Genomic DNA, 72,089 nt, shown 5'->3' with positions numbered 1-72,089 from the left:
CAGGGCACAGATCCAGGTTGGTAGATTTTTGTTTGTTTGCTTTTCTCAACACTAAATATTTCACTCCACTCACTACTTGCTTGCATGTTTTCTGAGAAGTCAGATATGATATGTAACATTGATCCTCTATAAATAAGATGTTTTTCCAACCCTCTGGATTTTTTCAGGATTTTTTCTTTATCTTGGATTGACTGTAGTTTGGAAAAAGATAAGCCTAGGTACAGTTTTTGTTGTGTTTTTTTTTTTTTTTTTTTTCACCTTTGTCTTGCTTAATGTTCTCTGAGCTTCTCTGAAAATCTGTGGTTTGGTATAAGACATTATCTGGGGAAAATTCTCACTCATAATTGTTTCAATTATTTCTTTTTTCTTTTTCTTCTCCTTCTGGTATTCCCATTATACATATGTTATCACTTTTGTAATTGTCCTGCATTCCTTGGATATTTTATTCTGTTTTTTTTTTTTTTCAGTCTTTGTTCTATTTGCCTTTCAGTTTTAGAAGTCTCCACTGAGACTTTCTCAAGCTTAGAGATTCTTTCTTCAGCTTACCCTACTAAGCCCAACACAAGAATCTTCATTTCTGTTATGGTGTTTTTGAGTGATACCTTTTTGGTACTTTACTAGGATTCCATCTCTCTGCTTACATTCCCCATCTGTCTTGAATGCAGTCTACTTTATCCATTAGAACACTTAGCATATTAATCATAGTTGTTTTAAATTCTCAGCCTGATAATGTCAACATCTCCCACCATGTCAGGATCTGATGTTTGAGGGTTTTTTGTCTTATTTTTTTTTTGTTTTTTGTTTCTTTGTTTTTGCCTTTTGGTATACCTTGTAATCTTTTCCTGATAGCCAGACATGATTTACTGTGTAAAAGGAGCTGTTGGAAGCAGGCCTTTAGTAATGTGGTGTGAGGTGAGGGAAAGCATTCCACACAACTATGATTAAGTCTCAGTTTTTAGTGATCCTTTACCCCTGCACTTGAACTTCCCAAGTGTTTCTCAGTTTTGTTTTGTTTTGTTTTCTTTCCACCTCCTTACATGGGAGAGTATGCCTAGGGCTGACTGAAGGTGGGTATTTCCCTCCCCAAAGGTGAGGTAGGTTCTGATAATATCCAAGCAAGTTAGGCTCTGCTTAATTAGTTCTCCTGAGGGCAGGCCTTGTTAAGAAGAATAGAGTAGTCTGGCTTGTTTCAAAAAGGTTTCTTTGGGTGCCTGGGTGGCTCAGTTGGTTAAGCGACTGCCTTCGGCTCAGGTCATGATCCTGGAGTCCCTGGATCGAGTCCCATATCAGGCTCCCTGCTCGACAGGGAGTCTTCTTCTCCCTTGACCCTCCCCCCTCTCATGTGCTCTCAGTCTCTCTCTCTCAAATAAATAAATAAAATCTTAAAAAAAAAAGGTTCCTTTACCCCTTCTCTTGCTGAGAACACAAGCGTTTTTTTCTCTGATATCTACTGTGGGATTGGGTTCAGCTCTTGGAGATAAATCTCACAAAACTGTGGGGGCTGCCAGATGACAGGGTCCCCCTAGCATTTTTAACACAGTTGTTCACACTGAGCCTTCAATTTGTCAATTACAGCTTAGGTTTTCCTGGCTTGGCAGTAGCTTCTGGGGTGGCTTCCACTCCTCTGCTTCTGCTCTGGTAAGCTGTGAAATTTCTTTTATTTTTTATGCTTGCTTCTGAACTGATTATTTTTGGGGTTCCATTATATCTCCTTTCTTCGGCTATGATAATTCTATAACTCTGGTACTGATATTTTAGTGGTGATTTTAGGATTTATAGCACGCTACTTTAACTTACTGAAGTCTATCTTCGTGTGACATGAGATGATTTATGTATATTATAAGAATTCATAATAGCATACTTCTATTTCTCTAATATATTTTTCTGTTTTGTTCTATTGTCATATATTTCACTTTTGCATGTGTTATAAACAGCAATGTACATTATTATCTTGTTTAAGCATTGTTATATGAGTTATAAAACTAAAATTTTAATAAGAAGAAAAATGTCAAGTGTTTATTAATACAATTATCATTTTTGGTGCTCTAATTCCATTGGTTTGATGCATTTTTACATCTGATACATCTGATATCATTATTGCTTCTACCTGAAGAACTTTTAACTTTCATGTAGTATGCAGATGATAGATTATTTTAGCTTTTTTATGTTTAAAATGTCTATATTTTACCTGAATTTTTGAAAGAAATTTTTACTAGGTACAGAAATCTAGTTTTTTTTTTTCTCCTAGAATTCTAAATATGCTCTCCCAACTATCCTCTTGTTTATATATTTTCTTGTTTATATATTTTTCTAAAATGAAAACTCTCATTCTTATTTCTGTTCCTTTCTATTAAATATATCTTTTTTTCTCTACTTTTAAGATTTTCTGTTGACTACTAGTTTTGATCCATTTGATTATAATTATTTTCTCCATATTGTTTGTGCTTGGAATTCAAAGAGCTTGTTGAATCAATGAAATTATAGCTTTAATTAATGTGGACATTTTAGCCATTTTTTTCTTCAAATGTATTGTTTTTTCCTGCTCTCTTTTCTCTCTCTTCTCCTTGAATGTCTCCATTAACGTGTATTATTTCACTTGAATTTGTCCAATTATGTTTCTGTACCCTTATCCTCCTTTCTCTAGATTCCCTTTTCTCCATAGTTCATTTCTGACCATTACTCTTATTATGTCTTCAAATTAACAAGTCTTTTCTGCAGAGTCCAATCTGTCACATCTGCCATTAATTCTACCTAGAGTAGCTTTAAAAAAAAAAAAAATCCTAGCCATTACAGTTTTCATCTGTAGATCTTTGACACAGAATTCAATTTCTATTATAGTTATAAAGATCTATGCTGAACTTTCCTAACGCCTTTCAAAGATCCCAGAGGAAATGTAAGACAAAAGACTAGTTTCCTTGGATGTACAACAAATCAATAGTTAACTCCTTAGCAATCAGTATTTAGTTCTTATTGTATTGACTAATTATTTGATCAACGTATATTTATATATGTATACACACACACGTGTGTATGTATGTCTATACTACTATTATATATATATTGTGTGTATATAATTTATTTCAAGTACTAATGTGATCCTTATACATTTAGATACTAATAGAGAATGTTTTTGGTTTGTAATAAAAGTGTATAAAATATAATTTTCTTTGCTTTATGAATGATATGTCAAATTCAAGCCAAAAAGCAAGACTCTATTTACTTGAAATAATATACAATCATTGGTGTACATTTTCCATAAGGCACAAAATGTGTCAAATCTATTATAAAATATGTATATGTGTACATTTTTTGTCAGTACATGTTTGCCTTCCACCTTGAGGGTCCAATGCTGTTATCAGGGGAAGATTTTATATTTATTTATTTTTGGATTCTAATATTTCTAATAATTTCCACATTGATTCCATGTTGATTTTTAAAGTCCTGCTTTTGGGTATTTCTAGGACCCTATCTCTGCACATACTTGTTTTCCAATTTAGAGCTTATTCAATCTTGTTGAATCAATCTCTCTTTTTAACTCTCCTTTGGAAAAACAGGTTTCTGTTGCATTGTTAATAATAATCAGAGAAGTTTTATTTCTAGTGACATGCTTCACAGAACTGTACCTGCTGCACAGTGCCATATTTTTCAGAGAAGGAAAAATAATGAAATATATTAAGGCAAATATTGACTCTCAAGTTTGGCTCTGCTGGCATAAAATTTTTTGATTAATGTACCTAACAAGTTTGCAAACCCTACATGGATAGGAAGTGGAATAGGTGTGAAATCTTCCTACTATTATAATACACAACAGCAATTGTAGCATATTTGTGTAAGACTTTAAATTTCATTAAGATTGAATATTAATGCTTATGACGATTAACAAGGAATAAATTTTCAATGTGTAATTAAACTAGTGCATATTGCAAAAATATGAACATACATATGGCTACAGAATTCAATGAATATTTCAATGCTTAAACATTAGTTTCAGAAAAAAACAGCTGTGCCAGATATCATCAATTGAGTAGGTAATTTGTAATTAATTATAGACATATATAGTCAATGTTACTCATGCAAAGAACAAGCATTTCTTAGGTAATAAAGGAGGCAAATGTTAATTATCTGTAACCATTAAAGACTATTCTTGTTGCCATATTGTGAATTAGTTTGATATGATAATCTGCTCTACATTTTATATATGAATCGCTTTACAAAACTGGTAGTTTTGATTTGAAAACAAAAAGCACACTAACATGGGGGGGGAAATGAATTTCTTTTGATTCACTTGTTAATATTTGAGCAACATTCCATGATAAAAACTTTGCCAAAGGCATTTTGTTCATTTTACTAAGATGCTGAGCTTTTTGGTGAGAAAGAGGTAAAGATAATATCCAGGCGAGGTTACCTGGGTGGCTTAGTCAGTTAAGTGTCTGACTCTTGATTTTGGCTCAGCTTAAGATTCTCTCTCTCCCTCTCCTTCTGTCCCTCCATTGCCTGTGTGCATGCTTGCAATCTCAAAAAAAACAACAAAAAAAGATAATATCCAAGTCAATTATTTATTTTCTGTAGTTACAAACCATGTTTTAAGTAATGTGTGTATGTCTTATTTATCCTCGTTTGAAAAACTTTCTTTTTCCATGGCCTGTGCATTTAAAGATTTTATTTATTTATTGACAGATAGAGATATAGTGAGAGAGGGAACACAAGCAGGGGGAGTGGGAGAGGGAGATGCAGGCTTCCCGCGGAGCTGGGAGCCCGATGCGGGGCTCCATCCCGATCATGACCTGAGCCGAAGGCAGACGCTTAACGACTGAGCCACCCAGGCGCCCCTGGCCTGTGCATTATGATTATCTAATACAATCCTTGGTATATATCAAGGTTATACTCAAATCATTGATTTACTCTCCTTTTACCTTGCTAACTTATTGTAAATGCCTGGCTATATTGTCACATAAGACTATATCTAAGGAAATGAAAAGCTAATGGTTTTTCTGGTTCTATTATTTCAGATTTAAGATTATGTGTTTGATGCTGATTTAGTGCATCTGCACTTGTGAATTTATTAATTTAATCATGCCACGGATTTAAATAAATTATTGTATATTTGTGGCTCTGAATTAGAAAACATAAATGTTTAAATTCTTCAAGTATCTCTGGATAAAACAAATATTTCCATTTATATATTTAAAGTTGACATTGTTGGGCGCCTGGGTGGCTCAGTTGGTTAAGCGACTGCCTTCAGCTCAGGTCTTGATCCTGGAGTCCCGGGTCAAGTCCCGCATCGGGCTCCCTGCTCGGCGGGGAGTCTGCTTCTCCCTCTGACCCTCTTCCCTCTCGTGCTCTCTATCTCTCATTCTCTCTCTCTCAAATAAATAAATTAAATCTTTAAAAAAAAATAAAAAAAATAAAAAAATAAAGTTGACATTGTTATTTAAATACATTATTTGTTTTGAATGCATTGTATTTTCATAAACAACAAAAATAAAAAATGTGTCTATTGGGGTGCCTGGGTGCCTCAGTCAGTTAAGTAGATGCTTTGGCTCAGGTCATGATCCCAGGGTCCTGGAATCAAGCCCCACATCTGCTCCCTGCTCAGTGGGGAGCCTGCTTCTCAGTCTCCCTCTGCTGCTTTCCCTGCTTGTGCTTTCTCTCATTCATTCTCCCACTCTCTGTCAAATAAATATATAAAATCCTTTTTAAAAATGTGTCTGGTACCAATTGTTGGGAACTGTGTGTTGTGCTTAGTATTGTTTTAACTTTTGTTTATAACTGCATTTGAATTTTGGTTTTAGAAAGGACTCTGTATATTCAAAGTTTGATTTGACTTCATTTTTCTTTGGATTGTATGCATTATCTGACTGAAAGTATATGTTAATTATAATTAAAATTCTTATATATATGTGGCATAATTGCCACTTGCCACTTAGTACAGTCTGAAAAACAAATACTTCAAATAATATTTTTTTCAGTTTTTATATAGTTTTAAAATAAAATAATATCAAAATTTGTGCAGAAAATTATATAGGGATCAGATAGTATATCTTAGGTGCTACTTGGCTGATTACTACTTCCACATCTACACTTGAAAATCCATATATGATCTGGTATCTCCCAATTCCACTATTCAAATTAAATAGACCAGTAGATATACCTTGCAAGAAATAGCTAAAGAAGTTCTTTAGAGAGAAAAAAATGATATAGATCAGAAATATTGATCCACATAAAGAAAGGAAGAGCATCAGGGAAGGAATAGTGACTTTTACTTTTCTTAAATTAATTGATTTAAATCTATTTTTTCAAAATTATAACAATGTATTTATCCTATGTGCTATATATATATATATTTATGTATATCTAATGATATGCTTATGTATAAGTAAAATTCATGACAGCAAGGACACAGGGACAAGAGGGAAGAATTAGACTATTTTGTTATTACAAAGCAGTTGCATTACCTGTGAAGTAGAATAGTGTTATTTTAAATTGGACTTAGATTAATTTTAAAAGTATATTGTAAACTTGAAGGGAACCTCTAAAAAGTCAAAAAGGAGTACAGCTGCTATGCTAAAGAAGGAGATAAAATGGAATCATATAAAACGTTCAGTTGGAACCACAAAAGACAGGGGTGCCTGGGTGGCTCAGTCGGTTAAGTGTCTGAATCTTGATTTCAGCTCAAGTCATGATCTCGGGATCTTGAGATCAAGCCCCACATCAGGCTCTATGCTGAGTGTGGAGAATGAATTCTCTCTCTCTCTCCTCCCCCTTTCCTGTGCTCCTGCTCACTCTGTCTCAAACCACAAAAGACAAAAAAAGTAGAAGACAAAAATTAGAAGAAAGAAAACAATAGTAGCTGTATTAATTTTTGACAAAGGGCAGAGTATGTATAATTATTTGGAAATCTTCTGAGAGAAGAATTGTCTCTTTTTTTAAATACTTATCATTTATATTATTATAGACTTATGGATATTTATTTTATGCTTTGATTTATAACTCAAAACAAGTTTATTTTGTTGCTCATATTGAACTTTGGGAGTTCTTTTAGTTGGCTCTTGTGTTCCTTTGATGTATCCCTATAACATTTTTTGTTTGCTTGTTTATTTTTGAGCAATTTCTTACTCTGGTACTGAAAGTTGTTCCAGACTCACCTTGTATATTTCCTGTTTCACTTTAGAATCAGTCATGTGTCCGTGGAGTCCTGCTTCCTTTCATTAGAAAATGATACTACAAATAATGAGCTTAAGTTTACTCATTGTTACTGGTGTATTTTTGTTCCAGGTCCTCTCTGATGACAGAGAAAGGAAATATATGTGTATATATTAACATTATTATATACAGAGATCTATAAATATTTCTATATGTAACTATCTGTATCTATATTAAACTAGATCTGAGTTCATACGTCTCCAACTTTAATTCATTACTGTATACATCATTCTAGCCTCCTTTCCTTGCTTATCTGTGAACTTCCACTCAAACTGTAAGAAACTTGGCTCCAACTCTACACCATCAATTCACTTAATTGTTCACTTCTAATATACATGCATAGCAGCATCAGCATTTTTAACCCATACCATTTGATGCAACTTTATTGCTTATATACAATTTCACTTGTCTTTAGTTTTAAATTCCACTTATTTGTAGTTACTTAGGTCAGCAACTTCTCTCCCTATCTACTTCATTGAGATTGTTTTATATATTTACAGTATTTTGCAATCCATCCTGGAATTCCTTTAACCTTCCAAATGATTTTTTAAAATCTGTATACATTAAAATTCACTCTTTGTACTGTAAAGGGTTTTGAAAAAGGCAGTGTTAAGTATCCACATTTATAGTATCATATAGAATAGTTTTACCACCATTAAAATAAATCCCATGTTCATGTATTCAATCCCCTCTTCTTCCCTGCCCTAAACCTCTGCTTATCACTGATCTTTCTACCACCTTTGTACTTTGCCTTTTCCAGAATGTCATGTGATTGGAATCATAGACTATGTAGCCTTTTCAGACAGGCTTCTTTAATCCATTCAAATTAATTGATAAACATGCATTTAAGATTTATCTGTGCCTTTTTTTGTGGCTTGATAGCTCTTTTTTATTAAATTATGGTTAAATCCAATATAAACCCATTTTGACCATTTGTATGTATATAATTGAGAGGCATTAAATACATTTACAATGTTGCATAACCATGACATCTGTTTGGTTCCTTCCTTCAATTATCATGTCTTTGCAATATTTCAAAATCTCCATGAGACCTAACCTGACACCTTACCATCAATTCTTGCACACCAAAAACCTCTTTTAAAACACTACTTTTTCTTTTGTATTTACCATTCTAAACATTCTAACACATGACACAATTTACATGTTTTTCTTTTTGTTTATTTTGGTTGTCCCCTGCTAAATGAGAGCTCCATGAAGGCAAGGGCTGTGTTTTGCTTGCTGATATATGCAAGATCTTAGAGCACCCTGTACATAGTAGACACTCAATGTATATGTGTATTTTAGTAAATAATTGAAAGAAAAATACAGGGATTTATCTCTATGTCAATTGGTAGGGCATAGACAAAGAAATCTATTTTAGGTATGTTTTGGCTGGGAGCTGTCATCAAAGCTGGGGACAATTAGATATCACTATTGTTTTGTCTTTTTTTTCCAAAATAAGGAAAACTGTGTTCATTCCATTCTATTTTTGTTTTTTATGTTCAGTTAGCCACTGTATAGTACATCATTCATTTTGGATGTAGTGTTCAGTGATTCATTAGTTGCATATAACACCCAGTGCTCATCACAACACGTGCCCTCCTTAGTACCCTTCACCCCTGTTACCCCATCCCCCAACACCCTCCCCTCTGAAACCCTCAGTTTCTTTCCTGGGGTCCATAGTCTCCCATGGTTCATCTCCCTCTCTGATTTCTCCCCCTTCAGATTTCCCTCCCTACCCCATGGTCCTCCGTGCTATTGTTAATGTTCCACATATGAGTGAAGCCATATGATAATTGTCTTTCTCTGCCTGACTTATTTCACTTAGCATAATCCCCTCTGGTTCCATCCATGTCAATGCAAATGGTGGCTAAATAATACTTCTGATGGCTGAATAATATTCCATTGTATATCTGTACCACATCTTCTTTATCCATTCATCTGTTGAAGGGTATTTTGGTTCCTTCCACAGTTTGGCTATAGTGGACATGGCTGCTATGAACATTGGGGTGCATGTGCCCCTTCTTTTCACTACATTCATATCTTTGGGGAAAATACCTAGTAGTGCAATTGCTGGGTCATAGGGTAGCTCTTTTTTTAACATCTTGAGGAATCTCCATACTGTTTTCCAGAGTGGCTGTACCAGCTTGCATTCCCACCAACAGTGTAGGAGGGTTCCCACTTCTCCACATCCTCACCAACATTTGTTGTTTCCTGTTTTGTTAATTTTTGTCTTTATAACTGGTGTGAGGCGGTATTTCATTGTGGTCTTGATTTGTATTTCCCTGATGGCCAGTGATGTTGAGCATTTTTTCATGTGTCTGTTAGCCATTTGTATGTCTTCTTTGGAGAAGTGTCTGTTCATGACTTCTGCCCATTTTTTGACTGGAAAATTTGTTTTTTGAGTGTTGAGTTTGAGAAGTTCTTTATAGATATAGGATATTAGCCCTTTATCTGTAGTGTCATTTGTAAATATCTTCTCCCATTCTGTTGGTTGCCTCTTAGTTGTGTTGACTGTTTCCTTTGCTGTGCAGAAGCTTTTTATCTTGGGGAAGTCCCAAAAGTTCATTTTTGCTTTTGTTTCCCTTGCCTTGGAGACCTCTCCCTTGGAGACGTGTCTTGAAAGAAGTTGTTGTGGCCATTGTCGAAGAGGTTTCTGCCTATGTTCTCCTCTAGGATTTTTTGATGGATTCCTGTCTCACATTGAGGTCTTTCATCCATTTTGAGTTTATCTTTGTGTATGGTATAATTGAATGGTCAAGTTTCATTCTTCTATATATAACTGTCCAATTTTCCCAGCACTACTTAATTCTTCCCCAGGGTGAATTTTTGCAGCCAGTGGCCTTAAAGCCATGGGGAAAGATGACTGAACACCAGATGATTGGATGCTATCTCTCATGATTCTATAAAGCACCCCATGACCCAATTTTATAAATCTCCCTCAGCATTGTAAATCTCAGAGCTTTTGCAGTTTCTTTGAGAAGGGATCCTCTAACTTGTGTCCTGGGGCACCTGAGTGGCTTAGTTGGTTAATCATCTGAATCTTGGTTTCAGCTCAAGTCATGATCTTATGGACTGGGAGATCGAGCCCCGAGTTGGGTTCTGCACTCAGCATGGAGTCTGCTTGGGATTCTCTCTCTCCATCTGCCCCTCTCCCTGCTCACATGTGGGCATTTGCTCTCTAAAATAAGTAAATAAATCTTTAAAAAATATATTATGTCCTAGATTTGTTTGGGATTGGGTGTTCTTATGTTTAATTATATTATTGTAAGTCAGTTTCTACTATTTTTCTCTATTTCCAAGAAAGCTCTCAAATATTTTGTCTACTTATAGCACACTTGTCATTTCCCTACTTTCTTATGCATTTATTTGGTTTCCTGTTTTAGTATCTATTTTTAGTTAATTCTGGTTGCAGAGTAGATAAACTCATGTAATCATGCATGCCACATGAACTGGAAGACCCTGGATGTTTAATTTTATTATAAGTGGAATACAAATACATAAGCTCACAAGGCATAGCATATAGCCCCCCAAAATGATATGATTCACAGATCTTTTTAGTCTATGTAAATGATATAATAATAAGAAAGTGAATAAACATTAATAAATTTGTAATAAGTGCTAATAAATTTGTAGAAATTCAAAGCATTAATAAGTTTGTTGAAGCAATGTGTGTGTGTATGCCAATTAATGAAATTCTCATTATGAGATGATCCTCATGTATTTTGATATTAAAATGATTTTTTTATATAAAACATAGGTGGAGAAACAATAGAACATAATTTTTATGGAGAGAAATTTTGGACCTACATTTATTAAAATAAAAAATTGAAATAATTTGATTTCTGGGGAAAATGGCAAAATAGGAGTGTCCTAAGATCACCTTGTTCCATCAATACAACTTCATAACAGCCACCCTGGTGTAAGTAACCCAGAAAACAACCCGAAGCCTAGCAGAAAAACTCTCTGTAACTAAATATATAGAAGAAGCTACATTGAAGAAGGTAGGAAGGGTGGAAATGTGGTGACTAAAGAGTGAGGGAGTGGCTCAGAGAGGAAAGAGAAACAGATTCTCCTACCAGGGAGTCCACATGGAGGACAAATCCCTATAACATTTGGCTTTGAAAACCAGAGGCCCGAATTTTGCAAGTTCTTACAATGAGTGGGGCTTAAAACATGGAACTTTAAAAATCAGTAGGCTTGGCTCTGGGAGAGCCTGCAGGGTGATAGGAAGTGGAGTCCCTGCCTTTAGAGAGAAGGCACAACAAATAGCCCCAGGGTTATACAGCACACCAGCAGCAGTTTGAAAAACACCTGGGATTTACAGGAGAGAGTTTTTTTTTTTTTTTTTTTTTTTTTACTAATCTCAGAGCCTGTGCTAGAGCAGCAGGGAATGTTGGAAAACTTCCCCAAGAATAAAGGAGTTGGCAGGTGCCATTTCCCTCCTGCATCCCCCAGCATAAACACACAGACATCTCTGGGAACCAGCAAGGCAATGACACTTCCCACATAAGTTGTTAACAGTGTACTCTGCCCAGGCATCCTACAGACACACTTTCTCCAGCCAGGTCTCAGTGTCAGGTACCCCCTTCCCCTACACACACCGCAGACTCACGCAAACCTTGCTAACACTGTGTTCCCCTGAACTTCTGAGCTACTGAACCTCTGGTGATTCAACGTAAGCCCAAGGTGACTCCAGACTGGTCCACTAACAACACAGGGATCAAACCCTGCCCATAATAGGCAAAGAGAGCCATTTCAGACTAATAGACTAAAGTCAAAAGTGGCTCTGTCACAACAGTAGGGCACATGAAACACATATAAGAGATACCCCTGAAGTGCCAGGTTCTGGTGAATAAGGGACCTTATGTTACAGAGCACTACAGGGCCTCTTTTTCTTAAGGCCACTACTTTCAGGAGCAGATGTAGCTGACTTTCCTAACACATAAAAACAGACACAGAGCGTGAGACAAATGAGAAGACAGAGAAATATGTCCCAAATAAAAGAACAGGACGAAATAATAGCAAGAGACCTAAACAAAACAGAGATAAGTAATGTGCCTGAAAGGGATTTTTTAAAAAGATTTATTTATTTCATTTAGTGAGTGGGAGAGAGAGAGAGTGAGTGCACGAGCGGGGTCGGGGGGAAGGAGAGGGAGAGAGAATCCTCAAGCAGACTCCCCACTGAGCACAAAGCCCAAAGCAGGGCTCTATCCCAGGCCTTTGTGATCATGACATGAGCCACAATCCAGAGTTGGCTGCTTAAACACCTGAACCACCCAGGTGCCCCCCCGATAAGGGAATTTAAAGTAGTGCTCTTAAAGATACTCAATGGACCTGGGAAAAGAGTGGAGGACCTCGGCAAGACCCTTAACAAAGAAGTAGAAACCATAAAAAAAGAACCAATCGAAGATGAAGAACTCAATAAATGGAATTAAAAATACCCTAGATGGAATAAATAGACTAAAAGAAGCCAAAGAACAGAGCAGTGACCTGGAGGATAGTGTAATGCAAAGTAATCAAGCTGAACAGGAGAGAGAAAAATTAATAATAAAAAAATGAGAATAGAATTAGGGAACACAATGACACCATCAAGCACAATAACATCCACATTATAGGGATCCAGAAGAAGAGAAAGAAAAGGGGGAAGAAAATTTATTTGAAGAAATAATAGCTGAAAAATTCCAGAATCTGGAGAAGAAAACAGAAATCTAGATCCAGATGCACAGAGAGTTCCCAACAAAATCAATTCAAGGAGGGTCACACCAAGCACATAGTAATTAAAATGACAGAAAGTTGTGATAAAGAGAGCACTTTAAAAGCAGCAAGAGAAAAGAAAAAAATGTTACATACAAGGAAAACCCCATAAGGCCATCAGGTGATTTTTCAGTACAAACTTTGCTGGCCACTGGAAATGGCATGATATATTGTCAGGGCTGAAAGAAAACAAAACAAACAAACAAACAAAAAAAACCTGCAGCCAAGAATACCCTATCCAGAAAGAATATCATTCAGAATAGAAGGAAAGATGAGTTTCCCAGACAAACAAAAGTTCAAGGAATTCATCACCTCTAAGCTGGGCCTATAAGAAATGTTAAACGGGACTCTTTCAGTGGAAAGGAAACCCATAAGCAGGAGTAAGAAAAGTAGGAAACGCAAAAGTAGTAAAATAGGTATATTTATAAAGACTAGTCAAAAGTTTCACCAAATAAAAGGATGCAAAGCATGACACCATTTACCTAAAACATGGAGGTGGGGGAGAGGAGTAAAGAATGAGTTCAACTCTGAAAAACAAACTGAGGGTTTTAGAGGGGAGGAGGGTAGGGGGATGGGTTAGCCTGGTGATGGGTATTGAGGAGGGCACATTCTGCGTGGAGCACTGGGTGTTATGAACAAACAATGAACCATGGAACACTACATCAAAAACTAATGATGTAACATGTGATTAACATAACAATAAAAACATTAAAAAAAGAATGAGTTCAAATTTAAGCAATTATCAGCTTATTATAAACTGTTATATACAGAATATGTTATATACAAACCTAATGGTAACCACAAATCAAAAACCAGTAACAGATATGCAAAAAATAAAGGGAAAAGAATCCAAGTATATCAGTAAAGAAAGCCAACAAACTGAGAATTTGATTTCAGACTGATTACCAGCAATGAAATTGAATCAGTAATCAAAAAACTCCCAAAAACAAAAGTCTAGGACCAGACAGCCTCACAGGTGAATTCTACCGAACATTTATTTTTTTTTTTAAAGATTTTATTTATTTAATTGACAGAGAGAGAGACAGAGAGAGAGGGAACACAAGCAGGGGGAGTGGGAGAGGGAGAAGCAGGCTTCCTGCCGACCAGGGAGCCCGATGCGGGGCTCGATCCCAGGACTCCAGGATCATGACCTGAGCCGAAGGCAGTCGCTTAACCAACTGAGCCACCCAGGCACCCCTCTACCGAACATTTAAAGAAGAGTTAATACTTATTCTTCTCAAACTGGTCCAAAAATTAGAAAAGGAAGGAAAGATTTCAAACTCATTCTATAAGGCCATCATTACTCTGATACCAAAAGTAGATAAAGACAATACTGATATATAATAAATAAATAAATAAATAAATAAATAAATAACAAATGAATAAAACAAACTGCAGGCCAAAATCTCTGATGAACTATGATGAACATAGTTGCAAAATTCCACAACAAAATATTAGCAAACCAAATCCAAAAATACATTAAAAAAAAATAACTCACCACAATCAAGGTGGCATTTAATCCTGGGATGCAAGGGTGGTTCAATATTCAAAACTCCATCAACATGATACATCACATCAATAAGAGAAGCGTAAAAACATATGATCATTTCAATAGATGCAAAAGAAGCGTTTTTGAAGAAAAGAGGACACTGGTCAAAAAGGTAAAATAAGTGTCAGATTCTGCATGATTATAAAAAAATTTGTGCTATACTATTTGGTTAACTGAAATCTTTCTTTAAAACAGTACCTCATTGGATTATATATATATATATAATTTTTGATTTTTTTTTCTTTTTGATTTTTCTGATTTATAAGTGGCTCAAAAATGCAGAAAAATATTATTGGAAATTTATAATTAGAAAATCTTGGCCAATAGTCAGGAAATTAGTCTGTGTAAGAAAGAACTATTTCATATCTCACTGACACAGCTCTGTGATTATCTGTAGAGATACCAGAAGCCAGCCACTGACTCTTGGTCGAGATAAGGATATGATAGGCTACTAGTGATTTACAATGTGCTACTTAAATTTTGAAACCTCTCTCGAGATACTTTGAGGCCAGACTATCTATTTATTTTTGAAATATGCAGATGGATTGCAAGTCCAAACCAGTATTATCCAGTGTCTGAATTGTTAGAGTTTCCCATACAAAAATTTTCCTGCTTCTGTTGTTGCTTTCCTTTATTCTTTGTTAAGCACAGCAACATATGTGCCATAATATAACATTGCTCTGCTCAAAACCCTCCAGTGATTTCCCATCCCACTCAGGAAAACCAGATTTTTGCAAGGGTCTGCAAAGACCCTATATTACCTGCCTCTGATTCCCTCTCTTACTTCAACTCTCCCTGTTCTCTTGATTGGACAGGTGCTTCTGGTTACACTGGCTTGCTCACAGTTCCTGGAACAAGCCAGTGTGCCCCATTTCAAGGTCTTTAAACTTGCTATTTCCTTAGTCTGGAATGTTCTTCCTCCAAACAAAAGCAAGGCTCACCCCCTCACTTCCCTCCCATCTTTATTCACCATTTGCAAGTTGGGCCTTCTGGTCACTGGATCTAAAATAACAATTGCATCACCTCTGACAACACATATTTATCCCTCTTGTATTATTAAACATAACATTACTACTATCTAGTTTATATTTATTTATTTAACTTATTTATTTTGTCTTCTTCAGGTAGGCAAGGACTTTTGTCTCTTTTGTTTACTATTGTATCTGGGATGAAAACAGTACCTTGCTCATTGTAGGAGTGCAAGATAGAGTCAATTTATAGGGCTGCAATTGATGTCTCTGGGTCTCCTGGATATCTGGCTATAATTTGTGGTTCAGATAAGAATGATGAGCTTTATCATGTGCTGTTTAAGTCCAAAACACCCTGAGAAGAATTGGTTCACTAATAGTTTTTCTTCTTGTTGTTTGTTTGTTTTGGTTTGGTTTTGTTTTGTTTACTAATAGTTTTAAACTAGCTTTGGTTTCACCACATGACCAAAGGAACATGAATATTTCCACCTGGAACTTCTTCTTGAGACTTCCTAGAGCCCAAATGTATAGATCTTGATGGTCAAGGTCAGAATAAGAACGCTGGTGATTTATGACTGGCTGATTTATGAGACTCCTTAACATTTACCAGCACCTTCTTTCTCTATTTCTTATATTTTGCCTTTAAAAAAAAAAAAACACCTTCCATGAGTATACTTTTTAGATCTGGTATTTTTAAATGTCCAATCTCCTGAAATTTTGTGGAGATGCTCAATACATACTTCTTGAATGACGAAATGAGTGAATAATAAAAGTTCACCCAGTTCTACTTCACGCATATTAAGACTTTGAAATATTCCACAGCAGAACCTTCAAAAATATGGGTCACCAGGATTATGTAACCATTCTCTTCATGTGTGTCCAAAAATCCTCTGAATAATATTGCTTAGAGTAAATCTAAAATCACTGTTAAATCAGGATAAAAGCAAGAGTACCATAGAGATTTAAACTTCGTTTTTTTGATTTATTTTTAATTTAAATTTAAATTTTTTAATTTAATTTAAATTTAATTAACTGATAATTGAATTTGTGTTATTGGTAGAGGTCATTGATTCATCAGTCTTATATAATACCCAGTGCTTATTACATTATGTGCCCTCCCTAATGTCTATCACCCAGTTACCGCATTCCCCACATCCCTCCCCTCAAGCAACCCTCAGCTTGTTTCCTATGAATAAGAGTCTCTTATGGTTTGTTTCCCTCTCTGATTTCATCTTGTTTTATTTTTTCCTCTCTTCCCCTATGATCCTCTGTTTTGTTTCTTAAATTCCACATATCAGTGAGATCATATAATTGTCTTTTTCTGATTTACTTATTTTGTTTAGCATAATACCCCCTACTTCCATCCATGTTGTTAGCAAATGGTAAGATTTCATTTTTTTGATGGCTGAGTAGTATTCCATTGTGTGTGTGTGTGTGTGTGTGTGTGTGTGTGTGTGTGTGTGTGTATACACACATAGTATCTTCTTTATCCATTTATCTATCGATGTACATCTGGGCTCTTTCCGTAGTTTGGCTATTGTGGACATTGATGCTATAAACATTGGGGTACAGGTGCCCCTTCAGATCATTACATTTGTATCCTTGGGTTAAATACCCCATATTGCAACTGCTGGGTCATAGGGTAGCTCTATTTTCAACTTTTTGAAGAACCTCCATACTTTTTTCCAGAGTGGCTGCCCCAGCTTGCATTCCTACCAACAGTGTAAGAGGGTTCGCCCTTCTCTGCATCCTCACCAACATCTGTCATTTCCTGACTTGTTCATTTTAGTCATTCTGACTGGTGTAAAGTGGTATCTCATTGTGGTTTTGATTTGTATCCTTGATGCTAAGGATTTTGAGCATTTTTTCATGTATCTGTGGCCATTTGTATGTCTTCTTTGGAGAAATGTCTGTTCATGTGTCTGTCCATTATTTGATTGGATTATTTATTCTTTGGGTGTTGAGTTTGATAAGTTCTTTATAGATTTTGGATACTAGCCCTTTATCTGATATGTCATTTGCAAATATCCTCTCCCATTCTATTGATTGTCTTTTGGTCTTGTTGACTGTTTCCTCTGTGGTGTAAAAGCTTTTTATCTTGATGAAGTCCCAGTAGTTCTTTTTTCAATTTGTTTCCCTTGCCTTTGTAGATGTGTCTAGCAAGAAATTGCTGTGGCTGAGGTCACAGAGGTTGCTGCCTATGTTCTCCTCTAGGACTTGGATGGATTCCCATCTCACATTTAGGTCTTTCATCCACTTTGAGTCTATTTATGTGTGTGGTGTAAGGAAATGGTTCAGTTTCATTCTTCTGTATGTGGCTGTCCAATTTACCAACACCATTTTTTGAAGAGACTGTCCTTTTTCCATTGGATATCCTTTCTTGCTTTGTTGAAGATTAGTTAACCATAGAGATAAGGGGCCATTTATGGGTTCTCTATTCTGTTTCATTGATCTATATGTATGTTTTTGTGCCAGTACCACACTGTCTTGATTACAGCTTTTTAATAGAGCTTGAAGTCCAGAATTGTGATGCCACGAGTTTTGGTTTTCTTTTCAACATTCCTTTGGCTATTCAGGGTCTTTTCTGGTTCCATACAAATTTTAAGATTATTTTTTCCAGCTCTGTGAAAAAAAGTTGATGGTATTTTAATACTGATTGCATTGGATGTGTAGATTGCTCTAGATAGCATAGACATTTTAACAATATTTTCTTCCAATCCATGAATGGAATGTTTTTTTTTTTTTTTATTTCTTTGTGTCTTCCTCACTTTCTTTCATGAGTGTTCTGTAGTTTTCTGAGTACAGATCCTTTGCCTCTTTGGTTAGGTTTATTCCTAGGTATCTTATGGTTTTGGGTGCAATCGTAAATGGGATCGACTCCTTAATTTCTCCTTCTTCCAGCTCATTGTTAGTGTATAGAAATGAAACTGATTTCTGTGCACTGATTTTATATCCTGCCACTGCTGAATTCCCAGCCTTAGCAATCAGACAACAAAAAGAAATAAAAGTCATCCAAATCGGCAACGAAGTCAAACTCTCACTCTTAGCAGATGATATGATACTCTATGTGGAAAACCCAAAAGGCTCCACCCTAAAATTACTAGAACTCATACAGGAATTCCATTGTGTGTGTGTGTGTGTGTATATATATATATATATATATATATATATATATATATATTAGAATATTATTTAGCCATAAACAGAATGAAATCTTGACATTTACAACGACATGGATAGAGCTTAGAAAGTACCATGCTAAGTGAAATAAGTCAGTCACAGTGAGATAAATATCCTATGATTTCCTTCCTATGTGGAATTTAAGAAACAAAATGAGCAGAGGGGTAAAAAGAGAGAGAGAGATAGGCAAACCCAGAAATAGACTCTTAACTATAGAGAACAAACTGATGGTTACCAGAGGGGAGGTGGGTGGGGGGGGGGGAATGGGTTGGATAGGTGATGGAGATTAAGGAGTGCACTTGCTGTGATGAACACCTGGTGTTGTATGTAAGTGTTGAATCCTGTGTTGTGCACCTGAAGCTAATATTACACTGTATGTTAACTAACTGGAATTTAAATAAAAGAACTTTTTAAAAATCTCTAAAAGTCTCATTTCATGCTGATTCTAAAGTGTCTGGTCATGAATATATTGAGTGTATGTTCTATATTTGTAAATATTTTTTTGTGTTTTTCTCTTTATTTTTTAGCTGAATGCATGCACTTTTTATTAATTCGTCTGTTTTTTAAAGATTTTATTTATTTATTTGACAGAGAGAGAGAGAAAGTGAGAGCACAAGCAGGGGGAGCAGCAGAGGGAAAGGGAGAAGCAGGCTTCCCACTGAGCAGGGAGCCTGATGTGGGGCTAGGTCCCAAGACCATGGGATCATGACCTGAGGTGAAGGCAGATCTTGACCGACTCAGCCACCCAGGCACCCTTTAATTTATCTATTTTTAAAATATTTTATTTATTTATTTATTTGAGAGAGAGAATGAGATAGAGAGAGCATGAGAGGGGGAAGGGTCAGAGGGAGAAGCAGATTCCCTTTTCAGCAGGGAGCTTGATGCGGTACTCAATCCCGGGACTCCAGGATCATGACCTGAGCCGAAGGTAGTTGCTTAGCCAACTGAGCCACCCAGGCGCCCTGATTTATCTATTTTTATATCATTGTATATCAAGAAGTCTTTTTCCCACTTTCTGTACATTCCCAGGCTTAACTCAAAGGGAGGATATTTTAACCATCAGTATCCACGGGGAGATTTCTTTGTGTGTTTGTGTGTATTGGTGGGAAGATAAGGAATTATATATATATATATATATATATATATATATATATATATATATATGGAATCAGCTTATAAAATACATTAACAAACACCTACATTTTTACAAACTGATGGACGTTAGGTTTTGTTAATGTATTTTATAAGCTGATTCCTTACTTAATGTCTGTGTACATTCCATTGTACATTTTTGATGCCTAATGATATGACTGCATATCAAAGACCTGAGAAAGGACCAAGAAAAGATTACCTGTCTCCATATAACAATGTCATGTTGATAGAGAAATATGTATACATAAGCCTGTTTATTACTGAAAAGGAAGAAATGCAATAACATGTTCCATGTCCCATAACATGATCCTGCTCAGTAATAAAGTATTAGGAGGAAACCCGAGCAGAGTTAAACAAGAGTTCGGCCCTACAAAATAGGGGGAAAGGAGGGTTATCAACATGTTAAGGTATTAATGGGTAGTTTTGTATAATATATAGGTATCCTGTAATTATTTGCATAGGGATCTTATAATGAAATAGAACAGTGTATGACCTTATAAGAGTACTTCAATTTTTTCACCTTTTCTCCAATATCAACTTGAACTTTTAAAACAGGGTAACATTAAATGAATATATTATTGCCTGATATGATTTCATTTTGTTCTTTCTTCAGTGCTTCTGTAAAACCAGTGTATCCCTTTGGGCCTTTTCAAAGGTAGCATACTCCTTTAATGAGGATATCGACAAGAATATAAACAATGTCTACCTCCTTCATGTTATTGTTAAACAGATTTTTGTTACCCGTTAGTAAGGCAGGAAACCAAGCTACTGTATTGCACCTAGAATTTTTTTTTAAATAAGGACATAGAACATAACAGAATAGAATAGAACATAACCCAGTAAAACAAAGTATGATAGAACAGTGAAATAGACGATAAAACACCATAGGGTTTACTCCACATCTTTGTAAGAACTGCACATATTACAACAAGTTCTGCAGGAAATTGAGAAGTATGGAGTGTAGAGACAACAGGGGATGATGTAACAAATTTGTCCCCTGGCATTTCATATTATCGGGTTTATGATGGTTAATATGTGAGGTCAGCCTAGACCCTCCAGCTCTGGCCTATCCACCAGATAAAGGTGGCTGCTCGTGGCAACCTATGTGATTCCGGCAGAACAGTCTCCCAGACAATGCACAAAAATTTGTAAAATAAAATAAAATATTGGGAAGATTTTACTTATAGTACTAAATATGCTTTATAGAGAAAAAAATTACACATATATTTGCAATTCCATTGAAACTTTTTATTCTGTTTTCAAGCAGACTAAGGATGAAAGTTCTACTTTACCTAAAGTGGCCATGGTAAATAGTATTAATAACAATATACTCTTTCTAATTATCAATGGAAATTTTTCTTATAGCATAATCTGATTTGATTATGTATAATTATTATAATCAACCTTTGTTATTGAAAAACCAGACCGTAAAAATCTTTTTCTGTAGGAAGCAATTTTATCCTAAACATTAACTCAGATTTTTTAAAAATAAGATCAGTATTTCTTTTCTTTTTTTTTTAAAGATTTTATTTATTTGAGAGGATTGAGAGAGAGAGAGAGAGCACAAGTGGGGAGTGGGGCAGAGGGATGTGGGGCTGGATCCCAGGACCTTGAGATCATGACCTGAGCCTAAGGCAGTCGCTTAACTGACTGAGCCACCCAGGAACCCCTAGATCATTATTTCTTCAGTATTCCAATATTTTCTGCTGGAAATAATAATTAATATTTTTAGATGGAAAAGTGAAATAAGAGTAAACTTAAACTTGTATTATTCTATCATCAGTATTTTATTTTCACAACACTGTAGAATATCTAGTAACTAGGGCAATTACTTTCAAATCTTACTTTCTATGGCAATAATGTGTGTTTTTTTTGTTTTTTTTTTTTTACTTTTTGAGTTCTTTGGTGTACTCAATGTGTTGGAAAATATCACTTTTCTCCACATAATTTTAAATTTAGCTTGCTAAGTATTCTGAAAATACCAGATGGAAACATGACAGAAGAACTCTGGCACCAGCTGGAAGGAGCTTATATTGGCCAAATTTGGGACAATTTGAACATCAAAAAGAATAATGATATTAATGGATTATAACACACAGAATAAAAATTAAAACATGAATTTTGTAAAAAATAATAATTATATATTTTCCTCTAAACATACTGAATAAGTTTTAATTCAGAATAATTGATGTCTAAATTTAGAATAGCAGGTAGTGCATCAGATGAATGAGTTCCTATCAGTAATACACTCTATATGTGACTATTTACTTAACATATATATAATCTGTCACCTAACTGAAAATTTTACTAGTTTATAAAGTTAAAACAATGCATATCTTCTGGAATAATAAAAAACAATATACAAAACCACACACACAAATTATTCATTGCCTACTCTAAATACATAATGGTTGCTTGTATGCAACTGATAAAAATTCACATACAAACAGGTAAGTTGGTAAGCATATATCAATAAACATATAATAGTTGCTGAAAGAAAATTTTCGATGAATAGTATTTTATTCTAAGCAACAAGAACTGGTGATTAGTGGTTAAAGACAGATTGCTGGGTTCAGTTTTGGTGTTTCTATACACAAATGTATGAGCTTCGTGATTCATCTATAAAATAGGGATGATTATTGTAGCTAAATCAAAGCGATCTGTGAAGAATACACCCTTCCAAACTTATGGCAGGGCCTACTATGTGATAAATCCTCGGTAATCACTCAAGAGTCAAACGAACCTAATAATAAATCATCTTTGTATGTACCAGACACCATGATAAATCTTTACACAATTCAATATATTTAATCTTTATCCTCACCTCTATTTACTATCAAAGGGACTCTTTCCATTTTAAGTGTAAGAGAAGTAATATATTCTTCCTAAATTTTACTTAATGACTACCTGGGTCACCTGGGGCCCAAGCTCATATGTGTATAATGGCAAACTTTGAATCCTAAAGACTATAAAATTTTTCTAAGTGTGTGGGTTTGGGTACAGTTTTGAATATGACAACTTTGGGTTGCTCATGGGATAGCCAAGTATTGACAGGGTCATCCTAACTGTAAATTGTGAAACAAATTGCCTTACATTTTTTTCTAGAAGTTCTCCAAAGACTATATCCCATTTCCTAAAATTATCAGATAATTTCTTCACCTTATTTACATATAAGATTACTTGGCATTTGGCCATCTGGGGCCAGGGTTACTGAATATGGGACTTTTGTTGTTTGTGGGTTTTGTTGGGTTGTTTCTTTAGCACAATAAACACAAGAGTATATGTGTGTTGCCAGCTGCAAGCCTGAAAAATTGATGTGATAACTAAAACTGTAAAATATAGCTTTTAATTTGTTCTTATGGTCTGTTGAGCAAGATATTCATTCACAACAAATGCCCATCTGTCCTTACCTAAAGTTTCTTTAGCTACCTACAGTTATTGCACAAGATTCAGCAAGACATAAATCATTGTTTTACTCTATAGGGATTTAAATGCATATACTTAAACAGAATCTTTATTCATACTTAAAGCTAAATAATTACGGAGAGGAATTCTTTACAGTGATGACCTATGTAGGTGATATGAACAGAAATTACTAATTTCCTCATTCCAAAGAAACATGTTATATAGATGGTTAATAAGCTAAGGCATTAATTTGATTTCTAGGTCTTATATTAAAATGCATTTACTTTAAAATACACAGAATTATGTAATTTATAAATTTTGAAACTAAAGAAAGAATTTATAGAAAATAATTAGAAATTGCTTTATTCTATGCTACCCTTTCAATTATAGCATTGATGTACTAGATTAGATTATCACTCTCTTTTGCTTTACTTCTTTGTAATAGTAAACCCCTTCATTGGAGGTGTAATTTTTTTCACTGACTCCAACTGTGGACAGAGTATCATTCTTTGTTCCATTGATGCCAGGCGTGTCAGTATGATTTGATTTTGACCAATGGAATGCTAATGTATATGGTGAGTTTAACATGATATGTTTGCACTTCTGCACTCTGTTGATCCATGGTGAGCATAGGATAACTCAGATAGCCACTGGTGATGCTCCTTCAACCCAGATCCCAAAATGAGACATGCAGAGTTGATCTGAACTATCTAGCCCATCAAGATAAGTCATACCACAACTGAACTTCAGGCCTGTGTGTGAAATAAAGTTTTTCTAGAAAAACTTTGAAATCTAACAGTAGGTTATTTTTTCCCAGCAAAAGTTATTTATACAGATAATGTAACATGTGTTGCTTCTTAATTGTAAAATCTCACTTTCTCTATTATTTGGCTTATATATTCATCATGTTTTCAATGTTTTGCTCTTCTTTCTCTCTTTCATTGGCTAATTAGCTAACAACTTTCTCTGGACTACTACTTGGGAAAGATCTAACATTATTAGAGAATTTTGAAGATGAATATGTTTTTGGCAGCAATGAGTGTTAGTTGAGAGTAAACACAGGAAATAATGAGATAATAACTCATTTTAATATTTAACATAATATTAATAGTAATAACCTTTATTTTAGATGAGATTGCTTCCATAGTATCTAAAATACATTTCTGGGGTGCCTGGGTGGCATAGTCTATTGAGCATCCTACTATTGGTTTTGGCTCGGGTCATGATCTCAGGGTTGTGAGATCAAGCCCTGTATTGGGCTCCACACTCAGCATGGAGTCTTTTTAAGTCTTTTTAAGACTCTGCCTCTCCCACCCCGTGGATGCACTCTCTCTCTAAAATAAATGAATAAATCTTTAAAAATAAATAAATAACTAAAATAAAATACATTTCTGGTACCCTCTCATTAGAAATGGGTTACAATTCTTTCAATAATAACACATCAACCTTTCATCTGTTTCTGGAGGCATATGTTTGAATGAGGAATTCACCAATATATGAGATGCTATTTTAAGTTTTAATGAATACAGTTTTGTGCAACTTAGCTATCTCACAAGAGCAATAAATATTTAATCCAGTTGAAATAGGAAAGAACAAAAAGATCCATGTATTCCTTGGGGAAATATGAAATATAAATTGATATGAAGATAAACCTATTTCTATAGGTTAAAATTCTTCTTGTAAATGTACTTGGATTTATTTATCAGTTGTTTACAGTTTTGCTTAGAGAATCACTTAAATCAGCTGTAGTTCCAAGGAAAACAGTAATTATTTGATTGAAATGAATGAGATCCTGTGAGACTCTGAATACTTTCTAAATTTCTTTCCATGTCTATATTTGTGAGAAGTAGCATAACTTCAACAGAAGAGTAACTCTGCATAAATGGGTATGGTTTCAATGAATGACTAAAACTGGTCATCAGACATGCAGGGGCTCTTTTTCAAGGTCCATTGCTGCCTGCAGAATTAACTCACTTGGAATTTCAGGTTCTTATGTTGAAGCTTACTAGAGAAAAATACTTATACTATTGATAATTAACAAATATATATATATACACTCATATTATTACCATTAATTATTATTTCCTTATATATTACTAAAAGCAAACATTTTGGAGTTCAGCTTCAAAGGAGTGATGGTAGTGATCACTCTCATTATCTAAATTAGGAACAATACCAGCCGTAGCAGTACTACCGTATCTTGCACTTAAACTCTTTGGGGATTTTCTTCAGTTTCGGGGGGAAAGTTAAAGCTTTTAAAATACCCTTTACAGTCAATTGTTTATATGATTTTGGTCAATTAATGCATTTATTTTACACATTAAATTTCTCCCACATTAATCCATTTTCTCACATCTGGTAACTATCTCCAGAGAGAAACAGTGATACATTTTCTCATGGAGAATTCTGATTTGTCACACCTAAACTTCTCTCCTTTGTAAACAATGCCTTTAGCATGTGTCACAGCCCAACTTCTATTTACCCTATTAGTTAGGTTCTTTTCACTATTTTCTCCATTTTGTTTTAAAATCTGACAACTAGGGTGCCTGGGTGGCTCAGCTGGTTAAGCGTCTGCCTTCGACTCAGGTCATGATCCCAGGGTCCTGGGATCGAGTCCCGCATCGGGCTCCCTGCTCCTTGGGAACCTGCTTCTCCCTCTGCTTCTCTCTCTCTCTCTCTCTCCTCCTCTGTCTCTCATGAATAAATAAATAAAATCTTTAAAAAAATAAAATAAAAAAATAAAATAAAATCTGACAACTAGAATTAGATGCTACTCATAGGCACACCATTTCCAGAGAGTGTAGGTCTTTTCAAATAAGAAGTCAGTAAAAATGAAGACGGAGAAGAAGTCAGAGGATTGTTTTCAACTTTGAACATTCTTGTCTTAATGAGACTGAGGGTTATTTGAGTGGATTGAGTCATTCGCACATACTTATACCTGGAACACAAAGATGGTATTATTACAGAGTTGATAGGACTAATAGAAGAAATTTCCTTTTGAATTTTTAAGGGATATTTAAGAAACAAAACAAATGAGCAAAGGGAAAAAAAGAGAGAGGGAGAGAAAGAAATCATGAAACAGACTCTTAATTACAGAGAACAAACTGATGCTTACCAGAGTGGAGGGGGTGGGCAGATGTCTGAAGTAGGTGATAGGGATTAAGGAATGCAATTCTGATGAGCACTGGGTGATATATGGAATTCTTGAATCACTGTATTGTATACCTGAAATTAGTACAACACTGTAGGTTAACTATACTAGAATTAAAATAAAAACTTAAAAAAAAATTGAAGCCAGTAGAAAAAAACCCCAAATTTTAAGGATTAATTTTTAAAATGAAATGGCCTGAGACCCTAATTATTAAAAATGACTGTTAAATATTTTTAAAAGCATACTAATAATTAATTTATAAAGTAGAGATAATAATGAAACCAACTTTTCTATTCATAGCCCTAGTTTAATAAACAAGCAGGCTATTATCCTTAAGTTTGGAGCATTTTTTATATACACATTTATCAATTAACCAAAATGATCTATATTTCTTCAGGTGATTAAGTGCTGTAAAGAAATGATATTACTCCTAAATAATGTAATTCTCTTTGTGGCTTTTTGGGATGGATATTAGTAATATTTGATTCTTTAAAACATTACCATTGAAGCTTTTCCAAATCTCTACTTCTTCATTCACTCTGCTATTATGAATTCAGTTAAATCTGTTTCATGGTTCAATTTATTTGTTATGCAAATTTGAAGGATTTTAAATTGGAGGATTAATATAGTTTACTTAGAATATTATTAATATACAATTGGCCCTTGAATTACATGGGTTTGAACTATTCTGGTCTACTTATATGTGGATTTTTTCCAATACATACAGTATGGTATGGTAAGCATATCTTTTCTTCCTTATAATTTTCTTAATAACATTTTCTTTCTTCTAGCCTACTTTATTATAAGAGTACAGTATATAGTACATATAACGTAAAATATGTGTTAATTGACTATGCTATTAGGAAAGCTTTGGTCAACAGTAGGCTATTCATAGTTAAGATTTGGGGGATTCAATGTATTTTTTGGGTAAATACTGAGCAGTGCAATTACTGGATTGTAGGGTAGTTCTTTTTTTAACTTTTTGAGGAACTCCCATACTGTTTTACCAGAGTAGCTATACCAGTTGGCAATCCCACCAACAGTGCAAGGGATTCTTTTTTCTCCACATCCTCACTAACACTTGTTTTTTGTGCTTTTGATTTTAGCTGTTCTGATAGGTGTGAGGTGATATCTCATTGTAGTTTTGATTTGCATTTCCCTGATGATGAACGATGTTAACATCTTTTCATGTGCTTGTTGGCCATTTATCTTCTTTGGAGAAAGGTCTGTTTATGTCTTCTGCCCATTTTTTTTTTTAATTGGGTTATTTGGTTTTTGTGTGTTGAGTTATGTAAGTTCTTTTTCAAAGGGATGCACACACCCCTATGTTTATCACAGCATTATTTACAATAGCCAAATTATGGAAGTAGCCCAAGTGTCTATTGCTAGATGAATGGATAAAGAAGATGTGGTACACACACACACACACACACACACACATACACTGGAATATTTTTTAGCCCTAAAAAGCAATGAAATCTTGTCATTTGCAATGACATGGATGGAGCTACAGAGTATTATGCTAAGCAAAATAAATCAGAGAAAGACAAATACCATATGATTTCACTCACATGTGGAATTTTAGAAACAAAACAAATGAGTAGAGGAAAAAGAGAGAGAGAGAGAAACTGAGAAACTGACTCTTAACTGTTGAAAACAAACATGGTAACCAGAGAGGCAGTAGGTGGGGGGGATGGGTAAAATTGATGATGAGCACTGAGTGATGTATGGAATTCTTTAATCAGTATATTGTATACCTGAAACTAATACAATACTGTAGGTTAGGTATACTGGAATTTAAAATAAAAAAATAAAATAAATAAAAAGTAAAATTTTGGGGGAATCAAAAGTTCTATGAAGATTTTCAACGGTAAGGGGGTAAGGCCTGTAACCCCTGCATTTTCAATGGTCAATTGTTATTGCTATTTGTAATGTAAAACTAACATTAATCTACAAACTGATTTTATTCATCCTGAGTTTTTGTCTGTTGATGTCAAATGTACTGTAAACTTTCAAATGTAATTTTAAAAATAAAATTAACAATATCAGAGATAGGATGCAGCATGTCATTAATTTTGTCTGCATAACAGTTTGGTTCAGAATAAGTTTAGACCAAATGTAAAACCTACAGAATACAAGATTTTATATATATATATATATATATATATATATATATATAAATGTCATGCTACCAAATATTTGATATGACATGAAATTTTACATATAATATTGCCCCATTAATGTATTTTAAAAAGTTATTGACTTTGCACCATGTGGGACGTGCTGTTTTAGATTTTGAAAATATTATAATTAACTGTTTTATTTTTATTTTATTTTTATTTATTTTTTTTATTTGACAGAGAGAGTGAGTGAGAGAGGGAACACAAGCAGGGGGAGTGGGAGAGGGAGAGGGAGAAGCAGGCCTCCCCGTGGAGCAGGAAGCCTGATGCGGGGCTTGATCCCAGGACCCTGGGATCATGACCCGAGCCGAAGGCAGCCGCTTAACGACTGAGCCACCCAGGCGCCCCATATAATTAACTGTTTTAAATGATCCTTAGATTTATATTCTTTCTAACCAAAATATTATTAAAATGTATTCGTAATTAACATTGACTAAAACATTATCAAAATAAATTTGGAAATCATCAAAGTATTCTCTAATATTTTTAACATAAATCAAGGTTATTGGATAAAGTTACTAGTATCAGATATATCTCATTATTTCTAAAAAAATTAATTTTACTTTCACACAAAACTAGACTAACTGTAGAAATGTAAATATATTCATTTCCAATCTCCTCTCTGAATTCTTTGAAATATTTCCCACCTCTTTAGCTCATGCATCACTGACATTGTATGGTGTAATTTGGCTTATAGTTGGAGAGAGAGCACTAGCTGTTGCAATATATAGGGATAAAATTCTACTTCCTATTGAAGTAAAGTTATTAATTTAAGAATATTATTGAATAATATTTCTTTCTGTGCTATAATGCAAGACTACTCTGGAGACTATTATTTAGTGACCTTTTTCCATCTTTTTAAATCTCAATAGATTTCTCATATATTTTATTTTGCCCATGGGAGTTTTGTGAAATTAGTACTGTCATCCTTTTTGAATTTTTGTTTCTTCATCTATAAATGACTAATCACCATCCTGATTGTTAATTTATTTGATCAAATTATAAATAAAACCAGGACTGTAGTGAAGTCATTATGGGCACAGATTTTGAAGTCAGACAACTGGTGCAAACTCAGGTTTTGGAAATAAGTAGCTATTCCATCTTGGATAAATTATTTAATTGTTCTATAACTCAATTTACTCAACTGGTCAGAATGAATCATAATGAAAGTAAGATTTACCTTAAAAGATTTTTCAGAGAATTAAAAAAGTTAACAGATGAGCACTTATAAGAGAACTTAGTGTATATAATCGATACAAAAATTAATAAATTTTAAGCTAATTGAGTAAATCAATAATGGATATTGAAGTAATTGTCAAGATAAACAAAGATACCAGCAGAACCATATCAAGAAATCATTAGCCTTGTAAAAGGGATGATTAATAGGGTAAATTTTATTAGCGCAAATACCTAGGAAATACACTGGAATGGATCACACTTTAGCATATGTTTTACAATTAGATTCAGTGATTATTCTTTACTTAAAATGAACAGTATGTCTTCTTCTAACTTTAATGGGCAATTATGTCAAATATATAATTCTTAACTTTATAGTGTTCATAGTTCTCATGCAATAAAAGTGTCTAAATTAAATTTTACTCTGTATTAGAGAGAGAATTTCTTGCTTGACATATTTAATTTCAAGATAATATAGCTGTTAAGGTAACAAGAGAATTTTTGATATACAAAGCTCTGTAAATTCACAATGACAAACTAATTATGATGGCAGATGCAGTTCCCTGACAAAGGTTATTCTGACAGTCTGTAAATCGCAGTTCATAAAACCCTGTAGTTTAGATTACAACTCAATAATGGAGGGAAGACTAATCAAACAATACTATGACAGCGAATATTTGCTCACTTCCTTTTTCATCCATGTGCCATAAGTCAATAATTAGTATTGCTACAACTATTCTATGAACCAAGATTATTATTGCAGCTAAGATTACATCTTTGGAGAAGTATTTCATAAATAAATATTCCCCAGACACTATTCTAAACTATATTTTAAATGTCTCCTGAAAAAGAAATGTTTGTTTTGTCAAGAAAATTAAGAATTATGCAGTAGAGTTAACTTAAATGAATTTTTTTTGATAGAGAATTTCTTAATGTTTCTACTATAGGGGATATCAGATGCTTCACTTTCCAAACTTGTATGAACACAGAAAACTGTATTTCAGAATGCTATGAACATTCACTAGTGTTTAAAACAATTATATGACAAATACTATCATACACCAAAAAATAGTGAATTAGTCTATCACCAAAGTGACTGAACAGTATGCTTGTAAGATAATTTCTGTTTTAGCTGAAAATCTGTCTCTTGCTACTTTTAACAAATGTTTACATAAAAAGCAATGCTAAAATAGTAATTTTTTTCTTAAACACAGTTTTCAGTCCACAACAAAAGTGTCTGGATTACTCACTCTCTAACACTACTTTAATTCTTGGTGATTGTATTATCCATAGGATAATATTATCTTTTGGCTTTAGTCAGAGTTGACCTCCTTGTTTCTTTTTTTTTTTAATTTTATTATGTTGTTAATCACCATATATTACATCATTAGATTTTATGTAGTGTTCCATGATTCATTGTTTGCGTACAACACCCAGTGCTCCATTTAGTACATGCCCTCTTTAATATCCATCACCAGGCTAACCCATCCCCGCACCCCCCGCCCCTCTAGAACCCTCAGTTTGTTTCTCAGAGTCCATAGTCTTTCATGGTTCATCACCCCTCCAATTTCCCCCCCTTCATTTTCCGCTTCCTTCTATCTCCTTTTTTTTTTAACATATAATGTATTATTTTTATCAGAGGTACAGGTCTGTGATTCAACAGTCATACACAATTCACAGCGCTCATCATAGCACATACCCTCCCCAATGTCTATCACCCAGCCACCCCATCCCTCCCAACACCCCACAACTCCAGCAACCCTCAGTTTGTTTCTTGAGATTAAGAATTCCTCATATCAGTGAGATCATATGATACATGTCTTTCTCTGATTGATTTAATTCACTCAGCATAATGCCCTCCAGTTCTATCCACATTGTTGCAAATGGCAAGATTTCATTCCTTTTGATGGCTGTATAATATTCCATTGTATATATTATACCTGATCTTCTTTATCCATTCATCTGTCAATGGACGTCTTGGTTCTTGCCATAGTTTGGCTATTTTGGACATTGCTGCTATAAACATCGGGAGGGGTGCATGTACCCCTTCGGATCACTACATTTGTATCTTTGGGGTAAATACCCAGTAGTGCAATTGCTGGGTCGTAAGGTAGCTCTATTTTCAACTTTTTGAGGAACCTCCATACTGTTTTCCAGAGTGGCTGCACCAGCTTGCATTCCCACCAACAGTGTAGGAGGGTTCCCCTTTCTCCGCATCCCCGCCAACATCTGTCGTTTCCTGACTTGTTAATTTTAGCCATTCTGACTGGTGTGAGGTGGTATCTCATTGAGGTTTTGATTTGGATTTCCCTGATGCCAAATGATGTTGAGCACTTTTTCCAAATGGCCATTTGGAAGTCTTCTTTGGAAAAATGTCTGTTCATGTCTTCTGCCCATTTCTTGATTGGGTCATTTGTTTTCTGGGTGTTGAGTTTGATAAGTTCTTCATAGATTTTGGATACTAGCCCTTTATCTGCTATGTCATTTGCAAATATCTTCTCCCATCTGTCAGTTGTCTTTTGGTTTTATTGACTGTTTCTTTTGCTGTGGAAAAGATTTTATCTTGATGTCAAGTCCCAATAGTTCATTTTTGCCCTTGCTTCCCTTGCCTTTGGCAATGTTTCTAGGAAGAAGTTTCTGTGGCTGAGGTTGAAGAGGTTGCTGCCTGTGTTCTCCTTTAGGATTTTGATGGACTCCTATCTCACATTTAGGTCTTTCAACGATTTTGAGTCTATTCTTGCGTGTGGTGTAAGGAAATGGTCCAGTTTCTAAAGCCTATTCTATACTCTTCCCTCATTGTAATTAAGATATTTGAAGTGTTGGTTGCTTCATTCTCCTCTTCTATGTCTACATTGAGTTCCTAAATTCCATGTTTTGAAATGATATTGATATGAGATGAACTTCCACATATATTTACTGCAGCCAATCTAGCCCTCCCGTCTGAATAACAGAATTGTATATACAGCTCCCAACTTGGATTTCACAGAATGATCTGTAACTTACTATGTTCAAATTTAACTTTTAAATCCTATCTAACTCTGAGCTTCTCACCACCCTCTGTATTTCACTAAATGGCCATTTTCTTCTGATTGATCAGTACCAGACTTCAGAGTTGCTCTGGATTCCTCTCTTTCTCTGCATCCAAAAACAAATTTTGAGAACTCTTCTTCAAAATATATCAAGAGTCTGACCGTTTTTTACTTTGCCCACAATTAGCAACGTGGTCAATGATCCTACCATGTATTGCAGGATAATTAACTCTCCTGTCTGGTATCTCAATTTCAAATGTATATTCCATATCTAGTACATATGTCAGAGAGGACTTTTTTATTAAATGTTTTGTCATCTCAGGAAAGTTGTTTGCTCAAATTCAACAATGGCTGCGAACTGAGTAAAATGCAATATACCTCTACCTCTAGTAGATCTGCGTCTAATGAAATTTCTGTGACATTATCTACTACCACTGTTCCTCTCAATTATTCATCTTGTATTAGTTACTACTACTACTGCTGCTGCTGCATAACTAATTGCCCCCAAATTCAATGGCCTTAAACAATGCACATATATTATTTCAGTCTCTGGTCTACAATTCAAGTACAGTTTAGCTGGGTCCTCTGTTTCTGGTTCTTTCACCAGTCTACAATCCAGGTTTTGGCCAGGGCTTTGGCTTGACTGAGGAACGATCCACTTCCAAGTTTACTCATGCGTTTTTCATAGAATTCAATTCTTTGAGGCTGTTAAATTGTAGAAGTTAGTTCCCTGTTGGCTGTTAGCTGAAAAACACACTTAATTCCTGGCCAAATGGCCCTCTCTATAAGGCCTACTCAGCATGACAGACTGTATCATCAAAGCAAAGCTGAGATGAGAGAGAGCGAGTGGGGAGAGAGAAAGGAAGATGGAAGAGGAAGAAAAATAAGGAGGTTGGAAAGAAGGGGGAGAAAGAGAAGCGGGGTGGGGGAGAGGAGACAGACAGCAAAACTGTCAGTCTTATATAAGCTAATCTGGAAAACTACATCCCATGAATTTTGACACTTGGGGGGCACCTGGGTGGCTTAGTCAGTTAAACGTCGGCTTAGGTGATGGTCCCAGGGCCTAGGATGGAGTCCTGTATCAGGCTCTCTGCTCAGTGGGGAGTTTGCTTCTCCCTTTCCATCTGCCCCTGCCCCCTGGCCATGATCTCTCTCTCTCTCAAATAAATAAATAAAAATCCTAAAAAATTTTTTTTTGCCACTTGGTATTATCAGAAGCAAGTCACTAGACCCAAATCTCACCTGAGTGGAGGGAATTATCCAGGATTATGAATACTGAGAGGCTGGGATCTTTGGATGCCTTTTACAAGGCATGCCTACCACACAACTCAGCTCCAGGAAAAGCCTGTCAGTACTTTAGACATATCAAGGTCTTTAACATATCAAGAAACCTCAAATCATTTCCTTTGTGTAACATTGCAGAATAATAATTGTTTTTTACATTTTACAAGGATGCCTACCACACAACTCAGCTCCACCAAAAGCCTGTCAGTACTTTAGACATATCAAGGATGCTCCCTCCTGAGTGCTTTACAATTGCTAATTCTGTCAGAATCCTCTTTACTCAGATTATGAATATTTTGCTCCTTTATACCAACCACATGCCTGGTCAACTACTACAATGTTAGTGAGACCTTTGTAGAAGGTAATAATTTAATATCTAAAATGATTTCTACAAGCCCAACCATTTCTTCACTCTTTCCCATTCCCTGCCATAGTTGTATAGTACTTACTACCACCTGATATAGTTTACATTTACCATACATGGTAACTCTAAGAGCACAGAAACATCAGCTGTTTCACCCATTGCTGGATCCTCAACAATAAAATTACTGAAAGAACAACAACAACAAAAATCTTAAATATTTACAGTATTTATTCAGCAATTATTATTCTGCAATGTTACACAAAGGAAGTGATTTGAGGTTTCTTAGACATATAAACTCATAATTTTGTCTTTTTATAATATCAAAACTTCAGGAGGGTTTAAAATGTGTATATTAACTATGATGCATGCAACCATTCAAAAACATATATAAATTCTATAACTAGAAAATTGTCATGATATAGTAAATGCAAATATTTAAGAATTTTTGTACAAATATTATTTATTTATACAGATAAAGAGATATAAATATGTGCTTAATGAGTTTATTTGGGAGCTAGATCATGGACTTAAAAAAATAATTGTGCTTTCTATTCTGTCTAGGTATATGATGTTGCACTGGAAATTGAAATGAGTAACATAAGGGGTCATAGGAAAGTATTTTTTAATTTTTTACATGTTGATGGAATTTTATGTATGATATAAAAATGAAGGAAAGGGAAAAAAGAAAACTAAATACAAGGCTAATATTTATCAAATTTCTGAGTATGTTCTGAGCACTGTGTTATGTACTTTATGACCATTATCTACTATAAATCAAACAACACCCCTTGAAGTTAATATTATCTCCTTAAGTTGACGAAGAAATTAGAGTTTGAGCAAATTGAATTTTTTTCCAAGCTGGTAAAATAACATAACATATTTTTATAAAATAATTTATTATTTATATACAACATATCTAATGTTTTCATATCTTTATCATCTATTATCTCTATATCTTTCTTTCTATAACCTTTTACCAAATATTCAGAGAATTGATGTTAAACCAAAATACATCAGTCACTGCATAAAACACAATAAAATTAACAATAAATTGATGAATACTCCAATAAAAAATTAACTCTAAATTGATGAATATGCCAATAAAAATGATTTTTAAACTGAATAAATGATTAAAAACCAAACTCTAAGTTTCTTAAAAGAGACACATTTAAATCTAAGCATACAGAAAGCAACAACAACAAAAGAAAATGGAAACATACATTATTTATGGTCAGGCTCCAGTCAAGAGAATGAAACCACTCAAGATATTTTAAGAAAGAATTTAATAAAAACAACTCTTAACTAGGCTTAAGGCTATTAATTAGTTAATTTGGTTAAAAAAAAAAAAGCCGTGATGTATCCCCAAACTTCTAGCAGGTGTCAAAGTTAGGGCAGGGAAAATAAAAGATTTGGAATTATTAACACTTAGAAGTTCCAAAAAAGTAATTCATTGGAGGTGAAATTTAAACCCTAGGGAACGTCTGTGGAAATTCAGTCTAGTGAGGGCAGGCAACTGACCTGTGCTAAACCACTGTTGCTGCAGAAAATGACTGGCTGCCAAGGTGAGGAAGAAGTGAAGGTGAATCTCAGAGGAACAGGTAGTAGATGAGAAAACAAAGGAAGCAACCAGTAATGCAAGTTTCTAAAGAGTGTCATCATTCACGGAACTTACCATAAAGAGCTTTCACAGGGCTCTGAATCCTAATAAGACTTTAGTTAGTGTTAAAGCCTTTGATTAAAAACTTTATTATAGAGGGGTGCTTGGGTGGCTTAGTTGTTAAGCATCTGCCTTTGGCTCAGGTCATGATCCCAGTGTCCTGGGATCAAGCCCCACAGCGGGCTCCCTGCTCAGCAGGCAGTCTGCTTCTCCCTCTCCCACTCGCCCTGCTTGTGCTCTCTCTCTCGCTGTATCTCTCTCTGTCAAATAAATAAATAAAATCTTTAAAAAAAACTTTATTATAGAAAGAATGGAATCTAGTAATTATGCAGATTTACCTGAAATTTCATCTATTTTTCTGGTTTCTTTTCTTTTTTTTTTTAAAGACTTTATTTATTTATTTGAGAGAGAGAGAGAGCACATGAGAGGGGGGAGGGTCAAGGGAGAAGCAGACTCCCTGTCGAGCAGGGAGCCCGATGCGGGACTCGATCCAGGGACTCCAGGATCATGACCTGAGCTGAAGGCAGTCGCTTAACCAACTGAGCCATCCAGGCGCCCCTATTTTTCTGGTTTCTAACATTTGTCACATTCCACTAGAATTTTCAGTTAAAAGCTAGCTGGAGTTCTAACCCATCTGACCCATCACTGAAATAATAGTAAAAGTTTTTAGAGATAACAACACAGAGCGTCTGTCAGTGTATTACAAAACAAGTTTTTACTTCATTTTATGTTTTTATTTTTTTAAAGATTTATTTATTTATTTAAGGGAGAGAGAATGAGAGACAGAGAGCACAAGAGGGAAGAAGGTCAGAGGGAGAAGCAGACCCCCTGCTGAGCAGGGTAAAAAAAGCATTACATAATGTTCCATCTGGGAAATTACTCAACTATACAATGTATATTGTATATGTATATGAAATTACTCAACTATACAATGTATTTGTGTTACCATAGCAAATTACAAATAAACACAGCTTCATTGTACAACATATAAGAAGAAAAAGATTGCAAAAATGGTTTGCAAATTGATTATTTTTAGTGAATACATAAAAGTATAATTCTAGAGAATTTGTTCTAAACTTATAATCATTTACTGTTCTTTTCTACAATATTTTATTTCTTTATTTCTATGATTATTTTAAATTTTACAACAGTATGAGAAACATTTTCAGCAGACTACTTTTTTCTGTAATATCTAAAATAAATTTTATCCTCTTCATAGTATATTTTTCATTTTTATATCAAAGAAAAAATTTCCTCAGATTTGAAATAAGTTATTCTCAACCTTAACTTCTATTTCTCATTTTTATACCGTGGAAGAAATAAATAAAATAAATCGATTGAAAAAAATTCAGTTATTTCTTATTTACCATTTATCAGGTTATTAAACAAGTTAGTTCCTCATTTTTGTCGATAGGACAATTTCAGAGAATATAATTAAAAGAATTTTCCCAGTTTTAATGCCAATAACCAAGTCCTCTTTCTAGTTTTATATTCCCTATTTTTTTAAATTTGAGCATAAACAACATAAGAAAAAATATCTATGTAAAATATTTCCAAAAGGCTTGAAATACAGCATATTTGAGGCAACCATTATGTACTTCAAGTGGGTAGCTTGATGATTTTTGTTTTAGCCATCACAACCTTACAGCCATTCTGCAGAGCAGGAGAAGAGAACATTACAAGCAGAGGAGAAGCTCATGTTGAAAGCAATGACCTCCTTCCTGGCAACAGATAACTACCCACTATACCAACTTCTATCACTATGGATTGCTTTGATCTTAATGTAAATAGTTCTTCCATTCAGTGGTATGTTTATGAGATTCTTCCATGGCATTATGTGTGGCAGGGGTGCACTAATTTACATTAGTACATAGTATTGCATTTTATAAAACTACCACACTTGAATTATCCATTCTATCATTGACTGATATTTGGATTATTGCCATTTTTGGCTGCTCTTAATAATTCTCCCATGTATATTCTTGCTTTTCCAGTGCACAAAAGTACTTATTCTCTCTCTCTCTCTCTCTATATATATATATAGTGACAAAATTCTGAGATCAGATAAGCTGCTTATGCTTATCACTAATTGACAAAGATTTCAAAGACTAATTTATACTCCAGCCAACAATGATAAAAGTACTAGTTATTCTACATTCCAGCAAATATACTTTTAAAAATTTACAGAGTTTTCATTTTACCATTCTAATTATTGTGTAGTGGCAACCTATTTTGAAGGCTATTTTGATATATTTATTTGGTGTGAAATGCTTGTTCAAAATCTGTACCCTGGCCTTGCCCTCAGGACACAGAGTGTGCTGCCTTGTTTCCAGCGGTACCAAGACTCCACCTCATGGCTTGTGTGTCTTTGTCTACCAGCACAGACCTAAAGGAAAGGCTTGGTATACTCTTCTGTCTGGTCAGAGTGAAAGAGAACAATGCAGAATGTCTCTGGCCCACTAGTGCCTTTGCATTGCTTGGCTTTGGCTATGTAGAACTGGCTGCTTCTGGGGGGGATCACTGGCTATGCAAATGCAGGTAGTGTCCCATCCCTGGCTGCTGGCCTTCTTTTGGGTGGTTTAGCAGGCCTGGGCGCTTATCAGCTGTCTCAGGATCCCAGGAACATTTGGTTTTCCTAGCTACATCTGGAACTTTAGATGGCGTTATGGGAATGAGATTCTACCACTCTGGAAAATGTACGCCTGCAGGCTTAATTGGGGCTGCCAGTTTGCTGATGGTTGCCAAACTTGGAATTAGTGTGTTGAATGGATCTCATTAGTAGTAGTCATGTCCCAGCTTGGACTCATGAAGAATTTAAAAACTTCCACTACTTTCAGTGTATTAAGAGAAATAAGTGCAGTATTTTCATATATTCTGACATTTTACTTAAAACAAAACAACAAAACAAAATAACATTCAACTTCCCAGGAGAAAAAAAAAAAAAAAAAAGAACAGTCATTATCATTACAATCTTAAACAGGTAGGTGATATATAACCCAAGAGCATAGTATTATAATCTCATACAGTTTGATTCTTGTATGTTGATATTATCTCTTTTAGGTATCAACACTGGGCCCTGAAACCCCATGCCCTACTCAGAAAAGTAAGAAAAAAATATTTTATGAGATTTAGGATTTCTGTTGTTTGGCTTATCTTAAAGCACAGATCTACTTTGAAGTTATGTCAAATGAAGTATCAATGAAAATAAAGTTTATTAAAAATAATAAAATATGCCCTTTTCTCATAGGATTGATAGCATTTTCTCATAGTTTGTAGGAATTATTTATAATCACTAGGAATAAGTCATTTTTCCGTGGGTAGACAGCTAGGATAAATCCTGTTTTACACACACATACATTCCTGTTTATATGTATACATAAACATCAGCTATATTCTAAGAGGCTTGCTATTTTACTCTTCTAATGATAAATTTTGATGAGCAAAGTCCTTAACTCAGAAGTAGTTCAAATTAGCAGTCTCTTCCTGCTGGGAAGTTATTTTATGAGATTTGTGACCTGTTTAAGAATTCTACTCCTACTCCAAGTAATCAAGAAAGTCTCCTATGGTTTCTTCAAATGTTTTATCATTTCACTGTATTTTCAACCACCCTCCATATAAAATTTTGTTTCTGTGGTAGATTTTGGGGGTCGGGATTATTTTTTTTACAGATAACCAGTTGTTCCAACATCATTAATTGAAAAGACATTTGCCATGTGTTATACCTTTTATTATTAATCAAATTTCTCTAAATGAATGGGATTGTTTTCACTCTTTCTGTTCTGCTCCGCTATCATATAACTAGTTTAATTGCTAACATTCTTTTATAATTATATAATGTTCTTGATTAGGAATAACATAATTTTCTTTTCTTTGAAAGTCCTCGTCAGCCTTTAGTGTTGGCCTCATAAAATGAGTCAGAGTATTTTCTCTTATACTCTTTTATTTAATAATTTGTTTGTGATTGTTTTGTCTTTCTTTGATGTTTGGAAGAATTTGAAAAACCATAAGATTCTTGAAAGTTGAATAATTATAGATTCAAATTATTTAATGAATATGCATATTTCAAGATTTTCCACTATTTTTGCACCATCTTTGATTAGTTATCTTTGTCTAGCAGTTCTATCACTCCATCCAAATTTCCACATATATAGGTACTAGTATTTCATAATGAACTTTAAATGTATATTTATATCTTTAGGATCCACATGATATTTCTCTTTTTTCTTTCAATTATTTTTAAGTTGTGATTTTACTCTTAATAAGTCTTGCTGGGTGTTTATCAATTCTATTAGCTTTTAAAGAGATTCAGATTTTTTGTTGAATTTTTCTAAAATATATCTATTTTCTGATATATTATCTAATATGTATCTTATTGCTAATGTGTAACTATTACATTAACTTCTGCTCTTCGTTCTTATTATATTCTCTTTGCATTTAATTTGCATTTAATTTAATTCACACTTTTTCAGATAAATGCTTCTATCATTGGTTTTAAACCCTTTTCCTTATTTTGAATTTGGATTTACAACTATACCTTTTAATTGAAACTTACAACCATATATTGAAAATTATCATTTTGTTTATTATCCAGTTTCCTATATGATTCCTTATTTTATTTGTACTATTTAAAAAATAATTGCTAGCTCTCTAAACATTTTACTTTTATTCTTCATTTACTTATTGATCTCTCATCAGGAGGTTGTATGATTTACTCTTCATTCTTTTACAATAGGAAGTACAAAATTTTCTTACTATTTATATTTATCATGGCATATGTGAAAACAGAAAGAGAAAACACTTGAAAACAATAATTTACATTTTAAATTATATTTAATGTATTAAATCTTTATTTTAAATTTACCCCAATTTACAATTATTGACTAAATCTGATAGAATTTTATCTCAGAGGGCATTCAAATTATCAGGGGATTTCATTTACTTATACAGAGGCTTAAGTGAAATTATATTATTGACTTTATATTAATTACCATAAAATCAATATAAAAGAAGCTCAATTTTGCTCGAGACATCAACATATCTTGAAATCTACAGAAATTCATTTCTCATATAGTTGGTACTTTCTAACTCTATTAATTATGGAACCCATAAAATAAAAAACCTTTAAATTCATCATTTTGAGGAAAACAGTGTAGTGACTCAATTTAATTTTTAAGATGCTTGAAAATTTATTTTCAATGTCTGTTATTGATCATAATGAAATAAACACAATGAGCCAGAATTGACTCACCATAATAAACAACTAGAAAATTTGCCACATAAAATATAAAACAATAATTTCAGACACTGGAAAAAAGTACAGCATGGAATTGTGATCATCAGCAGGATAGAAACAAAGTGAGCTCTTTGGGGACTTTTTGCCTAGAAACACTTTTTTGGGCCATAGTGATGCAGGAGAGCTAGGTTCTTGTCTCACAGAGTGGAAGCATGAATCTTGCTGACAACAGAGAGTAAGTGAAGCGATAGAAGTTTATTAAGTGAAGATATAGAAAAAGTTCTCAGGAGTGAGAGGGGTCCCCACAGGGTTGCCAAAGAGGGCCTGTAGGGTTGGTCTCTCATAGAAAGCTAAACAGGGAACTTAAATCCTTTTAACATCTCTATTGATTAACCACTGAGTAAGGACTAGTGATAACACCTTCAATGGCTTACTTCCTTTTTAGAGTCTGGTTATTCTTTGTTGGTCACAGGTGATTATCCAAAAAACAACAACAACAACAACAACAACAACAAAAAACACCCACCCCCCCATGCCTAGGGCAGGGTGGTCCTAGGGCAGGGTGGTCCAGTTTATTCCCTTATGGTTTTCCCACACCTCCACATTTTGAGGATTTCTGTGAACCTGATCACATAGCCCCTTATCTATATCTCCCTAGCTAGCCCCACCTGTCCTTTCCTCAATAGTACAGGAAGTGGTATCCAAAGAAAACCATGGTAGTCTTACACACTTGATATGATAGAGACCAAATTTCAATGGAGAATGACTATAATCTGTTACATGCATATCACAGAGAAAAGTGTCATACAATGAAAGAGCTCTAGAAATCAGGATAATATTCCCCTCGAATATGTTGCTAAGTATTAAGGTAGCAAAGGTAGCTGTAGTCTGAACAATTTACAGATCTCACACAGAGCTTGAAGACATTTCAGTTTTTTTTTCATCCATAGTGGACATTCCTCATTTATCATCCAAGGTATTCAGTAGACCTAGGGAAGGCCGTGCATTAGTAGCAATATTAAATTTGTTCTACAATAAAGGCCACTTAAAAAACTTTCTAATATTTTTTTACAACAGGCACAAATTGATCTGACTGCCAGATGTGATGTAACTACTGTTAAATATTATGTATACTACTCAGTAAGGAGGGGAAAAAAATCCAGACTCAGTAATGTAAAGGTCATAATATCTAGGATACAGACATGCAACAAAACAATAATATCTGACGCAGTTGGAAAACAGTCAATGGTAGAAACGATGGAAGTAGTAGAGAAAGTCATAAAATGCTATTATAAGTGTGGTTATTAGGCTGAATACACAAAAGAAGGCATGGATATAAGTAGGAAATTAATGGAAAATTTTAAACAAAAATTGGGTTTTGGGAGGGGAAATATATGCTATGTGAAATTTTAAAATACACTAGCTGTTATTAAGAGCAACTTAAACATTACAAAAACAATATGAGTGAGCTTGTAGCAACTAGAATTATGCAAATGAAGAACAGAGAGAGAGAGGAAAAACAAGGCTGAATAAAGAACAGAACTTCAGTAACTTGTGAGCTAATATCGAGAAGTCTAACATATTTTTTATTAGTGTACCAGATAGAAAGAGAGGAAAAATTCTATCACTTTAAATTTTTGTTTAAAGCCAATTCAAGTTTTCAAGCAGTAATAATAGCAGTGTATTTGGGATTACTAACATACATAGAAGGACACACAACAATAAGAATACAAATGATTGGGGGAGAAAAATAAAAGGATACTGTTAGACGTTTCCTTATATTAAACTGAATTTGTATATTATTTGAATGTATAAAATGGTAAGTTAAAGAAATATATTTAAATTGTAGGGTAACAAAAGAAGAAGTAAATATCTCTTAGTGATATAACAAGAGTGAAAATAAAAAGGGAATCCTAAAATATCATACTTCTGATGGGCTGGATTTTATACCCTCCAAAACTCATGTTGAAGTTCTATCCCCTGGTATCTCAGAACACAGCATACTTGGAGATAGGGCCTTTCAAGATGCGCTTAAGTTAAATGGCATCTTCAGGGTGTGCCCTAACCCAACTTAGCTAGTGTTCTTAAAAGAAGAAGCAATGAAGACAAATTCTTATAAGGAAAAGAGAAAAATCAAGAGAACACATTAAAAAATAGAACTTTTAAAAAATCAAGGAGATGCAAAGCTCATTTTTTTTTGAAATTAGAAAGTACTTTTATTTTTTTCTGGTTATTTCTTTTCTTAATTATGTTCAATTATTTATTTATTTAAGAGAGAGATAGAGCAAGTGAGCACAAGTAGGGGGAGGGGCAGAGGGAGAGAATATTCAAGTAGACTCCCCGCTGAGCACAGATTCCCATCACAGGATTCAGTCTCCCAACCCATGAGATCATGACCTGAGCCAAAACCATATGAGTTAGATGCTTAAACAACTGAGACACCCAGATGCCCCACAAAGCTCATTAAAAAAAAAAACAGTTAAATGGAATTGATCTTCTAACTTGATTAATCAAGCAAAAACAGAAGAAAAAAAGTGTTCTATATTTTACTGAAGATCTTGACCATAGTATTAAGACAAAATAAATACATGATGTACATATTGCAAAGAAAGATGACATGATGGTGCATAGAAAATCCTAAAGAATGAGGAAGAAGGGGGCAGGATTAATAACTGTAGTAAAGTTGTAGGTTACCATGTTATTATACAAAATTAACTGTATTTCTCTATAACAAAAGTAAAAATTAGAATATGTAATTAAAACAATGTCATTTAGAGAAACAGTTGAAAAATGAATTACTTAAGGGTATAGATGCAAAATATGTGCAAGATTTGTACATTTTATTATATATATATAGTATAAATATAGTGTGTGTTGGTGTGTGTATCATGGTCATAAAATAAAGGAATCAATATAGATAAGATATGAATACTCTAAATCTGTAAATTTAATGCAATGCCAATCAAAATCCTACCAAGCTTATTTGGAATTCTGTGTAGTGAGCAAAAAAAGTAAAGGCTGAATTATCTGTTTTAATGTTGCCAATTTTGGCTTCTTTAAAACAAATAACATAGGTGAAATCTTAATAATCAGTACCCATTTCCAATTAATTCATCTGAGGACTGCATATGTAATTAGCTATGTTCCACTGCTTGTGTTAAAAAAAATTTGGGATGGTTCATATAAGCAGCTGTGAAAACACTGTTTAAATCCCCAACCTTGCTTCTAGGCTTGGGTTCCATGGCATGCTCTAAGGCGTGTTGTGTTTACGAAATGATGCTTTGACTTCATTAGTAAAAACAAAACCTGTCTAGCAATGATTACAATATGTTCCAAGGGTGTTCACTCACAACACCACTGCTACCAACCATAATAAATGGAAGGGAGAACGCCTGAAATACACCACCACTCTGTTTTAGGCTGAGAGGGGGCAGAAAATGTGCTGGGATTTTTTTTTGCCTGCTTGGAGAATGTTGTGCCTGCCAGATGTTGTGGGTTTCTTATTTGTAGAATCCACATAGGTGGGCTAGGGCAGAAAACTGCTGAACCGATTGAATTTCTGCCTGCACAGTCTGCGTGGATGGAAGCCCTTGAGCCTCTGTGGGTCCCTTCTTTGTTCTCCTGCTGGGCCCTAGTCCTTTGTGGGCTCTTGAGCACGTGGTAAGCATCCTGACTTCCTGGAGGAGATCTTTCTCAGCTTCCCTGCCCTGCCCCATCCTTTGATAATCTTTGCTCTTACACAGGAGGTAAAGGCCTGGTCGCCTGGGAGTGAGGTTTCTCCAAGCCCTCCTACCCTGCCTTTGGGCTTTGATACACTAAAGCCACACTCCTGCTGAAGACCCTGGGAAAGAACTGGCACAGAGATGTGGATACACTTTGTAACTGAAGGCTCTCAGAATCCCACTCTTCATAGTAGACTACAGGTGGCTATTAAAATGACATTAAAGTTGGGCTGTTACTCCTTACCCTTCGCTATGGCATGTTTGCCCTTCAACTGCATCCAGTAGCCACAGGAATGGAAACTCCCACAGATCTCTCTCTAAAAATCTGCATATCTCATTTTAGAATTTACATACGTGAGGTTCTCTGAGTCCTCAGCATTCCCATGGTAAAAAAAAAAAAAGATAAACAAACAATACATATATACATACATACATAAAAATAAGATTTTGTCATTTGTATTGCTCTTATTCTTTGTTAAAATGAAAATATGGATCTTTGCAACTTTCTACTTTCTAACCCAAATTGGAAGACCCTTAGTGATGTGTCCATTTCTGTTCATTGGAATCTAAATATTTAAATATATGTAATTGCCCTTTTCTATGTCCTTCTTTCAGAGTTTAAATTGAGTGCTTCTTATTTACTTTATGTATTTATACAGAATATTTTATGTATGTGTTCATGTTAAGCTGTCCTAGAATTATTTAAGACATATTTTAAATTGTGTTCTTTATCCCTGACAGTTTCATAATACTGTGATTCTGAGACAATATCACCTAATTCAGAAAACTGAATCTAATTATTTAGGTTATTTAAAGGGTTGAATCAAACCATAATAGAGTTAAATTACAATAAACCTAGGACTGAATTGTAAAGATTATTGAAATAAACGAAGTCACTTCTCTTGGACTAATCTGATTCTGAAACTTCTCTGGGCAAAAATAGATTTGATTTTGCTGTTACGCACTTAAATATCCATGATAGAAACAATTATTTTGGTGAGATAAATACAATCAACTTCATTTTAGTCATCTTCTGTCATCTTTAGTGGTCACTTTTGGAGCTGATTTAGAGGATTTTGGAACGAAATAATAAATGATAGGCTGTAAGAAGTCTTTATCAATTATGATGCTAACATTAAGATGGAGTTTTTATTAGTAGACTCACACAGACAATGCATACTGTGGTAGAAGTGTCCTGAAGACACGGCAGAGGAAGGTCTGGGTAGTCTTGATTATACAACCAGTCAGATACTCCTCAATACACATATTCCTAACATGTTTTATTTCTTGAAACATGATGCTAAGCACTTGATAGATTATATATTTGAAAAAAAACTGAGGACATGATGTAAACTAATACTATTTATTTTATTGATCTAAAATAATTTTATAAGTTGCCAACTTAATTTATTTCTTTTACTACTATTCAGCAGTAGAATTCTGACATTTTCTTATTAAATTTCTTCATAACTGAAGACAATGATAAGTTTTACATCTTTAAAGACATCAAATCATTTTTGCATTCCTGTGGAGGAAATTACCAAAGGGATGTGACTTCCCCTTGACCCACAAATTGGACCCAGCAATTAGAGGCTTCTTACCACCTCTGCTGTCCTTGGAATGTATATTTCACTCACCATTCCCAGATGTGGAGCCATTCCAAAGATGTAGCCTTGAGAGAGTGAGGTGTTGCTGAGACCATCTAGATAGTATAGATGACTGAACCCAGTTAAGGCCTTTATATAAATTTTTAAGATTCTGGCTGGCAAATGCAGACATCGCCTCATTTGCAGGGGCCCAGCACAAACCTCCTCTGTCTGTCCTTTTTCTTATTAAACCTACCAACTATCAGTCTGGAGTGGCTTGCCTCTTTCTTGGTTTCCACTTTTCCTCTGCGTACATGGGCCGGTTGGTATTTTACCAGAGCAAGTCCCAAGGTTACAAACCAAGAGTTCCATTTTCTAATTTTCTTCTTTCATGACTGACTTTCTCTTATTCTTAGCATAGGAATCTCACTTTGTGCTTGAACCACATTGGTCAATGGTAAGATGCTATTTCCTTATCAGATATCTTAATACTGTTTCTATGACATCACTCTTCTCTCATTTTTAGTTGCTAATAATTCACTTGAAGTACAGAATCATTACTAACTGCATTGTAAAAGAAACTGTTTCCTTCCATTATACTCTTAAAAATGCTCACTGCAACACAGATATCAAAGTTTTGTTCTTCTTTGCCTTCTGCCTGCCAATAATCTGCCTTCTGCCTGTGATGTCTCTTCACCCCTCTCATATGAAATATATGTTGGTTTTATTTTATACACCACTCAATTTTATGTGAAGTGTATCCCTTGTTGGATAGAAACAAAATCTGTGACAGTTCCTGTGTAATATAAATGCATACCATCTCGAGCTATAGCTACTCGGGTTGTTTCTGATGTTTAGATATGGTGCATTCACTGAATTTTGGAATATCCTAAATCCGTTTGACTACTAGGTCCACACATACAGGTATGCTAATATACCTGGCACATAAAAAGATATGAAAAATGTATCAATTATGATATGTAGACATTGTGCCAGAAATGTTTCTTTTTTTAAATAATTTTTATTAAGACTTTTTGTTTTAATAGCACTTTTAGGTTCACAATTGTTTCTTTCATTTTCAATAATATATAATGAATAAAAACTTAATGAAAAAATGATATATGATATGAGACATTATTAATATTCTCATTCAGTTAAAACTATTTCCATATTTACTGGATACTTAGTACGTGCCAATGTTTTCCTCAGTCCTGAGTATGAAAAAAAACAAGCAAACAAAAAATAAAGTCACTGTTAAACTTGTGCTTACATTCTAGAAGAGGAAGACAGGTAGTAAAAAAAAAAAGGTAATTTTGCTAGACAATGTGTGGTTCCAGATGATGCTGAAGAAATTTATCTGAATGCTGGATAAAATAATTTCTCTAGACAAGTTTAAAGTGCTGTTATCATAATTCCAACATGCTTATTACAAAGAATATTTTCATGTTACGTGTCTTGTAGTTCTAAAATCTGTTTCATTGATGAAATCTTCAGTTTAGCATATTTAATCAATATCAGTTGGAAAGATACACACTTTGGTCTAGATGAGTGGTTTAGAAAGTCTGTTGAATATATCATTCTTATTTATGAAAAATAATGTTCACCACTGATATGAAGTGAGAAAAATTAAAACATTATTTTAGATGTTTCATAAATATGAAGTTTGACTTAATCGTTATTCTTTATAATAATTTTTCCTATATTTTTGTTAATAAAACTTTGCTTAATGAAATTATAGTGATAATTGGTAGATATTCTTTTAATACTGATAATTGAGAGAATTAAAATAGAAAGCCCTTTGTTACTTTTGAAATTTAGAAGTCTAGGAAACAACTAGAAATATTCTAGAACACACCTAACATGCCCCAACCACTATTTGAGAACTTGGCAAATTTGTTAAACAACTCATTAATCTAGTTGATTTAGCAGTGACCGATAATTTCTCTGAAGTAACAAAACACTGTATGACTACTTAGTGAAAAACACATAATTATTCATGTTGTGCATTGAAGTCTAATAGTATGAACTTTTTTGTGCCCTCAGGATATTCATTCAAGCCAATGAAAAAATAGGTAGCAAGAGATTATACATCTCTTTACATGGCAAAAAAAAATTCACGTGTATTCTATAATCTACGTTCTATAATTGTAGCTTAACACAATGGTGAAAAATGTCCAATACTAAATAACACCAATGCTGACAGGAAGTTGTTTGTTTACTAAGATTCATGAGCCCATGTCTGAGGAATAACCTTTGTATATTCTAACTCTTTAGAGAGATAATGATTTTTAAAAGATGGAGATGGGTGAACTAGAAGCTATGTGTTTCTTATCCTAAAGTGAGTTTTCTTCACTTTGTTATTTAAACTTATAATTTTCTACAGTTAAATTGAACTATACTCTTGTTTCCTGAAAGCAAGCCTGTTACATCAAAGGTAAATATTATTTTATTGTAAATATCTAAAGGGCATATAGTATGTAAAATGTTTGGGTGATCTCCTTTCAGCTACAGAGTTATAAACATATGCTTTAGTTTTCTTATTCTGGTGAATCCAGTATAAATTACAATAGGGTCTTTTGCATACTGGTTGTAACCAAAGAAAGATTGTCATGAAGAGGTTGAACACAATACACTGAGATTGTCTCTAGCAAAGTTGGGGGAGAGAATAAATCACTAATATTGAAGTACATCATCTTTCTCATCATAATTCCTATATGAGAATGGTTGAAATTTGGTTTTAGATTTCTTTTTCTCCCATTTACAAGAACATATTGCTTTGAGGTGAATGCAATCCTGTATTCACAGGTTTCCATTAAGGGTGAGATTGTGTGTCTGTCATTCCTAAATAAACCTAAAGTAATATTTTCCCCACATGTTTATGCAAGCTTTGTTTATAAAATGATTATATCATAAAATATTTTCATATTGGATATGTTCATACTTGGCATTGATTGTTATAGTATAAAGGAAGAGCTCTAAAAGTTGTTTAATATTCAAAAAATAGCTTCTTTTGTCAATTTGATATTAATTGATTCATCAGTAACTTGCATTTTTTTATTACACATTCTACTCTTTGTTATTTCAGTTATGATATATAATTAGTTAAGCACTATTTCTGAATAAATTTGCAAGAGGATAGGATTTATTTTAAAGGTTTTATTTATTTGTCAGAGAGAGAGAGCACAAACAGGGGGAGAAGCAGGGTCCCCACTGAGCAACAAGCCCCATGTGGGACTCAATTCCCACACCCTGGGATCATGACCTGAGCCAAAGGCAGATGCTTAACTGAATGAGCCACCCAGGCATCACAAGAGGGTGGGATTTAAATCAAGTACTTGTTTCCTTTAGCCCAGTTATCTACATATTAACACAGATTTTAAAATTTTATAAAAAGAACTAAATTTCTGTCTGATATGTTCGTATATTAATAGTGAATTAAATATTGAGTTTATCATTTGGATATTATGAATAAAATCTTATTGTTAAAGAGTAATAGAAAACACTCATTTTAATATTGTTCTGTAAAGATACAATAGTTTCCAATTATGTTTTGGGAAATGAAGATCATGTGCTCTTTGCTTATGCAGTTATCCAAATGTTAACCACACATACTAGCTATTTTCAATTCTTTTCATCTGGGTTCATTTGCATGAAGCATGCTGCATGGAGAAGAGCCAATTTTAGAAATTCAGCTGCTAGGGTTGGCTGAAAACTAACATTGGAAGAGGATCATAAAATGTTTAGTTTGAAAGCTGGAAAATTTTACGTAATTCTGTTGGTTATGTACTTATAAAATACAATGGAAAGTGTGCTTAATATATTTTCTTTAATATCATCATCATATAAAAATTGAGTTTATATGAACACAAGTTATCACTCAACAAAAGGAAAAAAACCTGTCTACATACACAAATAATTACCAAAAATATTTTTTGTCAATTGTTATTGAAATATAGCTATGGATTAATATTTAGTCTCCAAGTGTATGCATATCTCTAGACCAGTAATGATGACAAATTTCAGCTAAATTATCTCTATGCCATTTATTCCTATTTTCCTCTGTATTTGTGATCAAAGTTTAATTATCTTTCCTGATTAAGTCAAAGAACACCAAAATGTTTATTCAGGATAGCCTTTGAAATATATATTTTATTTGTATTTTGATATATTCCCCAAATTTCAAATAAAATAATGACAATGTATTTACATGACATTTATAGCTTTTTCTTCTTTTTTCTCACTCCACCTAACCTGAATCTCATTTTATGGTAAAGATAAACACCCTTACATATGATGATTAACAAGGAGAATTTTTTTACATTCAAAACATGTTTATTGGTTCATAGAGTAATAGTTCTAATATTTTTATGAAGCTACTTTCTTATTTTTAATTTTTACTTTGAAATAATTGTAGGAACAAAAAAATTGCAAAATCAAATATTAGATTCCTAAAAATGTTCTCATGGCAACAGAATTCCCTATAGTTTTGTATATAGATTATGATTTTTCATAGGACCTTGATCCTTGAAGAATTGGTGGACTGGTTATAAATTATTTGGTTTACACTTTGTTTTGTTGAATTTTAAAAAAATGCCACTATATTTGCCAGTCCTTTTTGTTCATATGTGGCTTTTGAAAAGTCTGATCACAGAACAATTATTTTGTCTTTATAAGTTGTTTCATCACTTTGCCTAGGCCTTTTGGATTTTTTTTCTTTATCTTTAAAATGTAATAGTTTTATTAATATATACCTTGAAGTTGTTTACCCTGGTTAATTTTCCCAAGTATCCAGTGGACCATTTTAATATATAAATTGTAATCCCCTCGCTTTCCAGAAAGTCTTCTTAGATAATAATTTTAAATATTCTGTTCTATTATTTTATTTTTGTTCGTCAGAAGATCCAATAACACATATGTTACTGCTTCTTGCCTGTCTTCCACTTTCCCTAATTTCTCTTGAACCATTTTCTTTCTCTCTATCATTGTCACTCCTTTTTTTGTTTTCCTGTCTTTCTTCAATGTTCCGTATTAATTTTTTTGAGTCTATCCTCTTTTAGGCACCTGCATTATAGTCTTCACTCTTAAGAAAATGGTGCATTCTCTTCCACATCTTACATGAGTTTCATCAAATTTCTTTTTCTTTATTTTTTTATCTTTTTATATTCTTAGTTTTTGTATTTCTTATTTACAGTGACTTTTTATATTTGGTTTTTTGCTTGAGCATATTTAAGTCCATTTGGAGTAGTGTCTTCAAGTTTTCTTCTGCTTTGTGCCTACATTTCTAGGGAATATTGTACTCAATTGACAAGTTATATAATTTGTTTTCTGACTTTTGCGAAAGATATGTTAATTTTTTTATTGTTTATGTTTGTGTTATTGGGCTGTTTATAGGCTTCTTAATTTGGGCATCGTCATGTCTGAGTATAAAAAAGTCAGTAATTTAGTGTTTCTTTTGCTTTTGTTTATTTTGTTTCCTTTGGTGATGGGTGGGGGGAGTTATGTGCACTCCTAACCTTTAGGTCTCTTATGATGTTCAGGACCTAAAATTTTCACTTTTGCTTTTTTCCTCAATACAACATCTAATGGCCAAAGAGCACTTTCCCTTCCTTTTTGACTTTTTCATCCCCCATGAGTTTCAGTAGGTGTCATTTCAAATCATGTGGTTGTTATAGTCCCTTCTTTGGGGAAGTATTTTGTCCATGCACTGAATTACCAAATGCAGTTAACATTTCATACTGAAATACCTGTAGGCATTGTCTTTCTGGTGATAATTTGAGATCATTCCTAGGACCCCTTGTTCACTCTCTCTTTCATTCATTGTTTCTAGGCCTGTCTTTATTTGCCACTTGCCCTGCCACGGGGTGGAGTTGGTGTAGATCTACGAGAAATTGAATGCTGTGACTTGTTCTTTTTATTCTGCTTTTACATATGTTATTTTATTTTATTTTATTTATTTATTTTTAAAGATTTTATTTATTTATTTGACAGAGAGAGACACAGCGAGAGAGGGAACACAAGCAGGGGGAGTGGGAGAGGGAGAAGCAGGCTTCCCGCGGAGCAGGGAGCCCGATGCGGGGCTCTATCCCAGGACCCTGGGATCATGACCTGAGCCGAAGGCAGACGCCTAACGACTGAGCCACCCAGGCGCCCCTACATATGTTATTTTAAATATTTATTTATTTATTTGAGAGAGAGAGAAAACCAGCAGGAGGGGCACAGGGAGAGGGAGAGAGAATCCCAAGCAGGTGCCACGCTCAGCGCTGGGCCCCAACGTGAGGCTCAATCTCAGGACCCTGAGATCATGACCTGAGCCAAAACCAAGTCAAATGCTCAACCAACTATGCCACCCAGGTGTCCCTACTTATATTATTTTAAAGTTCAGGTATTCTCTTCCTTCAAGTTATGCTGAAGGCATGGTTTTATATGCTTTTCTTTTTCCTTCAGCATTACTTTTAAAGTGAATATGGAAGATTGAGTCCTGGGTGCTGCCACTGTCTTCAGCCCCTAGAAATATTTTATTCTTTTTATTTTAATATTTTGAAATCAAGACATATTACAGTGTTATTCCTATTTTGGGGTAATTTATACATATTATCCACAATTGATTTACATACATTTTACAAATTTTAGTGCATCACTGTTGTTATATTTTTAAAATGTCTCTCAAATATTCTTGCTTTCAGATAGAAGGAAACAAATATTTTTAAGGACTGTCAGATCTTAAGACCACTATAAAAGTTATTACTTATCTTCATAGAATAACCTGGCATAGTACATACTATTGTTCTAGACTCAGATATAAAGAGACTATAATTCAATAGCATGACTGACTGATTGAATACACTTTCATATAACTCAAATGATAATAAAATTTTCATTTCATCAATATTTTCTCCAAATCTCAAATTGTACTTAAAATTATACCATATATGAAGTCTCTGTTCAAATAACAGAAGCATACAACTTTAGATCATCAAAATCCATGAGTGCAAACTCAATGGGGAAAATTACTTCCTTTTTTTGAAAATTGACTTTATTAATCTTCAAAGAAAAGACAAATAAAAAGATTGAAGACAATTATTTGTGGGATTATATTAATCTAAAATTAAATGTTATTTTTAATTTCCATCAAAAGAGATATGATTACTCATCAAGAGCATGTATCTTACTCTACTATGGTTATTTAGAATATATTTTGCTTTGGACATGGTCGAATTGTTCACTTGTCTGTGATCAAAGCAATACCACAATGACATAAAAATTTTGTAAGATCCAATGGCACTTTTTTAGGGCAACAATTTATTTCAACACCTTATATTACAATGCATTATATATACATGTGTATCTGTTAGTATCAGAAGCTGGTCTGTCATATATAGGGCCATCCACATTTTACAGTATTTTTTTAATGGGCTTTTATATCTTTTCTCTTAATCATTATTTGTGTATTTGATGGCAATTTATAGCTTCTATCATATCAAACAAGAATAATTAATAGTACTATTAGGGAAAACATGTTAAGTTTAATTTTCTAAATGTAATGCCTTTTAATAAATAAAATATATTGATGAGTAAATTAAATAAAATGAATTTAAATTGATTTTGACAAATGAAATTTAAATATATTATCTGGAACTATAAAGATAACAATTAGAAGTAAAAATAGATATGTCTCTTTATCTCATTTATGATCATTGTATCAGTTAATAGATAAGAATCCTTATTCTCCTACTGATTGGGTAATTAAACTAGTTAAAACTTGAAAGTAGAATAGAAAACAGTGCTATATGAAGATCATACACTAAAACTGGTCCTATAAAATTGATTAGATTTATGTTTGCAGGCTGACCATTCTCCCACGTAAATCTGTGCTATACCCTGGACCACCATAAAGGCAAAAAAAATTGAATAGATCAACAAAAGATTGAACAGGTAGCAATTGAAGTTTGGGCTTTGGCTTTTTGGTACAATGCAGAGTTGAGGTCGTCAAGTATAGTAATATCCACTTTGCTTTTAAAGTTTTCTTCACGATTTTGGTCTACATAAAAAGAAGTAGATCTGTTCTGGTGGGAGTATACATTCATCAAAGTATTTATTTAAATCTCATGTTCAAGGCGCTATCTAAATTTTAGTTTGGACAACTAAAATATTTAGCAATGGAACAATGCACTAAGAACATGGTGAACCAAGAACATTTTTTTAAAAAGATTTATTTATTTATTTTGAGAGAGTGAGAGTACATGAGAGGGGGCAGTGTTGGAGGGAGAAGCAGGCTCCTCGCCGAGCAGGGAGCCGATGCGGGACTCGATCCCGGGACTCCAGGATCACGACCTGAGCCAACGGCAGTTGCTTAACCAACTGAGCCACCCAGGAGCCCGATCCAAGGACATTTTGGAGCTCAGGCATAAGGTTTGTTTCTGTGTTCTTGGGTTGGAATCCCAGCTTAATTGACCTCAGATATAACTTCACTTAGTCTCAGGTTTCTTACCTGAAAAATGCGAACAAAATATTCAGTATCTCATAGCTTTTTTTTTTTTCCTCAAAAATTAAGTGTTAGTGGTGCCTGGGTGGCTCAGTGGGTTAAGCGTCTGCCTTCAGCTCAGGTCATGGTCCCAGGGTCCTGGGATCGAGCCCCGCCTCGGGCTCCCTGCTCAGGGGGAAGGCTGCTTCTCCCTCTCTCACTCCCCCTGCTTGTGTTCCTGCTCTCGCTGTCTCTCTCTCTGTCAAGTAAATAAATAAAATCTTAAAAAAAATAATTAAGTGTTTCATATACATGAAGAATATGAAACAGCATAAGCCACATATTAATATTAGTTTAATAAGTGTTAGCTATATACATAAAACATTAAACTATGATTTTGGAGGTCAAGTAACTACAAATTTTTGAAGAATGAATTGACAACTGCTCAAGTAGCTAGAAGTTAGATGGTATAAGCTTTATTATAGAGTAACAGATAAAGCCACAGGGAAGCATGGAGAAAAATGTGAACAGCAGTCTATTACTTAATCTACATGAACAATTTGTTTAGGGGAATCTCTGTTCAGCAATAACGCATCTAAAGTAAAAACACAAAATTATATGAAATAATTTGAAATGTTAGTATTTAAGCTTCAATCTACATTCTTATAAAATATCTTTAAAAATTATTAGGCAAATTTATATAATTTGGTAGCCTATGGATGCAGACATACATGGCAGTTATTTCAAAATGTAAGAGAAAAGTTAATACTGAACCCCGTACATTGGGTACTGCTTTGTGGTACTGTATCTGGGGAGGACACAAAGCCCACCTGGGGTATAGATTGCAGTATATTATGTTTTATTATGTTATATTCCATTATATTAAAATAGTTTGAGCCTACTGATGTTCATTTTATTATTTTTTAAACTACCTTCTATATTTTCTTGATTCTTCTTATAAGGTTTCAAAATATAAAGAGAAATCATTCTAAAGCATAGTACTTGCTTTTGAAACATGGAAAAACCCAGCAATCCATTTATTCCACAAATCATCTTACTTTGTATTCACATTTCATCCCTTTTTGAAACCTCAAAACCACCGGTGCATAGAAATTTCAATTGTGGAAAATGGAAAAGATACTGTAGCTCTTGTTAAAGTCTTTAACAGGGTAATCTAACTTTTTCTGTTAATAATCATGTAAGTAACTTGCCTTTGAAAAATAACACTGACTAAATTAACATAATATTAAAACATAAAATGGTTTAATGAACGCTAACTTAAAATGATCTCACATAGTGAAATTTTTGAGAAACCAAAAATAAGGTGGTGACATTTTGAGGGAAACATTTATGACTGTCCTAGTGACACACACCAATTTTCCTAGTATGACTGACTGCAAGGCAGAGTGTCTAAATGACAATGCTCACTCCTCTTAGAATATTAAGCTTAAAAGGATTGCCTTAAAAATACTAAAGCCAGGCTACCGGTCTGCTTTGGGACATGAAGTAAACGAGGGACACAGAAAATGACAGATTCTTCCTGATTAGTCTGACAGGGTGGCAGGCCTAACAGATACTTACTTATTCTTGGCACCATGGTCCTGAAATACAGTTGTCAGAAAATAGAATTATCTGCCAAATTTTATTATGCTGGTAAGATTTTTCATACTTTCTCAACCCTCGTCTGCTCTTAAAAGTTGGGTAAGGAAAAGTCTGACAAAATTTAACAGCTCTAACACTAAAATTCTCCCTCACTCCCTCCCTCCCTTTCTTTCTTTCTTTCTTTCTGGAACTCAGTGGTCTATCAGTATGACTATCAAACTGTTTCTCTTTCCCTTTAAGCTTTTTTTTTCAGTGCTATTTTTAATATCATTCTTTTATAAAATTGACAAAATACAGGATTAGTTTTATTATAAAATTCAAAAATTAGATAAATTGTTAATAGGGTATTTGAGAACAAGTTTCAGTGAAAATCCACAGATGACACAACTATCAACATGGAGGTTAGAACTGCACCTCATCAAAAAAAATCAGTTTAGTAAATTCATTATGAAGTACTGATTTGGGGATAAAATACAGTTTGAACATAAATTAACAAATATATTAATCAAATAACTATGCATTGTTTAAATGCCTACTCCATGCCAGAAATTTCAATGTAGCTATACTTTCTGCCTTTGAAAAATTTTGAGTATTGTGGGAAAAGTTGACTTATAAACATATAAAATAAACAATAACATAATGCTGTATGCAGAATCTGATCCCTGAGACTTTTCAATAGTGGAGTTATGAATTTTGGAAATAGGTAGGGAGATATCAGGAGGTTTTAATGATGTGATGAGTTTTACAAGCTAAGGAGCAGGAAAACAATTAACCATTAATGAAATTTGAATACTTCTAGACAATTCTCAGAAAAATACTAATGTATAGATTCAGTTTTATATAATTGTCCATATATATATATATAGAAAAGAGTTGGAAATATATATTTGAAGCTTCATATTGTCAAGAATTGTGAAGAATAAATTATGATGCATACACATTTAAGTGAGATGTGATTCCCATGGAAATGCTTTAAATTGCTACTGATGATAGTTAGAATATTAGAAGTCTCCCCAAACCAAGTGAGCTGTTTCTAGACCTGTAAGGTGCTGGTAGAAACAGTGATATCACTAAGAAACCTAATTTAGAAAGCACTTGATAAATAACTGGAAAAGCGAGCTGAAAAATAAGCCTAGGAACTTGGAAGCCATCAAGTTATCCTTCAACAGGTGAATGAATAAATAAACTGTGATATATCCACACAATGGAATATTATACAGCAATAAAATAAAATGATATATCAAGCCATGAAAAAACTTGGAGGGACCTTGAATACATATTGCTAAGGAAAAGAAATAAATCTGAAGAAGCTGATTATGATTCCAAGCTTATGACATTCTGGAAAAGTCAAAACTATGGAGACTGTTAAAAGATCATTTATTGCCAGGAGTTGGGAGGAATGGAGCAAAGGATAGGTATGAATTAGTAGGTGAACCACACATATCTTTTAGGATTTTTAGGGCAGGGAAATATTCTGCAAATTACTATAATGGTGGATACTGGTCATAATATATTTGTGAAACCCATAAAATGTACAGCATCAAGAGGGACTTCTAATATAATCTACAGATTTTAGTTAATAATAATAGGCCAATATTGGCTCATCAATTTCAACAAATATACTACACTAATGCAAGAAGTCAATAATAAGAGAAACTCTGTGTGTGTGTATGTGTGTGTGTGTGTGAGTATATGAGAACCCTACACTTTCCATTCAATATTTCAGTAAACATAAAGCTACTCTAAAAAATAGAATTTATTAATTTGAAAAGTAGGCCAAAGAATAAGGGAGTTTTGAGAAAAAGAGAGTAGTCATATTTGTTCATTAAGTCAACACATATTCATAGAAAGATATCTATGTACCATGCACCACCCCAATTACTTTGAAGAAGAAATGAAAACAAGGTAAACACCATGCTTTCACAAAGCTTATAGTCAATTGTTGACACTAAGTCCATTGTGAAATTTAAAAAAATGAGATATTGGAATCAGCACTATTTAGATTATTTCTTCTGGCTATATGCACTTAACACACCATGCAGTCCTTTCCTTCAACACTAATATTTGTGATTACTTATTTAATATCTACAGAGGAGCAGATTTATTTATTTATTTATTTATTTATTTATTTATTTATTTATTTTTTACTCTATGTCATTGAATTTGATTGGAGATCTTTACGTTTAGGACATCTGAGTGAAGTTACTTAGTCATGTACCAGCAGAAAACCACAGCTATCTGTAAGCTTTTCGTCATCAACGTTCAACACCAAATAGCAATGGAGCAACACCTACAATTTTCTTAGAGAAAAAATTGTAGCTTAAATATATGTGACCATAGAACATCTTAAAATTAAGTGAGAGCATTCTCAAAATAAAAGATTTCAAAAATAAAACACCTATGAATTTTACACCCAATGCATTTTTAAGTTTTTCTCTTTAGATCCATGACCATGTTCATTGTTTCTGAGGTTTCTATTTGAAGAATAGGCCAGATTTATAATTTTTAATATCTTATGAAATCCTCAGTATTTGTCGGTACTATTTTACATTCTTTACACATTTAACTGAATGATCTTAAAACGTTATATGGCAGGTACAGTAATTGTCCACATTTTATATCAGGGCCATATTTGAAGGAGCCATGGGTAGGGACCTTACCAGGATAACAAAGTTATGAAGTGGTAGAACCAAGAATTGAACCCTGCAAGTCTGGTTCTAAATTCTGTATTCTCTATTACTGTGCCTTATCTCTCTCATGCATTAAGATAAATAGGTTTACATAGTTGTGAAATCCAAAATCGTAAGGGAAAGCAATAGATTATCTGTCTCTTTTCAAAAATGAATATATTATTATTTTTTTCAATTGCCTGCCTAGGGACAAAAATTCTCTGCCTTTGTTCAATAACTTGTTACAGTAGTTAATCAGATTTTCAATTATAAAATCTATTCTTATTTTGACTCAACACAGCCTTTTTACAATTTAATCCATTAACCCAACTCCCTCTGTAGAGATGGAGATCCAAGAAATTTGTGATATCCTTATAAAAATACTTTACACAATGAAAAATATAAGCTAAGATTTTATAAACTTGCAAGGGGAAATGAAGGAAACCAGAGTGGAACTGGAAGGAATTAAGTTGATTCAAGCTCAATATACTAGCTTAGTGTCCTTTGACATTTTTTCTTATGTGGATATAAGGGTACTTTTAAAAGAATATATCAATTCATTCCTAATAAATGTAACAATTTGTGTTTTTTTCCTCCTTTTTGCCTCATGATAAAATATGCTATGGAGTTTCAGGGTATATATCTGAGTTATATTTGGACAGTTATTTATACCACTAAAGCATCATCCATACAATAAATTATCTTCGGAGTGGCAAAACTGTTGGTGACCATCTTGCTATGTTGATGAGGACTTCCAAATGCCTGTTTTCAATATAAATCATGACTCTTGGAGATAGAGTTTTGAGAAACCAAAACAACAAAAAGTTAAAATTAGGAAATATGGAGCAATGGTCGCCAAAGTTTGTGGGAAAAAGTAGCTGGGTTCTTCTGGTGGGGATTACTTCATAAAATACCCAATGTAAACAAAAACCATAGGAGCTTATATACAAGAAGAACAATGTGCTGCATTAAGCATGGAGAAGATAATTACTAGAGAAAGAAAATTGTAAATTTATTGGGAATCTTGTATCCTTTTATCTCTTTAATAAGCATGCAGTGCAAAAGCACACAATAGAAAGGGCATCTTTCTTTTATAGTATTACACTTCTTTCCTTTTCCAAGGATGTGGTGGGAGGACCTTTCTACAAAGGTAAAGATCGTGAATGCAAAGAAACAGAAGGTTAAAACTGTCCACAGTCAGGCATAATGAAGTAAGTTATACAGAAAAACAAAAACCAACACTTATTTGAATAGTTGACTTAAAATGGTTTGAAAAGTGCAAGGTCAACATTGTGGGTGATAATAAGGTTTAATGTGCTGTTCTACATGTGTTCCTTTTCCCCTTACTTCCATGCATTTGAATGAAAACAACTTTTTCCTTTTGCCTTCGGTGACCTCCCCTGACCCATGTTCTCTGAATCAAATTCTTACTTACACTTCACAATTTAGCTCAAGGCTCATTATCCTACTTATACCAATTTTCTTAGCTGTAATTGCACATTTATTTTTTATGTGAAATTTAGGATGCACAAGAGCATACTGTATGTCTGTTAGTGTGATAGAAATGAGCCTAAGGTACAGACTTAAAATTTCATTGAATAAAGGATAAAGCAAGGAGTCCTGAACATAACCTTTCAATGCTTTCCAGTACTTTCATATACCTCTAGTACATGTTTCCCATTCCCAAGAAAGTTGAGATACCAAATTAATTGTTGTATTCTCCAGGCTACCCAGATGACAAGTGTGTCAGTGTATGTATAAAAGTGAGCTACTTATGCTAACCTAAGGAATTTATGTTGAGGGAAATAAAGTAAACAAATATGATAGCAAAAGTTCAAGCAATCACCAAAAAATATTATTTACCTTTACCCTCAAAGAAAAGTTATAACTGGAAGATATTAGTTGGGGAGAACAAAATTTGCTCATCTAATTTGTGTTATAACAAGACTTCAAAAATATAAGAAATTCTCTGCATATTATGTCTAAACATTAAAGAAGAACAGCACAACATGTCTTGGTATGGTGATGTGCATGAATGATCTTTAGAGTACAAATTTATAATGGGAGTTCGACAGCAAGGAAAAAATATTTCTAAGTGTACGTATGTTGAAAAGTTTCCAGGAAGTATGATTTTGCAATTTCAGATTAATACAGTATGTGTGAATCATAGCTGGTGAAGGAAAATAAAAAGTATCTTTTCATAGAAAAGTAACAGTTTCAAATCAGATTTATATGATGAATGGATACAATTCTGAAAGGATTTTACAAAAAAGAATGAAAAGAATGATGTACGTGATTTGTATGAAAGTACACTTTGATAATTAATGCCAGGATTAATGATTAAGGAAGATGGGACCAATTATTTATATATATATATATACACACACATATATATATACACATATATACACATATATATTTCAATGTATATGGCATATATACACACTCTTTTTATAGTGTATTACTGTGTAAATATGTATAATACATGATTGTATATATATAATATATAATGGTATATCTATAATGGCATATATACTATTAAATACATATATATTACTATATAGAGTGTATATATATATACACACTGTATATACTATATTTAATAGTACATACATGCATAATAGTATATTTTATATCTAGATACACTATATATAATAGATATAGTATTAGATATGCCATTTTGTTTATATATATATATACACACACACACACACACACACACACACACTATTATATACAGTGGGTATATACAGATTGAAAGAGAAAGAACAAATGATAAAACAAGCTGGGTAAAATGTCAACAATAAATAAACCTGGGTAAAGAATATAATATGTGTGTAACTTCTCTGTGGGTGTAAAAAATATATGATAATAATTACAATAACAAAATAAAAATGGGCTGGGCGCCTGGGTGGCTCAGTCGGTTAAGCCTCTGCCTTTGGCTCAGGTCATGGTCCCAGGGTCCTGGGATCTAGCCCTGCATCGGGCTCCCTGCTCTGCGGGAAGCCGCTTCTCCCTCTCCCACTCCCCCTGCTTATGTTCCTGCTCTCGCTGTGTCTCTCTCTGTGAAATAAATAAATAAAATCTTTAAAAAAGATAGAAAAGGGCTAAAGTAGGAATTATCATGGAAGCAATTAGAGATCAGTCTGAGAGGAAGAAGGAGAGGCTTACTTAAGGAATTTATATATAACCTCAGACTCAAATTAGAAGAGGGCAAGTAGTAAAGAAAATACTTTAAGTAGACAAGCATGTGCAAAATCCTAAAAGTCGGAGATAAAGATAACTTGAAACCAAAGTGGGTAAAAGAGCTGAAGTTGAGTAGAGGGGGACCAGGAAGGAAAGATGGTCAGCAGCATAGTCATGTAGGTCCATTTAATGCAATTTGAGGAATCAGACAATATTTTCTGGGATTAGCATACAATTTTTTTAACATAGGTTTTACCTGGAAACTATATTAGGCTAGTATCTTGAGATCATTGAAAGTAGACCATTCTGGATCAATGATACCACTTAGATTCTTGCAGTATTTTAAGATAGATTATATCACTGGTTTGAACTAGTTTACTGTCACACTGACACTTGGAATGCAAATAAGGAGACCAAAAAAAAAAGATTTTGAAGTTGAGTCAGTGATATCTGGCACAAGGTTCATGAGAAGGATGAGTCAAAGATATGGCAGTTGTGTTAGGGTTCCATGCATTCCATTAGGTGTAATGGGTTAGAAAGAAAGTTCCACATTAAAGGTGATTTTTGGAGGGTGACGAGCAAAATTTATCACCCAAACATTCAGACATCATCTTGGATAATTCTAACCAAAATAGAAAAATCAAGAAAATAACATTAATTCTTATTTAAATTACTTATCTTGGGGCACCTGGGTAGCTCAGTTGGTTGAGCATCAAGTTCTTGATTTTGGCTCAGGTCATGATCTCAAGGTCGTGAGATCGAGCCTCGGGAGTCTGGCTCTGCGCTGAGTGTGGAGCCTGCTTGGCATTCTCCCTCTGCCTCCCTCTACCTCTCCCACCCTCCCCAATCCTACCCCCCACACCCCACTCAGGGGCATATGCGTGCATGCTCTCTTTCTCTCTAAAAAAATAAATTAAAATAAAAGATACCTCTCCAACAACCGACTTTCAGAGCCAGATACTGGACCACTTGATCACTAAAAAATACTCCAATTCAGAAATCTACAATTACTTGATCTGACCTCAAATTCCTTCTTTGCTAACTTTCTCACTCAGTTACTCCCATTATATCTGTTTCTAACTGAAACATTTTACTAATGTTCTATGCTTTCCATGTTTATTGGTGTCTTCCTGTTTTTCTCTTGATAGCATAGACCTGAGCCACTCTCCTCTAGTTTAAATATTGACTTCCTACTTATCCTGTGGAGCAAGTTCATTAACTTCTTTGCACATGGGTTCTCTCATTTGGAAATGGTGATTGCTAGAGGATCTAGTTAAGAGGGTTATTGTAAGGGAAATAGGCCGAGCACATGAGCACTATGCAAGTGAAAGTTCTTTTTACAAACCATCTGTGATTTATACCGCTCTTGATTTGGTACTCTTGCAAAATATGGATTTGACTGAATTAAAATTAGCCCATATCCTTCAATAGATTTCAAATTCCTTGATGAAGTTGTACCAAATTTTTATCTCTATATCCTTTGGGCCTTGTCTTTTCCTGGCTACATATGTAGTCAATAACTGTGAATAGACACATTATCAAAGCTAAGTCCATCATTGCTCAATGGGCTAATTTATATCCAGCTGACTTGTCCCCAGCCATTACTGTGTATGTTATAATGGCTAAACCTTTTAAGAATGCCTGACATCCCAGTATGTCTCGGGATTAATTTAATGATGTCAAAAAAAACTCCACAGCAGCTTATGTGTATGTGTTAGTCTCCTTCATTAGATTGTAAATCCCTGTATTGAAGAAACTGTATTTTATTCACTTCTGTATGCTTTAGAACACCATAGCTGAGTAACTTGAATTTAATAAGTTTTCAATACATATTGAGTTGAACTGGTTATTTGCTCCTTCAAAATTCAGTTCAGATATCACTTCTTAGGTGAGGCTTTTCTGAGCTTCCCATCCAGAACTGATTATTCCCCATGCTATAGTAAGGATTGACTTTTGACTGTGAGGTGGTGCTTTAAAGATGAAAATTTCCCACCTATACACAGAAGTATACATATGATTAGATGGATCAAACCATAATTCCCTTCCCCTGGACATACTGATTCATTAGTCCAGAACAGGCATTTGACCCAAAACAGGCCTCTTGGAAAGCTTCACATGAAAACAGAAAAAAATCAGTAAAGTCAAGATCAGTCAAGAGAAACAGTATTCAATTCCCCGATTCTTCTGTTTCGTTCAATTCTGCATTTGTTTCTGTACATTGTCCAGGAAAAATTAAATTTATTCAAATAAAGCTTTTGTAGCTTGCAACCAACAAAGTATACACCAATACACCTTATATCATCAATCACCTAAACATGTTTTCTGTCTTTCTTTGTCATTCTCTTCCTTCTTTCCTTGCCTTCTTCCTCCTGAGTCTCTTCCTCCCTGCTTTCCTCTCCCTCTCCTACTCCACTTCTTGCTCTTGCTCCCTCCTCCTTCCTAGTATGTTTCATCTGTCTTAAAACTTTAACAAAATATAATTCATTCCTATTCATTCTACCTCAAAATAATTTTCCAGATTTACTTATAGTTCTCTCCACTCCTAATATTCTAGACAAAGCTGAATCCTGAGTTAGAAGGTGGGTGGATGGATAGAAAAATAGATAGATGACAGATGGCAGGTAGATAGATGGATAGATGATAGATGATTGATAGATGATTGATAGATGATAGATAGATAGACAGATGATTGATAGATGATAGATAGATAGATAGATAGATAGATAGATAGATAGATAGATAATTGATAGATGATAGATACCGTGTTATGTATCACCCTTTTTAAAAATCTTCATTAGCTTTTTTGTTGTTCAGAATGAAATCAAAGTCTTTTATATTGATTACTTAGCTCTATACAATACCAGATCAGATCCCTGCCTAACTTTACAATTTCATCTACTTTCCCTGATCCTTTGTTTAAAATTATTCAGCCACACTGGTCCTACCTTGTCCCTTAAGCACACAGAGCTCATCTTTGCCATGAATCTTAGCACTAATTTTCCTGTCTGGTGTGCTTCTCATGGCTGACTTATTCTCTCATTCTCCTTAAGTCTCACTTTCTCAGAGATCCCTTCCTTGAACTGTCAATATCAAGGAGTTCCATCTCTTCCTAGCATCACATGTTTTTATTTTCATTATAGCCCTTATCATCACCTGTTATTTATTTATTTGCTTATTACCTGTCTTCCTTATACTTCCTCAGGTAGGAACCCTGTATGTCTTCATCACCTTTGTAACTCTAAGACAAAGCATAATGATTGCTCATTTGTTTTCAAAAAGTGGTTATTGAAGTAATTTTTCTAAGTGTAATAAAAACAAGGCCAAAAAAATATAAATGCATAAGAATATACAACTTGTGATTGTCATGCTGAAATTATAAGGTTTTTTTTTAATTTCAAAACAGATGTTGTTTCCTATATAGCATTGTTCCTTTAGATATACCTGCCTCTCTCAAATTATTAAAGTTCTAATATAGTCTTAGATTTACATTCTACTCTTCTCCTGTCTTCTGTACCCATTGCATATATGCTGTCTAAAATAACATCAGAGCATATGGCTTGAATGTAATGATTTTCCATGGAGTAGTCTGAGGGGATCTGAATAGCCTGGACACATAGGGTTGACATTTTTGAATGCTGCTGTGCAATCTGATTTTATAAGTGAATTTAGCTAATTAAGTTCAAGTGTATTGATTCCAATTTCATAGGCACAGTTTCTACTTGTGGGACCAAAAAAAAAAAAGTCCTAGAAAAAAAAAACATACTATGTTTTCGTTTTATATTACAGTAAAAATTAATAGACTAACCTTCAATATTAATCCAATAATAATATAAAACTAAAATAAATTAACATCTTTGAAAATATTGTTGAAGAAGTGATTAGACCACAAACTTGAAACTTTGGAACACCAGACAGGTATGGGGTTACTAGTATTCCTCTTCTTATTCCTCTTGGCCACAATATATCTAAAGCATGTATTCTGCATCACTTCCCAGAGTGGTCCTGTAGGATTGTTCCATATCACTGGCTACAGACATGGCTGCACTGTATTCCTCTTGGCTGCATTCCCTTTCTCACCTGCCAATGCATATTGACCCCTCTAAATAAACTACGTCTTAGCTTCAGCTTCTGCATCTTGGGAGAAGTGGACCAAGACGGCAAATAAAGCTACAGAAAAAACTCAGCACAGAAGGCTCTTGCAAAAATCTGCTATCTCCCCTCCACTCAACATACCCATCTAGTTTAAATACCTCTTGTTTAATTCTATGACTTTGGGCAAACCATTCAATTTCACTGAGTTGTTACCTCCTCTGTGAAACAAAGCTATTAATGTTTAAAATTACAGTGGTTTAGATCTTCAGAAGAAAAATAAATGCATAAAAGCTGAGAAAAGTCATATACATCTCTATTAGTATTTCATAAAATTATGACAAAATGGAAAAATCTGAGTACAAGTGACAGCATGATAAATAGAAAGATGAGAATATCTTTCATGTTTGTGCATCAAGTCTGCAATTTCTTACTAGCAACTGTTCCTGATTCTCTTTCTTTTCATTACTCATTTTAGTCAAGTGTCACCAAATGCTGAATCACATCTATAGGACACCAGGTGCATCAGGGAAAGCACCAACTTAAAAATAGTCAAAGAAGTTTGAAAGCTGGAACAGGAAGATACTTTCTTTCATTTTTTTTTTAAGATTTTATTTATTTATTAGAGAGAAGGAGTATGAACAGGGGGAGGGTCAGAGAATGTAGCAGACTCCCCGCTGAGCAGGCGGCCTGATGTGGGGCTTGATCCCAGGACCAAGATCATGGCCTGAGCCAAAGGCAGATGCTTAACCAACTGAGCCACCCAGGCGCCCCAGGAAGATACTTTCATGTGCATTACTAGCTGTGGCTTCTCTCTGTTTCTGAGATGATTACTTCTGGCCTATCCTTTCTACCTCATTGAGTCGGAGTCCTGTGTATTTTTACCTTGATCCTTAGAAGATTGTCTCATTCGGCAACACTTATGGAACATCCACAACATCTGAAAGAGTGTCCTAAGCCTTGACCGGACAAAGATAATTAACACATGGAGACAACTTCTGGATAATCTGATTGCTGCTCGTTTACACTATTCCCCACCTAAATATTAATTGATTATACTATTCATGGCTTTCTTATTGATGTCAGATTATTTTGAACTTCATTCTTGCTATAAATGAACTCCTTGATCCCAAAACATAGTCTTGCATCTCTAGTAGTTGTTTATGTTACCCTTTTATATATATTATATACATATAATATATATACACATTATATAATATAAAATATTATATACATATAATATATACCATAAAAATATATACATATAATATATAATATAAAATATTATATGTATTTCTATATAATATATATTATATTATATATAATATAAATAATATATAATATATACTATAAATAATAAGTAATAAATATATTATAGATTATATATGTATGTGTCATGTAAAACAAGAATTAAACTCTTTGAATGTGTTATTTCTTTATGACTGATAAAATAATAGGCTAAAATAATCTAATGACTAGAATATCCATGTTTCTGCCTCACAATTTATTCACAAATTTAATATGTACAAGAAGTTGCAGTTTTTTCCAAATAAATATAGATAAAAGATTACAATTAACTTAAGTGATCTCATTATAACAACAGTATGCAAACCGTCAGTTTAAAATTTTGTCTTGATTTTTCTCCCTCTCAAAAATGAATGGTCATCATTTGCAATTCCAGAATATAAATTATTTAATGGGACTAAAGTTTCAATGGAAATGATATTATGTATAGTTTGTCTTCACATATCCTTGCAAATTTTCCTCTTTGCAGAAAATTCCAATCCTGAGAGATTTTTTTTTTTGATTTTTGAAAATAAATACAAAATTTGTACCGTTGTTTGGCAACAACATCTTCAACAACACACAACTTCCAGAGTCAACGTGTGCTCTTTGTCAAATGGCAGAAAGAGAACGATAGTGGAAGTGTGCCGAACCTGGGTGTTCCACACACATTCCCAGCGCTCATTCCATTGGGTAAAATTCAATGCATGACCAGATCAAATTCTGAGGGAGCCCAGAAAACGTAGTTTAACTTGTACCCAAGTAGAAAAGAAAACTAGTTCTGATAAATAGTAATCTTTAAAATCTTACATATTTCTTCCCAGATTGTAGTTAGAAATAATCGTACACTGCTTGCGCTTGATTCTCAGCTAACTCTAAAGTACTTTATCCTGTTACAGATGCTTTTCTTTGTGGGTTTTTTTTGGGGGGGGTCAAAATAATTTACATAAAGTAAAATTCATCATTTTTATTGTGCATTTTTATGAGTTTTTACAATCAAAATATATAATCTGAATCGTCTCAAAAAACTCACTTGTGCTCCTTTTCAGGTGATCCCTTGTCCCACCCATCCCCAGCCCCTCTCAACCACTGATCAGTTTTGTATCTTTATAGTTTTGCTTTGCAAGGAATTCATAAGAATGGAATCATATAATATGTAATATTTCACTTTGACTCTTTTACTTAGTATAATGCACTGTGTGCATTATACTGTGTGTGCCTCACGCAGTAGTTAATTCTCTTGTATCACTGAGTAGTATTCAATTGTAGGAATCACCATCTGGTTACCCATACGCCAGTTAAAGGGATTGACAATTATAAATAAAGGTATTATAAACATTTACACATCAGTTCTGTGAGCACTTGAGTAGTCAGTAAGGTTACTGTTTAATACGGTACATATATGTTTAACTCCATAAGAAATCACCAAACGATTTTCCACAGTAATTCATAGTCTTTACAGGTAATAATTTTAATACAAAAAAGTAAAACATCTAGTGATATATTATTTCTACTTAAAGTATGCTATTTCTTAAACCTAATTTGTTAAATATATAAATCACACAATTCCTTCCAAATAGCACCATATAGTTTTTATTCTGTCATCTGATCTTGGGATTTATCTTTGTTTTAAAATATATGGATGGATTCATTTGTCTTTGATTTTGCATGTATGCAATACCCATACAAAAGGAAAGTGTATTTCTGAGGCAGTTTGAAGTATCTTTTACAGGGCGCCTGGGTGGCTCAGTTGGTTAAGCGACTACCTTCGACTCAGGTCATGATCCAGGGATCGGGATCGAGTCCTGCATCGGGCTCCCTGCTCAGCAGGGAATCTGCTTCTCCCTCTGACCCTACCCCCTTTCACGTGCTCTCTCTTTCTCTCATTTTCGCTCTCTTAAATAAATAAATAAATAAATAAATAAATAAATAAATAAATAAATAAAATCTTTAAAAAAATATATCTTTTACAGATCAATCCCAATTAAGTACATATAAAAAATGAGGGTCACAGCAGTAAACCAACATTCCGTAAAATTAGTCGTAGGACTACTGTTTGACATTTACCAAACATCCTGCAGACTAAGAAAGCATTTACATTAGCATATTATCCCTGCAGGCAAATTCACTAGGGCTGTCAATGGTGTTGTAGGATTTGAGGAGTAAAGATCTCTGTCACATTTATAGCTTATTCTTATAAGTAATAATAAGAGGGAAAATTAAATGTGTGTGTGTGTGAAAATGATGGACAGTGGAGATAACAGTCTATTACATAGTTTTGGGGCTCAACCTTCTTTCCTTCCTTACTTTAAGGTAAAGTTATGAAAACTGGCAAATTTTGACAATTACTTGTCACTGCTTCAGCCACACTGTCCCCCTGGCTCTTTTTAAAGCTCTCAACCTCACTCCTGACTTTCATAATGGAAATCCCTCTGGTCTGGACTCTCCCCCAGATAGTGACTTGTCCTGCATCCTCACGTAAGTCCATGGCTTTGCTGCAAAGCTACTTTAGTCGGAAAAGTTTCCCATTTACACCAATAAGTACAGCATAATTTTCTTTAAAAAAAAATTGCCGATCTGTTTAGAATATTTTATTTTATTTCTTAGCACTTCTCATGCCCAAGCAAATTTGACTGCATGAGTTTAGTTTATTAACTGTCTTGTATAGCTTGCCTTCACATATCTTTGCAAATTCATGAGTTTGCAAGTTCATGAACTTGCAGTGCAGTGAACTATCATGCAGGTTCATGAGTTAAACACTGCCTTGTTGTTTATTCTCTTTGATTAGTGGATAAACAAATAAGATATATATGTAATACGTTGATAAATAATTCCTAACCATACAAAAATAAATGTATACAAACAATTATGGCTACACCACAGTTAACATGTAATTGCATTTTCTGATACAACATCCTCTTGGCCCAAGGCAGCCATTGAATGGACTTCTGTTAATGTTTTAAAGATATTTATTGAGTGCCCATACCATCTGCTAGATATTGGTAGTTCCAATGAGATAGAGTATTGAACAAAACAGTCACTCTTTATACAGACAAATAATTATAATCAATTTTGAAAATTGCTAAGAATGGAAATGTTCAAATTGCTATGAAGGAGAAATAAAGAAGATGTGATTTTACTTATTATTCTAAGGGAAAAAGGAGTAAAAATTTTATGTTGTATTAGGAAAACATGGAGTTAGTCAGAAAGAGGATAGATTAAAAGCGTTGCAATGAGGACCATTCAGTGAGGCTGAGTGGAGATCAGTGGGTTGAGGTCTGTCAAGTGAAGGAACACACAGCATCATGAGAAGGTAGGGACTATAAGCCTTCATGGACCAACAGAGAAACATTCTCTCATCTCAAGAGCCACTGAGTTGATTCAATTGATTTGAACAGAGGATGTCTGTGTGTGGGTGTGGAAGCTCTACTCAGAAAAACAGGGACTGTTGAATGTTGTACTGTGGTGGTAGTGGAGTTTGAAAGAAGTAATAATATTAGAACTATAGTTTGTGAAAAAAAATCTATCTTTGAGAAAACACATTTTTAATCTGACATACCAAAGAGTAAAGAAACCATTACATAAAAATATCAAATGCCACTTAGATCTTTTCTAAGATTTTCAAAAAATACAAAAGTGAATGTTATAATGTATTTTTTTAAATTTTATTATGTTATGTTATTCACCATACATGACATCATTAGTTTTGAATGTAGTGTTCCATGATTCATTGTTTGTGTGTAACACCCAGTGCTCCATGCAGTACATGCCTTTTAAAAAACACCTTGTACTTACCACCTGATTTCAACAATTTTTAGCTCATGGTCAATCTTGTTTCATTTATACCTATTTTAACACCACCCATCCCACAAAGGAGTTAATGTGAAACAAGTCTCAGGAAAGATATTATTCATTCTGTGTTTCTATTAGTATACACGTACGATTTTGTTTTAGAAATCTGACACCTTATGATTGGAAATAAGACATATTGCTATTTCTATAGATAAACATTTATATGAGTTGTTCATTCTTATATGGAAGAAATGCCAGCCTCCCAAATTGTAACTAAAAATTCCATTTAAGATCCCCAAATGGAGCATGGAACACTATTTTTACCCTGCTCAACTTATCCTCATTTAAGATGGAAGGGAATATTTAATATCCACTGATTTAGGTGATGAAACTTATTGAATATAGTATAT

General features: G+C 34.0%; 1 pseudogene; it reads left to right on the top strand.

Moving 5' to 3' along the window:
- The first annotated feature begins 38,493 nt into the window (after positions 1–38,493).
- Positions 38,494–38,834, top strand: LOC148164421 (transmembrane protein 14C pseudogene; annotated as a pseudogene).
- Positions 38,835–72,089: the final 33,255 nt, after the last annotated feature.

The sequence above is a fragment of the Eumetopias jubatus genome, unplaced genomic scaffold, assembly GCF_037043125.1.
Source record: "Eumetopias jubatus isolate StellerSeaLion01/CBP00866 unplaced genomic scaffold, mEumJub1_p1.0 scaffold_5, whole genome shotgun sequence".
NCBI classification, from domain to species: domain Eukaryota; kingdom Metazoa; phylum Chordata; class Mammalia; order Carnivora; family Otariidae; genus Eumetopias; species Eumetopias jubatus.
This window is presented reverse-complemented; position numbering and strand designations above follow the sequence as displayed.